A 72089-nucleotide genomic window follows, 5' to 3' on the forward strand; every position below is an offset into this window, starting at 1 on the left:
GAGGTGCTAGCACTGCTGGGACAACAAAACATGAACACCATCCTGTCCTTGTGGGACCCCTACATGAAACAACAAATTGTCTTGATAGTGGAAAAACCAACATGCATGCCATTATTGATAACCACACCACTAGTAGCAACCACCATGTCACCCTCTTGTCCTAGGACCTGCAAGCACAACCCACACAAAAAATAGTAATATCATGTACATAAGAAAAACAGTTGGAAGACCGATATGCATAGTGTCACTAGTAGGGCCGATCAAAACATTGCTCTCTATTACAAAACATAATGAAGGCCTAAAACAATCGAGCATAAGGATTGCTCACCTCATTAAGGAAATCAAAGAATCACATCAACATCAAATGCATATAATAATTAGAAACACCATACATGAGGAAACTTGAAGAGAAAATAGCATAGGGATCCATCCTAGTGCCCCAGCTTGTATGCCTAGAAATCACAAGCTTATGCAAGCTATTTACAAAAGGGAAGGACACAAAATAAGCCTATACTATATATCTTAACTTCCCATGTTTCAAAGACATTAAAATGCATGATCCAAGTTTGATTCTCACAACTTGAAATAAGGTGGATGTGCACTAAGAACTCATTGGGTTTAAATCGAAACAAGCCTTAGATCTTAGGTGATGGGTTTAGGGTTTAGGGTTGTGTGATGTAGCCAAGGAAGGAGGTCACATGAGAAGGGCTAAGAAATGGGATGGAATCATCACCTAGGACAATGATAGCATTGTTTCTATGCATTCAAAGGCCCCTCTTCTTTATGAGATCGATGCTTACATTACAAGGACCGTCGAGGGTCAACTAGGATAATAACCTTGTTGTTTGGCTACATCACTATCTACTTTAAACCAAGGGTAGGTTAAATGTGCTCAATCCAATCCTAGGTGAGGTCATGTCCTACCCATACACACAAAAGAAAGGTGACCTTGCCACTATTGATCCTACTAAATTGACTAGTAGCTTAGTTTCTTTTGCATAGGCTTCATTAAGTATCCACCTTAAATGATTTTAGCAAGCACTTGGAGGGTTCTTTTTAAAAAAGGATTGATTGAGGAGACAAGTTGTGAACATGAAGGTGGTAGCTTTTAACGAGTGAAAAATTTTCCATATTGATGACATAATCTTTAACCTATTAACCATGGACACGAGAAAACAAGAGAGAGGACACATGGCAGCTTGGAGGAGAAGAGCCTACCACATGTCACAAAGAAGGAGCTCTTGGATGGAGGCTTGTAGAGCGGAGGAGGTGGAAAGATAAGAGGCAGCTTTAGGGGGAAGGAGGAGACAGAAGGTTAATGGAATGGAGGAGATGGAAGTTGAACTTTGGGAGGAAGGAGGAGATGGAAGGTTAATGGAAGATGGAAGGTCTCATAGCCATAAAATACCAATCCAAGTATGCGAGGTGAATTGATTAGCAATTTAAGAATCAATCATTCTAGTGGATGGGTGAACCTTTAGATGGAGAGTGGTTGAGGATGGTCATGCATCTTTGCCCGTTCAAAGCACAGGTTCAGTACTCGCAACCACTGAAAAGTTTCCACCTTGATGTGTGGGGTGTGTGGATATGACTGATTGATTAAAAAGTGGAGCTCAAAGGGATCTGGAGGTGGGAGCTCAGGGTTACCATAATCTGGGTTTGCAAGCGACCAACGATAGTTGTGATCTTGTCACGTTGACGAAGGGACCTTCCTCAGACAGTGGACCAAGGGGCGCATTTTGGCAGGACTTGATTCAGCTAGACGAGTTTATGTTTCCTACAAGAGGAAGGCAATCATATAAACACCTGTAGAGCTTGTTCAAGCGAGACGAGTGGCTTGCAGGCCACCTTGTCGCTATCCAGTAACCGGTTCGAGAGCAGGGGCACTAGCAAAATAGCAAAACATTAAAGAAAGGGCGGGGTAAAAAGAAAAAAAAAGGAAAAATATAATATTTAGTCATCGTCATCTTCGTCTTCAACAAACCGCGAAAGTTTTTTGCGGAGCTTTCTTTTTTTTCCTGTAAAGCGTCTGCAAATCGAGCTTTCACAGAATTTTGGCTCCTCCCTGCCTCCCAAGCTCCCCTCCATCGCCTTCCTCTCCCTCCCAGCTTTCCAACGATCCCTTACACCCCCTCTCCCTCCCCTTCCTCCTCCTCCTTCTCCCCTTCCTCCCCCCTTCCCCTCGCTCTTCATCGCTTCTGTTCATCCACCATCCCGCAGAATCTACAGCTTTCGGTGAATCAATCGGTGAATCAATCGGACGCTGTTTGCGTGCCTCGGTTTGCGGCTCCATACCTTCAATGAATGGTGTTACTGGCCTGTGAATGGATTTTATAGGCATTGAGGATGCGCATTCGTTGTTGGAGCCGTCCGCGGACCGAGGATGGTTGGATGTGTGAATAGTGTGAGTGAGTATGTTCCTGATCGGCGTGGAGGATAGCAGTTGATGGTTGTGCTGGACAGTGTAACCGCAGGGAGCTTTCGTTTTTGAAGAGTCGAAGAACCGGGGGTTGTTTGCGCATTTAGAGAGATCGATGGATGGCCGTGGCGAACGCCTAGCGCCTAGCAGCAGGAGGTGAGTAATTAATAAGCTTCTGCGGATCTAGGAAGTAGACGCAGATTTGGGAAGATGCTGCTGGCTATGGCGATGCGGTCATTACTCATGTGCTGCTGCAGCGGCTTTGACGCATCTCTTGGTTTCGATTTGATGAAGACAGGAAGAGAGGTGAGGATCCGCGTATCAATTAGAGGAGATTTAGGCATTGGATATGGCCGGACGGCTGGGAACGAGGATGTTACTGCTTTCGAGCTTCAAGTAACGCTTCAAAGCGCCGATCGGCAGCAAGCATCAGCAGGGAAGAACAGATTTGTGCAGCGGACTTGGGGATGGCGGAGGACTCATCTTGCTTCAAACTTCAACATAATGCTTCAAAGCGAGCGGCAGCAAGCGTCACGGAAGAACAGATTCATGCAGCGGAGCGGACTTGGCGATGGCGGAATTGAGCATCTTTCTTGATGGAGGATTCGAGGGTCAAGGACAGACCGTCAACGACGAAGACGATCGATCCGGCAAGTACCTGCTGATTTTGGCCGGATTCTAGTGCGATCTGCTCGCCTTTACTGCAGGCTGACACGGGCCTCCAACGGTCTGATGAACGAATGTGTGCAGCGGAGAGTCATCTTCAATGTTGATCATCCGCTGGAGATTCATCAGAACATTGATCAGAGACAGAAATCGAGAAGCAAGAGTGGAAGGGGAAGAGCAGAAAAGCTGTCATGAGGACAGAGCACGGCAAGCTTCGAAGCAGCACCAGGCGTGTGATAGGGCAGCAAGATTCAACAGCATTCACAACAACAGTTCGTTCTTCGTGCTGTTGATGATCCATCATCCAGTCTTCGTGAGCTGATCCAATCCAGTCTTCGTGCTGCTCGTTGCTCCGGGGATCCTCTCTGCAACAATCTTTGATTGGAGGATGCCCTGCCTCCTGCAGAAAGGTCTGGATTGGTGCGTTTCCTGAATTCTCCGATCGTTTCGCGAGTCGCGCTTCGCGAAATAGAAAAGGGAACAGAGAGTGCGCTTCGATTCCGCCATAGCCGGTTCTTGATAGACAGGTGTTGACAGGAAAGCACAGAGAGAGCTTGGACTCCGCCATAGCCAGCCCCTTGACAGAGAGAGAAAGAGCGAGCGAGCAAAAGAGCTTCGATTTCCCCCTCGCAAGCTCCTCATCGAGATAGAGAGCTTCTATCCCGCCATAGCCAGCTTCTTTAACAGCGATAAAGAGACAGAGCGCTTCGATTTCACCTTATCTAGCTGCTTCATCGACATCGAGCTCTGCCGTAGCCAGCTTCTTAACAACGAAAGGGAGAGAGAGCGCTTCGATTCCGCCATAGCCAGCTACGGGACACAAAGCGCTTCGATTTCACCATATCCAGCTTCGTCATCGACAACGCGAGCTTCCATTCCTCCGCATGGAGCGAGACAGACAGAAAGCGAGGGCTTCCGCCATAGCCAGCTTCTTCTTCATCCCTCCCGTTGCTTGAAACGCACCTCCATCCATGCCTTGAGACACCCTGCACCAGCAGAGCCCGCGAGCACTCTCTCTTCTCATGACTATGGACGACGGCTTCATCGCTGAATGGGACGAGGGCGGGCTTCCTTCGCCTGAGGAGCTCACACCCCTCTCGCAGTCGCTCATTCCCCCCGAGCTTGCTTCCGCGTTCAGCATACCATTGTCTGAGCCTCCCGATTCTCAATCTACCTTTGCAATTGCATCGCAACGCAGCTTGCCCAGCGTCTCGCCATCGACTTTTGCCAAAGCCGCCGAAGAAGACCACGGCGGTATCACCGACGCCGCCGCCGCCGCCGCAGCAGTTGTTCTTTCCTACAATCGAGCAGGAGATGGTGGTGCAGGGATCGTCGGGGGCATACCAGCAGCGGCCATTACCGCTGTCCCTGATCAAAATGCCTTCTTACCGCCCCCGGTATCATCCCGGCTTGAAGAATCTCCTGCAGCAGTATTCTCCCCTCCTTCGACCAACATACATCCTGGAAGCTCTCCGGGCAGCTATGGAGTCCAGGAGGGCAAAGGTGCCTTCCTGTCAGCGATGTCGAACGGGCTCGCACCATTCATGGCGTCATCTTACGATCGGAGGCCAGAGAGCAACAATATTTCAGGGCCGTTAAAATCAACAGCAGCAACGGGAGCGGAAAGCAGCAGCAGAGAAGCAAACACGCGAAGAATGATGAACGACGATGCAAGCACACGAAGATTGATGAGCGACGATAATTCGGAGATGGCGGCAGGGATGGAGAGTTCCATGGAGGAGCAGACTGCGAGGACGCTGAAGAGGCCGAGATTGGTGTGGACGCCACAGCTTCACAAGAGGTTCGTGGATGCAGTGGTTCATCTGGGGATCAAGAACGCGGTGCCGAAGACGATCATGCAGTTGATGAATGTGGAAGGATTGACGAGGGAGAACGTTGCGAGCCATCTGCAGAAGTATCGTCTCTACCTTAAACGGATGCAAGGTCTCTCCACTGAAGGTCCTTTCTCCTCCGATCATCTCTTTGCCTCCACCCCTGTTCCTCCTAGCCTTGCTGCCTCTGCTCATTTCCTCGCTTCTCACAGAGACCTCGATGGTATCCCTCTCCCTTTCCCCCCTCCATTGCAGCAGCAGCATCCTCCTCCTCCTCTCCCCTTGCCTGGCTTCCCACCCCCCCCCCTTCCCCCTCCCTCCTCCGTCAACCCTCCCGCTGCCGGCTCCTTCGCATCCTTCGATCCCCATTCTTTCGGTGCTGCCCTCTCCAGGAACCCTCCCCCGCCGCGATTCGACCCCGGCGCAGACCCCAAAGACCGCGTGGGAGAGACTATTCCTCACCACCACCTTCGTCATCCCCACCATCATCTTCAACAGCCCAGCTCTCCATCTCGCCACATTCTCACCCTCTTTCCTACCAGCAGCCGCTAATTCGTCGTCCTGCTGGTGCATATTGCCATTGCTGGTACAAGAAAACAATGCATGAGGGTGCTTCCTTGTACACTTTGGGTTTCTCTCTCTCTTGGAGATGATGCTGCCTGAGTTGTTAAACTGAAATACCTTCACTAAAAGATGGCAGTCAATCGGATTTTCCCGAGGCAAGGGTTGCCAATTTATCGAAGGCCCTGCATCCAGCCAGTGGGAACATGTTGTGCTTGGGGGCTGCCGTCTGAGTACACATTGCAGCTCATTTGCAGGTTTCTCCCTTTCTTCTTGAACTGTCCAAGCTTTTATCTTTATTGGCAATTACAGATGCTTCTAATTGTCCTCCTGTCCTCTCTCTCACTCTCTCTCTCTCTCCCCCCATGATCTGGGGGGTTTGGAATTTATTAGGTGGTGTATCTTAGTAAAAATTCGGGTTAAATAAAATCCATTCTTGAATCCTGAAGTATCGTTAGTGCATAGCTTTTACTTACGAAGGTCTCTCAGCCGTTACCTTTCGGCGACATTATGCTAGTACATGCTTTATTCAACTCTCGCCTGTCCACTCAGCTTTTTATATTATCCTCTTCCTTTTGCCTTCAGCACTTCTTCTGTCCTTTGAGCCTTGTATGCCGACTCCCGAGGTTATCTTTTCCTTCTAACTCTTCCACTTTTCTTTTTCCGTGTCGTTCATGCTTTTATGAATGGTATATCAAAGACCATGAGCTTCTACAGATGCATGAAAGGCTAGGCCAAACTCTCTCCGAACACCTTTCGCTCATTTTTAGAGTCATTTTAGAGATGCCGTTGCATCTTATATGTCCGCAAGAAATCCTAATATCATTAGTAATCTAACGAGCAAAAGGAGACTGTATTGATAACTCTGAAATCGTTGTGTGATCCATACAAGAGGCCTCTCTTAGGGCTTGTGCACACGGCACCATCTTGAACCAATTGCGCATCAACTTCGCACTTTTTGGCCCGTCTGCACAAGCTCTTAGAGAGTGGAGCCACACTTTGAACAGTGTGTGCCCTCAGGGTGTATCCTCTTGTGCAGGGTGCAACCCATCGATGATCCTGAAATCATTGTGTAATCCATACTAGAGGCCTCATGACGTCCCCCCCACTGAGAAAGATCATGGTGGAAATGGTGAATTGATGGAACACATCAGATCCTGGAAGTGCTACTATAAGATGTCACGATATTGCAGCCTGTCCTCATCATCTTCCAAGTAGTTTCGGACTCATCAAGATCATGTTATTGGACTGCAAACTTGGCGATGGGACAATATTGTGTCTCTCACTATCGATGGTTTACAAATCACTTGGGATGAAGATGAGCATAGTCATCTTAGACCTCTGGCTAATGGTTGCTTGGGACTAGAACGTTTTCAGTACTTTGAAAGTTGAAAATATGCAAAATGTGACTTAGAATTGAGTGTTATTTTAGGATCTGAAATGGTACATAGTCTCATGGAAAACATTGACTTCTATTTTCTGAGTGATTTGGAGCTACGAATAACAACTATGTTACCCTCATTGAAAGTCTGTGTTTGGTCATATGATCCTTGATTTACAAGAGGATATCTTGCATTTCTTGTATACTTTGCTCAACGAGGGTGACTTAGTGCTAATCGCACAAAGTTTGAAGCCTGAAGGCATTCTTAACGTCACAAGTGTGATTGTAAAAGGAGTTTTGTTGATAGCATTGTGGAAAGATTTATTGAATGCAAACTCTCTACAAGTGGCAAACTCTTTTCAAGATGAATTTTTGTCTTACATGATGTTCTTTGATAACCCACGAATACTTGTGCATGTTGAGAGCTTGAGGCTTTTTTGCTACAAACATGAATTGAAATCTTTGGTGATTTTTTTTTGGATGCATCTAATTCTTATAAACTGGGTTTGCAATTGCAAGGGATGAAGAAAGCCATTTTGGACAATTAATAGAAGATTATCATAATCTAAGCATGGAGGAATGAGGCAAAGTTTTAATGAAATCTATGGAGATATATTTCCATCTTCCAATTGAAATAGGAAGCATCTGAAGAAGTCTTGCTGGATAGTCTTGTGCTTTCTTTCATTTGTTGGCAGGATACATAGTTCGAACTTCGTAGCCACTTTTATCACATCACTTTTCATTTGAGGTGACTCCAGTAAGTTGCATGTAGTAACATGATGTTTTTGTTCATGCCTGGATGGGCTGCATATGGAATGACATGACGTTCTTGCGATAGGAATCCCTGCATTTCCTTATTTTTGAGATACACAAATGCAATCATGATAATAACAAGAGATCATTGATGTAAGAAGAAGATGAGAAATTTATTGTTTTGGAATGAGACGAGTGATCTTGGACAGCAACTTGTATTGTTGTGTTAAAGTCCTTGTCTTGAGCATAATTGAAGGAGTTTGGCATATCAACTAAAGAGTCATGTTTACCATAGTAGATGCTAATGGTAGCTTATTGAAGGAAGATCCCTACTGAGGATATCTACAATTGTGTGATCTTGGAATGCAGTCAATGTTCTCTATGAAAGTTGCCCAAAAGTTCTACTCAATGTGCTCGTTGAGTCATTTATGACTGGCTGAGTAAAGTTACCTTTCTGTGAGTGGTGGTTCGTTTTCACTATGGAGGTTGCCTCCATGAGAGAATGTTTCCACATGCAATAAGCATCAACAATGGCCAAAATATATTTGTCATAAAGCGACTATATATTGATTGGAAGCATAACTCGGCCTTCTTGCAGCAAGACTCTTATAGCAAGGTTGAAATCGTCAACTATGACATCAAATGGAAGATTGGTTCAAGAATAGCCATTCTAGTGTCATTTTGAATCGTTATCGTGTTTCAAGTAAGCATTCTACTTGCAAAAAGTTTGGACATGGGTGTTTGTAATCTCGAAAAAGTGATAATTGGTATGATAGAAGTTTAGAAAGCCAAGAAAAGAGCATACATTGTACACTGTCTTTAGAATTGACTAGTTGTAGATTGCTTAGAATCAACTCAGATGCCGTTTGAAGAATTAACCTCTTCCAAATTTTGTAGGTTGGTTAAAACTTACTCTTTTCATGTTGCAGATTACCTTGATCTCTTTGGGATCAACGTAGATGCCATATGAAGAAATCACATCTTCCAACTTCTATAGGTTGGTTTGAAACTACTCTTTTCATGTTGATGTATAAACTTACTACGAAGACCTTTCTTTAAATGGATGCTCAAGTATGTGTGGGTTTATGGATATGTATGTGTGAGAGCATACGTTTATTCTATGTCTACACACATCGTTTTGCATTGATGACATCTGTGGTGATGTCTTAGCAGCTAGTTCCTACTATGCATCAAGGAGTTTATGGTTTTCAAGTCTGTGATTGTCATGAGATTGAAACTACACTCTGTAATGCTTTCAAAGGATGAATTTAGGCATGTTCCTAGATTCATTTAGGTATTTGTTCCCGCCGGGTTGTGGACATGCAAATTTCACCTTATGTAGCTTTTGTCCTTGTTGCGGCTTGCTAATCTTATGACAAATTCTTTCTATCTTAAGTGGTGTGTTGCCCTATCAGCTAGCTTGTTTAAGCATTTTTTGCTTAGAGATGCTCGTTCGAGAGAGACAAATGAAATCATATAGTCTTCACAAGTAGTTGTAGCTTGAATGAAGAGAGGTGGACTACTTTTTAACTTTTCCTTTACTGCTAGTCTTTGTCATTGCTGATCTGCTCATCATCTCCAGAGTGTTGACTAAAAACTATGTACAAAGACCTTTGTATAAATGATGCCCATGTATGTGTGGCTGATGATGTCATTGTGGATGTCATTGTAGCTAGTCCTTGCTATGCGTGATGGAGTTTATGGTTTTCAACCTTGTGACTATCATAGACTGAAATTGCACACTGTGTTGTTCTTTCAAAGGATGCGTTTGGGCATGTTCCTGCACGTGTGCGCGCGCACACACACACATTGATGTAAAGCAAAAAAAATTTAAGAGCAATGAGAACTTGACAAAGCTGTTGGTGTCCAACATGTCATCTAGGTGGCTAAAAGCTATCATTTCATTACAGTCACAATGTTGCTAAGGCATTTTTTTGACCCAAAAGCATGACCAAACTTTCATAGCAGCCGTACTGTGTGTGAGAAGTTGGAGAATTAATGCTCCATACTGCGGACATTCTCTTAGGGTTCCCACTTGTAAGGGCCCCAAATGACGAGAAGCCTTGACTAATAGCTTAGGAGATGGATGGATTCATTGGGCATTAGTGTTCAGTCCTTTATTAGCAAAATAAGGGGGCTGATGTGTGGACAGCACCCTCTGCAGCCACAGATCAAGTGGGCTGTTGACGTGACTGCCTTATCACAATGACCTGCCATGTATGGATCAAGGTACATACCTGTAGTAGACATGTGTCAATTTTCCATGGTCAAGTCGGCAACAGCCCCATGCAAGCGATTGATGATGCATATGGCCAGCAACGTGAGTGACCATGTGTATCTGTCCAGTGATGATCTGGTACTTGGGCTGGGCTGGCTGAAACCGGCCTTCAGAATCTCCAAAGGGCAGTGAACAGATAATAACCAGCAAATATTTAATTTCCAGCCATTTAGAACTTTGCATAGCAAACCCAAACAACTTAGAACACAGCCCTCGTCCTACACCAGACACCAGATTGGCCCTAAACTTAGCGCTCCTTTTGGTATTTCTTTATCTTTTATTCAGAAAAGCACTGTCATGCGTCGGCTCAAAAACAGCCAACTGAATGATCTGCTCACAGGAACTTCTGTCTTGCTATGCATGCAATCAGCTCACGGGCCCTGGCAGGGCTCCTGCAAACTACGAATCAGCATATCATCCAGCATGCAAAATAGTAAAGCGCCCAGCCTGGAGTGTGAAACAACCCTGGAAAAGTGCGCAATCAGGAAATGCATGTCCTGGGAGGCCCTCTGGATAATTACGAATCAGCAGACAGCTCTGGAAAGGCCCCTGGTGGATTGCTATTTGAAGAAAAAGATCCTAGGAAGGGCGCTTTTGCAAGCTGGGACCATAGTTACCAGAAACGGCCGTTTCTGGCCTGGAAACAGAAATGCCGAAACGGAAATGACCGTTTCGTAATCTCTCTTTTTTTTTTTTCTTTTTTTTTTTGTGTGGCTCTCTTTTTATTAAAATGTTTTTTCCTTCTTTTGATTAACAGGTTTTCCACTGATTCGTCGCCTCGTGTCTTAGTTTCCATCGCCTCCTGTGTTGCTGCTCTCCATCCTGCTGCTTTCTAGCCTCTCCATCTTTGTCATTTGATTCCTGGGCCCTGGCACTCGTAGCTTCATCCCTCCATCCTGCATGCTGGTAGCTGCTCTCCATCCTTAGCCTACTCTCAGCTCTCCATCCCTTCTTACCTCTCCATCCTCCTCCTACCTCTCATCCTTCCTTCGACTCCTACCTCTCCAACCTCTTTCACCTCCCCGTCTTCTACCTCTCCATCCTCCCTCTCACCTCTCCATCCTCCCTCTCAAACTTCAGATTGTTGTAACTTCAAAGGTAGAAGTTAGAAGTTAAAACTTAGTTCATGACACATGTTGATTGTTGAAGCATTATTCATGGATAATAGATGATACTAGATAGATCAATCATCATAGGAATTTAGAATAATAGAAGCATGCATGATGCTTCAAGTATAGATAATTGTATTATGTATAATATGCACACTCTATTGATAATTGTATTATGTATAAAAAATAAATTTTTATACATAAATTGTACCATATTGCCGTTTCTTCTGTTTTCGTTTCTGCGGGGGCTGGAAACTCCGTTTCCTCGGTTTTTCCCGTTTCCGTTTCTTTTGTTTTCGTTTCGTCTGGCAACTATGGCTAGGACCTAGCAGGGCTCCTAGCTGGTGGTAGATCAACGAAACGGGATCCTGGAAGGTATGTGGACAGCTGGGGAGCAAGAACAACGAGATCCTGATCTGAGAGGAAGCTAAAACAGCCCTGGCTTAGCCCCCAATCCACTTGAGCCAAGAATAGCTGCCTTTGCTTGCCTTGCAAATAATTGGTAACCCTCAGATCCTCAGCTCACCTCAGTTGTTGCAGCTGACTTCGGTTCAGGCCATCGTTTCATCGTCGTTTCATCCTTTGCCTCTCGGTATAGCTGCAACATCTGAGGTGAATCTGCCAGTTCACCCTCCTCCATCCACTTTGCATCCGTAGCTGGATAATTTCTGAATTTAACCAGATAGCGGCAGATAACTCTACCTTTTAGCTTGTGTTCCTTTTGTGCCAGAATCTGTTTCGAAACCAAGATTTCATCCAATTCTTCAACTTCAGGCTGCGCTTCAGGAGGCATATCTTCTGGCACATCTCCCTGAAACAGTTTCAAAAGACTCACATGGAACGCATTGTGAATCTTCCAATGATCTGGTGGCTTCAGCTTGAAAGCTACATCATCGATCAGAATCTGAAGGGAACCATAGTACCTCATGAAGCTAAACATATAGCTTGTCTTTCCCCTTATTCTTTTTCAGCTGTGCTTTCTGAAAGTGTAAGAGAACCCAATCGTCTTCTTTGAATTTCAGCTCACGACGAAGATGGTCGGCTGCTCTCTTTTGCTTGTCTTGACATCTCTGGAGAGTGATCATGATTTTCCTGTAAGCCTCATCTAGGTTTTCCACTACTTTATTAGCTTCAAAGATTTTATCTTTGGTGTATCCTTCTACGATCTTAAACAGAGCCTTTCCTGTAGAAGTATGCACTTTGTTGTTATTGGCAAACTCAATCAGTGGCAAATATTGCTCCCATTTTTATTTGTGCTCCGAAACATAGCACTTCAAGAGATCGAGGGCAGTGCAATTTGCCGCCTCGGACTGGCCATCAGACTGTGGATGAAACAAGGATGAGAAATTCAGCATGGTCCCCATATTTTCAAACAATCCTCTCTAGAATAAACTTGGCATCCACGGGTCCCTATCACTGATGATAGACTGTGGCATTCCGTGGTATTTGAAAACATGAGACATGAATAATGTTGCCATCTAGTTGGCTGTAATTTTCTTCTTCAATGGAATAAAATGAGCCTATTTACGAAACCTGCAAATAATGGTCCAGATACCATCATGACTTGATGGTGTCTGAGGAAGAAAAAAATGAAGTCCACAACAATGGTTTATTCGGAATGGGGAGTGGCTGTAACAGTCCAGGGGTTTTTGGCTTGTCAATACTTCACTTTGTGACAGGTGATGCATGTCCTAACATACGCTTCAACATCACGTCGCAAAGTTGGCCAGTAAAAAGAAGTGCTCAACAGCCTTCACAGTAGCGTCTATCCCTCTGTGTCTTGCATATGGCAGAACATTACTTTCAGCCATCACCTTGGCCCTCAATTGCTTTGTGACACACAAGACGGCCATGCATCAAGAGAAAACTGTCTCGAAGAGCATAATGATAATTTCTCTATTCCTCAGACAACTGATCATATATCCATGCAAAGTCATCATCTGTAGCATATTGCTTTTTCATGGCATCCAATTCATCATGATAGGCAATAGATATTGCAGAAACTTGTGGTTTCTTTGATACTGCATCCGGCACTGGCCTTCTGGAGAGTGCATTTGCAACCACATTCTTGTTTTCAGGGATATGCACAATCTGAAAATGAAACATAGACAGAAAATTATTTTCTAAACTTAGTATTTAAATGGTTGAATATTGCAGCTAGGGCAGCGAGTGGATCCAATGCTTCAAGAGTTTTTGGTGATCAACAATTGTCTAAGGAAGTTGTTGCTGAGGGTGCCTTCAGTGAAGAAGAGGATGAGTTTGAACTACTCAGTGATGACAGTGAGGTGGAAGAGACTATTGATATCATACTTGTGCTAAATTAATACAATTTAGAATATGACGCAATGCATGTGAAGGCATGGATTTGAGAATTTTGGCGCATGTGAGGTGACGAGTATGAGAATATGCTCACTCAATTTTGATGCATGTGAGGGGATAGATATGAGAACATGTTAGGTAAGTAAAGACTACATATGCTCATTTCCATCTTAACTGTATATATCTTACAATATCAAAGAATATGAAGCTTACATCAAATTTTGGTGCATGTGAGGGGATGGATATGAGAATATGTTAGGTGATTAAAGAGTGCATATGCTCTTATCCATCTTATCACTTTACAGAACTTGTATTGTAGTATCTTGTATTACATCAAATGTGCAAGTCTTCTCCACTTATTTTTAATGCGAATATATGCTAATTTATTATTTTAGAGCATTGCCATGCTATTTTATGGCTTAGAAGTTATCAAAATTGCAAGTGTTGTCCACATATTTTTCAATGCAAATTTATTATTTCATGGCATTGCCATGCTATTTTATAGGAGTTGGGGATTTGCAATTGCTCATTGTATGATCTAGAGACATACAATTTTAGTAGTGATGCTTTGTGATTGACACCTTCTTCTTTCAAATATGATTTATGCAATCTCTTACGAACTATTCTTATAGCTCTTTGATTTGTTGTGATTGATGGATCTTTTGGTGTATTAAGTAATCAAGCACATTTGTAACGCATGTACTTCTCAGATAATTTTCTCCGTGTGAGAAAATACTCACTGAAGAATGATCCGTCTGAACATAAAATCAGCACCCAACAAGTAGTGCTTCCACTATGAGAGGGCATGAATTACAGCAAGCATCTCCTTTTCATAAATTTGGAAGCTCATTTTCGTAGGCTGCAACACCCTGCTCTCGTAAGCAACGACCCTTCCATCATGCATAAGAACTCGGCCAATGCTTTTACCACATGCATCACATTGGACAGCGAAGGGCTTTCTCAAATATGACAAGAGGAATGGAAAACCTGTTCTTCACTGTGATCTTGTTAAGTGTACGGTAGTCGATGCACATTCGCTAAGATCCATCCTTATACCGCACTAGTGAATAGTACGGGGGAAACTGGGCCGAATCAGCCCCTTCTGCAACAATTCATTTACCTGGTTCAATATTTCTTCCATTGAGCCGCACCGACCCTGTACGGTGGTGTATTCGGTGGGCTATTACCTAGCATAATATCTATAGCATGGTCTTCGGGTCTCTCAAGCGGGAGTTCCCTTGATAAAGACTCAGAATAGCAATCCTGCAGTAATCTGTCCACTCTTAGCAGACAACTCTGGAGGGGCGCTTTGATGCAACATCTCCTGGGAAGGGCGCTTTGAAGAAACATCTCCTGGGAAGGGCGCTTTGAAGAAACATCTCCTGGAAAGGGTGCTTTTGCAAGCTGGGACATGGCAAGGCTCTTGGTTGGTGGCAGATCAATGAAAGAGGCTCTTGGAAGGTGTGTGGACAGTTGGGGAGCAAGAAAAACGAGATTCCGATCTGAGATGAAGCTGAACCAGCCTTGCCTTAGCCCCCAATCCACTTGAGCCAAGAATAGCTGCGTTTGCTTGCCCTGCAAGTTACTGAATTTTTACTCCTCTCTAACCCTCAGATCCTTTGCCTTGGCCCATGGAATTAATTGCATTGAAGTGTCCTTTATAATTTTAATCAATGTAAGGCCAGGTTAGTCACCGTAAATTCTAAAAATTAGAAATTCACGTCCCCGTGACACTCGCTAGCTCACCTATTAGGTTGGCCAGGTTACTTGCAAGGTTGATGTCATGCATATGTACTTCTCCTAAGAAATAAAGAGAAATCTTTTATATTGACTTTGGTCCAAGAAAGTTGAAAGATCCATGACTTTGTAGTTTAGAGAGCCGATGGGAGCAAGTCTCGTTCCCTAGTGCTAGGTCTGATCCTGGATTGAGTCCCGGATGCACGCCTGCATCTTAGCCTAGCCTAAGGCCCAGTAGCAGATCCAAGGCCTCTAGGCGCCACCTGGTGGTATGGGACACCATGCTGGTCAGGATCTGGTTGGGAGTTCGTGCCAGTAGCACAACTCGTGGCTCGGAGGGGACATCTCCTGATTCGGGATCGCATCCCGCAGGTGTCATGGTTGGGTGGGTGAGCAACCTACTCAGATTCCTCACGTTTGGTGTGTTCTTCTGTTTGCTTGTAGGTCAGAGGTTTCAGGAGTGCTGGGGTCGTGTCAGTTGGTATCAGAGCCAACTCCTGAGGTATGAATCTCCGGGCGTGATTTCCTCTAGGTATGTCTCAAATTCCAAATTCATGTCAAGTACTCGCTACAGTCCTTTTACGCTTATGTACGGGTTTCAATCTAAGTGACCAGTTATGGTTGAGTTCAGGGACCTTCTTGCAAGACATGCAAGAAATGTTGTAGTTTGCCAAGAAGTCTATTAGAAGTGCCCAAGATCGGGGACAGATTTTATGCCCCATATACTGTTGTCTGTTCAAGATTATTAAAAGAATTGGACCAGCTGCATACAAACTAGAATTGCTTCCTGATGTTAAAGTACATCCAGTATTTCATGTCAGTGGACTGAAAGAGTTACTGGGTGTGGATGATCAACTTGTTTCTCCTCAAGAAATAATAGAAGTTATTGATTTGACTTTTATTCCGCATGAACCTCAAAGTATTCTTGAATTTCGTGAATGACAGATTCGTAATAGGACTATCACGGAATACAAGATCAAGTGAAAGGATCATGTTGAGGTGGATGCAACATGGGAGACATTACCTAACCTCCAAAGGACATTCTCGGGTTTTCTTGTGAACTCAAGAGTGAGTTCTTAGAGGAGGGGAAGTATGTCATGTGCACGGATTAGTATCTGACGTGTACTTGGGCACATAAGACTAGCTCAGGTAACTCGGGGAGGCTTAGGGCTAGGCAGGCTTGATTCTCGGGTTGAGTGGCAAGGGTATGCACAGTTAGAGGTCCCCGCTACTATTTTTGGCGCATTGAGCCCGAGTCTATATAAGGCTCCCAAGGGTTTAGTTTTTTGAGAGCCGATGGGAGCAAGTCTTGTTCCCTAGTGCTAGGTCTGATCCTGGATTGAGTCGCAGATGCGCGCTTGCATCTTAGCATAGCCCAAGGCCCACCTGCAGATCCAAGGCCTCTAGGGCCACCTGGTGGTATGGGACACCAAGCTGGTCAGGATCTGGTTGGGAGTTCATGCTAGTATGAGGTATGCAGATAAGTGCCACTTGAAGATAAAATGGCGAGACTATAGCTGGATGCATAGATGTTAGCTTCATGCCATGTGGAAGATAAGATGTTAGGATGTCACATGCTCATTTCAAGATAGGACAGTGGGCACCATCTATTTATTTCTAACATGTATCTCCATCACCTCTTTGTGTACATCAATATGGCCCTATCATCCTGCAATATCTATCAACTTCCGTCTCTTAAAATTCAATTCATCCACGTGAATTCATCCATCTCATGTAGAAGAACGCATTCTTATTTATCAAAGAGGAAATCGTTCCATTTTTACTACTGTCTTCAATGATATCATTCAAACACCAAAAGCTACAAATTCTAAGGAAATCAACATATCAATATAACACAATTATGAAAAAACATAATGCTGACCTCATCTTTTTGGATAGAAAAAGCAAATTGGATCACAACTATGGCAAGTAGAAATTCAAGGTGGTTAATATGTGTCAAATATAGAAGTTATAGGGAATTGTCACAATAATGGAGAAAAGATTAAAACTATAAGCGCCACATAAAGTAGCTAAAGTTGACAATAAGCAAGTGAAAGAGGAGAACTTGTCCCATTTGATCAACTTCAATATCAAAGAATGATTGTAGAGCACAGAATTTAATTCTAGGAACATGTCAAGGATTGTAATGCTAGAGAACCAATTTAATACTGCAAAGAAGATTCTAAAAAAAAGGGACTAGATCATTGTCAAATTAAAACACCTTGCAGATCAACTCAATTTAAATGATAAAAAATCTAAGAAGAAATATTGGTATACTAGAAGATTGTGAACAGATGATCATTAGGGATCACCATCTATATTTGAGACAATGTCAAACATGCTATGGCAAGATGCACCGAGAATGCCAAAAATCATGAGCAAGCATTTCCTGCAAGAGCCAAAGATTATCAAAGAGATAGAGGCAGTGATCAATGTTGGAAAGGTCACCTCCCCATCTGTAAGCCCCCAAATGAGGAGTGCGTGGGGGAGGGAGACCTAGGGCAGGATGTGCCCAAGAGAGAAGAAAGAGGGGGGGCTGCCACATGGGCAGCACCTCACAGGTTTGGGACCTGCAGATGGCGTCAGCATGGCGAGGGTAGTGGGCAGGTGAAGGGCCTGCAACAGACCCTGATGATGGCACGGTACAGGCGGGTGAGGACAGCAGGATGTACAGGAGTACGGCGCAGGACACGTGGCTGGGAAGAGGACCTGGCAGAGGCACAGATATGGCAGGATGTGCAGGCCCGGATGTGGAGCAGGAAATGTGGCTGTCAGTGGGCAGTAGGCATGCCTTATATAGGCTGGATCCTTGCCTTGAATGGAGGGCCAAAGGGCCCTGGAAGTTTGGGCCAAAAGTCCTGGGTTGTGTGCCCTTATAGGGCTGGACCAGCCACAGACTGGTCGGCCAGTCTGCTGCCGGCTGGTCGGTATCTTGCCAGCCCCCTTGGGGCCTATATAAAGAGGCATTCAAATATCCAACAGTTCAGCAGAACCGGCAGCAGACAGGAGCAGCCAGAAGACATTCTATCAACTTACTAGTCTAGTCACCCTATCATGTCATCACCATCAGTCTCCCTACCACGTCAGTATCTGCCACCTCATACCCTGCCATTTAAAGTTGACATGTTCTCCATAGATCTCCTACTCCTCCTTCCTCAGTTCAGAAGGCAAGGCATGTTATGAACACCCAAAGAAAAGTTGTTTGGGTTCCAGCAAGCTTCTAAATGCTAAAAAACGTTGATGCAGGAAAGTAAAGTCTTGCCAGTGCTGTAGCATTTTAACAATGGTGGTCTTGCAATATTGCTCCATAAAGCACCTCTCCATGTGGCAATACCTATGTTAGTCGACCAGATGACTCCAGTTGCCTGCAAGACCAAAAACAATGCTTGCTACTTTCAGCCTAGAGATATATAAAAGATCTACCCATTCTGTATAAGCGTTTTTGGTTGACTTGATGTCTCTATGTTAAGCAAGTCCTTGTTATTTAGTTTTTGTATTCCTAAGATTTTGGTGCACAAGTTCATCCACTAAATGCAGAGCCTTTATAAGATTGTAAAGCTCTGTTTTTCAGATTTGACACCTTGTCCTTCAGCTTGATAAAGCATTTTCATGTCGAAGACATAAAGGACTTACTAAACATGACATATCAGATGTTTCAGTATGCACGATGGTGTAACTGACCAGTGTTTTGTATGTCCAAGAGTAATATCTGGATTTTGTGCTTTTCAAAACAATCTGCTGACAAGTTTAACTTTTCTTTGTTGCTGTTGAATTAGTTGTCTCAATTTCTGATCTTCATCTGCCTCAATTATTTCTGATTTTACAGCTTGGCTGGTATGATTACTCAGAAAACTAAACTTGCTTTTAGTTGTTATCAATGATCTGGCAAGAATGAGTACTACTGAAATGTAATCTTTCTTGAATTTTTGACAGTGTGAGTTTCCTTGCTGCAGGCATATGATCACATCACGTGAATATGATATCATGAATGGGATCTATATTGCAGAGAGAATCCATTGCTACACTTGCCTGAATATGCTGGATGCCTGGTGTGAAGATGATTTATAAATGGGACCTTTATTGCAGAGAGAATCCATTACCTCACTTGCCTGAATACGCTGGATGCCTGGCAGTGATATTTCAATAGCAGAGCCTAAATAAGTACTTCTGAATTAAATACAAAATCTATAAAGGCAATGCTGAGCCTGCTTCGTCGTCCATTCTTCTGGGATAATGCTGTTTGAATTATTCTTTTCCTTTTTCATACAAGTAGCAATTTTCTTAATTTGTTGGCCATATCTTTAAAGGTTGGTTTTGACAATGAAGAGTGCTACACAGAGCTTCAGAAGATCACTTTTCAGAAAGGATGTAGTTGCCACTTGAACAATGGGAGTGAAAAACAATTAAGTTTTAGCCATGAGCTTGATCAAATGGCTACTATGAAGGTGGGGTTCATACCAGCTGCCCGTCCGCTGATGAGGAAGAAAAGTACGATGATGGCAGGCAGGTGGGGTGGTTCACACCACTGAGACCTTATTCTTACGCGGGGGGATTTTTAGTCAGGCAGCCCAGGTTCAATCATCAACCACAGCACTTTGCGGCAAAATTTTTTAAGCCGCCCACCCTTAAGAGGGCGGGACAAGAAGTTTTCTCAAGCGTGTCCGGGCTTGTCGGCTCCCGTATTGGGCCAAGTAAGCCCACTAGCCTTTTCTACCATGTCCGAGCGGGTGATCTGAACCCACCCTCTTACTGACTGACCTCAGAGCTGTGTTGAATAAGGAAATCAAATGCATCAAGGACACTCTCCTTGCTATAGATCTAAATGGTGCAAAACAGGGATGCAAGTCTACATGGTTGCATGGCTATGCTTCCAGGTAAGCATGATGGTAGTTGGGGTTTCTAGTTTGTGTTTGGAATTGGTCTGACCTGTAAGTGTTGTTAGCGGGAAATAAACTTTGGGATTTGGTAGGTTTGCAAAGAGTTAGAACCAATACCAAACCAAAATATATGCAAACAATGACATAGCTATACTCGTCAATAATGCCAAATCTTTTGATGTGCAAGTATGCTTATTTTGTGAGGGGGATAAGTTACTCGAAATAAATGTCTACCAAAATGATGTGCAAGTATGCTTATTTTGTGAGGGGGATAAGTTACTCGAAATAAATGTCTACCAAAACATGGCTTTAGAAAAAGTAACGGCTTGCACTTTTTGAGCTACCAATTTTTGGTACCCACCCAGCCAACGATGATAATCCTGTCGGGAGGAGTTGTCACCCTTCTCACCTATTTCCAGATCAGCAATGAATTGGCATGTTGAGAAATGATGTTTGTGTTACATGGTTGGGATTCCTATGATATACGATAGCATGTTAGCATGACAACTTAGGAATTTCTGGACCAGGGAAACCTCCCTTGTAGTTCCTTGGATTGCTGTTATTTATACTGCACGTATATTGAGTACTGAACTTCAGCAGCTCCCTATCATGAAAATATTATAATTGTTCTCATCCCTCACGTTCAACATATTCCAAACTATGCTCTCTCAAAAAATGCATCCTTATTTCTTGGTTCATTATCAAAGGTTTCAGTCTTCAGTGCTGAATGTATCAGCACCATAGGGGCTATCGGGTCTGGTGCTTGATTTGGTTACTAAATGTTCAATAATCTTGAAGCTATTTTTACTACATATAAGGTATTCCCAAATTGTCTTCACATGTTTTAAATATGTTGCCATGTTGTGGCAATTGCAATGGCATATGTTTCATCAGCATAGTGAGGCTAACTAGATTGAGTGGCATGAGACTTATGATTGGATCGCTCAAGTACAACAACTTGGGTCATCTATTTTGCATGGTAGATAGATGGTTTGTTGTTAGGAAGCGCAATCGTGAGATGAAAGCAAGGTATTACAAGATTCTTAAGAAGGCATGTTCTTTGATGTTGATGTTAGTTCGAGCAAGAAGTGTGGACAATCACAAGACTTGAATGAGGCTAGGGATGTGGAGATGAGGACCTCCATGTAAGGGTTACCTTCATTGATACTCCCATTGTCGAGATCGTCAGTGCAATATTGATTTTCTTTGCTTATAATTTGTGATTGTTTTGACACTTAATGTTGCAAACATGTAGATTTTTGGCCTTCCTCTCACATACTCAAACGTTAGCTAGCATTCACTCAATCTAATTTACCAAATGTGCAGTCTCCCTATCTGATTTTTTATTGCTCTTTGCAGCTCAAGGGTGCCTATATTCTCTCGGTTTTTGAGAATTCTGCATTGAAATCGACATCTAACTTATCGAGACATCCTTTAGCATCTAGAGCCTACATTCCAGAGAGAAAAATATGACAAAAATTAGGCCAAGAATGGAGGTTAATTCCATGATTTTCCATGCCACTATTGAGTTGTGTCCTAATCTGGTTATTTTGCACCATATTTTGTATTGAAGGCTCCGATAATACAGCTAAGTCCAAAAAAGGCCATTGGATGGGCCATATACATCTTCAAAACGATTTGCTCATATTAAAGCACACTTATAATATTATCATCACACAAAAGAGGCTTAGAATCCAATGTAGGAGGTCCAAGATATAGCAAAGTTGTATGCATACAAACACTAAATTGAGAGCAAAGAGCCTTCTATCATTGGATAAGTCATATATTCCTTACTTGGGCTTCAACTAAGAATTTTATAGCTTTTATTAAAGAACACATGATATTATATTCGCAAAACTTAGGTACAGATAGGGTGTGAGACATAGTAAAACTTGCAAGTAAATGCAATATCGATAGAGTGTGAACAAACCTAAACATACATGCAATAATACCAAACTAGAATCCATAAGAAGTTGTGAAAGTTGTTGCATGTACATTTTATGAGCACTAACTTGAAACGTATTTGCCTAGTCCCTACTTTTGCAAGTCTCATAACTTCCTTGTTATAGCTCATATAAGGATGATATATAATAGCTCTTCACATTTTTAAAAACACAAGCAAACGTGCATTAATATTTACTTCTAGGCTTCCTATGAGGTCCTAAATAGGGTTGACATAACACCTCCACACACACACGCACGTGTGCATGCACACACACTTTTAGGCTTCCTATGAAGTCCTAAATAGGGTTGACGTCACACCTATGTACACACACACACACACACACACACACACTTCTAGGCTTCATTCATACCTCAACAAAAGGTGCATATATTTTATATATTTTGACTTGTGTGGTGGGAGTTAATAAGGGCAACCATTCACATGAAGATGCAAACACCATTAGGCTTGTGATTCCAATTGTGGCTCATAGATGAATTTAAAATTGAAATTTTGCGATTCCAATTGTGGCTCACAAATGAATTTGAAGTTGGAGGCGATGTAGTTGCTTGGAGTTGAAGCTTCTACATGTAGTGATCTGATCACAATTGGAGTTGGATGTATCAATCTAAAGGCTCAATTGTTTGGGACAATTGACAAACCTGCAATTTTTGTTGAAAGTTGAAAAACAAAAGTGGTTCAACGTGAAAGAGTAGGAAAGACAAATCGAATGTTAATCAAAGAACTAAAACTTAGTGAAAGTGGATTGGAAGAAGAGTAAATTTTTGATTGCAATCTCTCAGTCAAAACCCCTTGATTGTTGAGAGACTAAAATTTGCATATCACCTTTCTAGTTATCAATTTTGCAAGGTTTTGTTAATGCCTAAAGCCCAAGCCTACCTCTACCGCAAAGTTGGCTTCCCTCTCCAATAATCCCACAGCAACATGCAGGCTAAGTACTAGTATGTAAATTATTCATGAATAAAATGTACTCGGTTTCTATACAAATTTATAAAATTTTCCCAAGTTTGTTTAAAGTACTCCCTTATAAATTATTTTTTGTAGAATTTAGAAAATAAAAATATCCTTTTGTTGAACTCACGTGATATGGTTACATATAATGAGTGACCCCCCTGAGTGGCTCGCACAAAAGATGGTGTTATTTTGACCTTGCAAAATTGGATATTGACAAAGTGATACAAGCGGGGATTACCAGCTGACACCATGCACCAATATCTCAGGGGGGTCACTATGTATAAACCCTCTATATCACGTGCGTTCAAGGCCTATATTTAAAATCCCTTATCTGTAAATTTTTTTATTAATAAAATGTACCCCTTTTCTATACAAATCTGTAAATTTTTTCCAAAACTATTTTAAATAGTCCCTTATGTATATTTATTTATGTAAATTTTAGAAATAAAAACTATCCTTATGTTGAACTCACGTAATAGGGTTACATATGATGAGTGACCCCCCCGAGACCAATATTAAGCTGCACACTAGACACTCTAGAAGGGCTTATCAACACCCGTCAGGTTTCATGTTCTTTTCTATAGAGGAGTGTCAGACAGTCACAAACCAATCTACAGATAGTTCAATTCCTTGAAAATGTTGACCGACAATCAAAGATATAGACATAATAGGAAGATCTAAATTTGAGACTGTGTAATGCTGCTTATCTTGTGGCATTTTTTCCTTAATTGTTCGAGGGATGTTCCTGTTTCAAAGGATGCTCTTGTTTCAAAGGATATTGCTTACAAGAACATTATAATGGTGAAATTTCATTCTGGCATTAAGATCAATATACCTTAGAATTTTGTTTATACATATGTAATTCCACTACTATGATTTTCCTAGTCAAATGCTATGATTTTCCTACTTGAGTGTACCAAAAGTTCTCGCGATGAGCTCATATGTTTCCACTATTCTCTCTTCTGTGCTTTAGAATCTTCCATTTGACATGTAAGATGCCCCTTATCATAGCTTTTGGTTAGAACTCGGAGTTGAATTGATCTAATCTATTAACACGCACAAATTAAGGCAAGGGCCACAATGGGAAGGAGTCACATCTATGAGTAGTTTTGATGTGCGTGGTTCTTCTGGGCCTCGGTTGTACTGCTTTGAGCTCTCCTAGAGGAAGAGGGGAATCATTAATTGAATTATACTTATATGGTGCAAAAAATAAAAAGAAGGATTGAATGAATCCAAAAAGCTCTAAAGGGCCTCCCAATGTCTTGTGAAGATGGCACATTAATCATTGTCTTGTGATGATAGCACATGAATTGTTAAATCATGGATGCAACAAGTTGCAAGATGAGATCTATGAGTGCAAATTCCAAGGACCGAGAAAACAATGGCTATCTGGAAGTCCACCATAGGTGGTTGTAACCCTCTTGTAACCTAAGCTTAAAAAAAGAAAACAAATCTAATCCTTGGTTGAACAAGGCTCAATTGTTTATTAAGCCATGTGTCAACTTGTTTTTTGGCTTAATGCATCACTTCTTTTTTTTAAAGCGAAGCGCATTGATCCATCTACTAGTTCATGTCTAAAATACTGATAAAAGCTACTGCAAGTGCTCCATCAAATTTAAGTTTTAGCATTGGTTAGGATTCAGGAATAATGAATAGGGTGCTTTAATATGCCTTGTGTTTTGAAAGCATTTTTCCATGTTGTAGAAGTGAAAAATCTATAGACTGTTGCATTCAAGTTGTTCATTTCTTGAATTGCAATAGGAATCCGACTATTGATATTCAGGTAATATGTCAATATACAATTGCTCAAAAAGATAGCGTGTTCTGATAACTTAAAGCCTTTTGTTTTGTATGTATTTTTCTATGTTTGCAGAAAGTGAACCAAATCTATGTGACTTGTGCAAGCAAGATATTGATTTCTAGAATTGCAATATAAATACAATTATTGATATTTAGGTAATATGTCAGTATTTTATCCATTCATGAGACTTTTGCATGACTCTACTAGACTCTAATATTCACGACATTGTCAAATGCGGTGCCTAGGGAAGGGCCCGTTCCCTCGGATTATTATTCTTTGAGAAAGGAAGCACGCTGCCTCCGTGACATGATTTTAGTTGCTTGTTCCTTGCGCTAGATCTATTAAACTACAATCTAAATTCTTATAATATTCCTCTCTTTTGATACATGTTCTCGATGCGAGTGAACATTTGAAGTCAGCAGAGATAGCCAAATTGGATGCAAGGTCAAAGGACTATAAAATGGTTGTAGCCCACACCAAAAAATTATATAGTGAGCATAGCCTTATTCATGTATTTGTAGGGCTTCAACTCCCCAAAAGGCACAAATCTTTGGACATCACCAAGCTAATGACAAAGCACCATCCCTAATGGGCATTGTGTTGTGTCTCATGTCCATTAATTTACTTATTCCTTTTTTTTCCCTTTTAAAATTTTGATAAAATGGTAGCATTCCAATTCCATATAAGTTTATAGTAGTTAAGTGCTCCATGACAAAAATGGGATTGTGAAGTATAGGGAGCTATCAATGAAGGAATGAATAAATAAATGCAAAGGATTGTGAAATATCAAGGAAGGAATGAATGGCAAGGACAAACAAACAAATGATGACAATGTGACCTTTTTCTCTACTCAAAAAGCCATAATCTCACAATAACGCCATGGGCTATTTATTTTTCTCGTGCTTTCTTGCTTAGCATCTAAGCCTTTTACTCTAGTTTAAAGGCTATCTACCAACCTAGTTTTTATTTTTTTCCTTGCCCAAATTCACAAGGGGTGACTTGAGGGACATTAGGCATAGGAGAAAGGGATGAAGAAGGAGTTTGCTCTTAGGAAAGTCCTTGGAATGTGGCAAGCGGCCGTGAGCCGAATTGCATGGGAGGAAAGTTCAACTGCATGTGAAGGGCAGAGGGAGGGTTAAAAAATTGACCACCACGGGTGAAGGTTTTAATTGTAAAAGTTAACTCGAACATGGGTTACAAGAATTGTGGGAAAGGTCGAGGGGGTAAAGGGGGGGAGGTGAGGTTGGGATTATTAAAGGTGGCATATGGGATGGACCTGTGCAAGTGACGTGTTCTTGTAGAAGTCCATGCTTGGTGATGTCTAAGGCTTTAAGGTGTTCATTTAGAAGTCTATTCCAAGCTTTGCAAGTGCATGGGAAATAAATAAAGACGATGTATTTGTTTTGGACCCTCACCCTTTTTGCCTCAACACGCCTCGCCTTTCCTTGCTCCACCGCTCCTTCATCATCCCCTCCTCTCCTTCCCCACAAAAATCCCTCTTCCTCTCCGCTTCCGATATTATTTGCCACTGCAGAATTCTCTTCTTCCCAATCAGCGCATAACATTACTCCTCCCTCGTCCAGACGCTCAAGCGAAGTCTTTCCCTTGCTCTAGCCCATTTCTATCCTTTCGCTGGACGGTTGGGTGAAGGAGCACATGGGCGACTCCAGATCGTCTGCAATGACCTCGGGGCGGAGTTTGTCGAGGCGGTAATGGATGGATTGGCTTTGAGCGATCTGGAGGCTGGCAATTTCGAGATGAAGCCCTACTTCGTGGAGCTCACTCGGGGGCCAGACTATCCTCCGCGGCGGGATTCCTCGGCCTCTTCTTTCGGTTCAGGTGAGGGGTAAAACGATTTGGTGGATTGTCTAAGTGAGGGGAAGGCGAGTGGTGAAGGATGGAGGTTTTTTTGGTTGCCAGGTGACAAGGCTGAAATGCGGAAGCGTGGCGTTGGGCGTTGCGCACAGCCATATTGTTGCAGATGGGAGTTCGCTGTGGCATTTTATGAAGTCATGGGCGGAGTGTGCAAGGGGCGAAAGAATTTCGGTGATGCCAGTGCACAAGCGAGAGCTGAGAGGAGGAAGCAGGGATAGACTTGGAAGAGATCGAAGATGAGATAAGTGATCCCAACGAGAGCGTTGAAGAAACACAGACAGCCCAGAAGGTCTTCGTCTTCACCAAAGAGATGATGGGTGTGCCGGAAGGGGCTTTACCTCCTATCAAGTGCTTGTTGCCAGCAGAGCCCGCGGTCACCCCCCCTACAAAAAACTCGGCTTCATTCACGTCGCTAACATGCGACCGTGCATGTCTCCCCCCCTCCCAGATGGCTACTTCGGCAACGCCCTCCTCTGGGCCATGGCCACTGCCACCGCTCGAGAGCTCCAAGAGGAGCCCCTCATTGTCACCGCTCGTCGCACGCAAGTAGCCATCGCCTCTTGCACGAGCTCGGTCATGCACTGACTGCTCCACTCGCTTGAGCTCCATGGGCAGGCGGGTCTGTTTGCTCGGTCCTCCTTAAATCGTGCTCACATGCACGTGTCCAGCTCGCCCCAATTCCTCGTCTTTGACATCGACTTCGGCTGGAGCAAACCCTTGAGTGTTCGAACATCACAGGTGGAGGAGCAAGGCAAGATAGTTTTCTTCCGCAGTCGCGACGGCAACAACATCGAGGTTTGCCTTGCCTTCCCTATGGCTACGATGCGCAGGTTGGAGTGTGATCCCACTTTCACGCAATGGCCCCACAAGATATGAACAAAGATATAATCTAGCTCAAATTTTTATTACAATGGTTTATGAAAGGCATAGTTTAGTCATTTGGATCTTTATGCCTATTGCTTTCTCAAGTCTTCGAGAACCATTCGAGAAACGGATGATGAACATGTTGCTAGCCCATAGGATAGAATAGATGCATCTTAAAAGAGGCGTGAGGGCACAATGAAACAAAATGGTAGTTCTCTATTATGGATTGTGAGAGAGAGGACTCTCTCTTATAGAAAGGGGGAGAAGGTAATACCTTCCCCACATAAGTGGCAATCAACCCCTACATCAGTGGGAATCAGTCCCTACATCAGTGGGATTGCCTTTGGCTTACATCATCACTTAGGTCACACACTAGACACATCATAGCACTTGATATGCCTTAAGCCCTTGATCATACTTATCCCAACATAATTGAAAGTGGAATCCATCCTAAACTCCAGATTAGGGAATCCTCCCAAATCCCACATTGAAATATGAGTTCAAGTTTTGGCCACATGATCAAATCTTTACCCCTTACTTGAAAGTGGGACTTGGGAGTTTCCCAAATTCTCTAATATAGGTTTAATATCATTCCTACTTATAGTTAGTTGCTACTGCTGTCATAGCATTTCCTAGCCTAAAAACAAGTGATTGACATCTTCGATAGTCAACTCTTTTGCCTTCATAGAATTTCGACTGCAGTTTTGCTCTTCTTGATAAGGGTGACAGCTGGACCTATGCTTCTGAGCCTGCCCTTTGCATTCACTTTCATCGGATGGGGAAGGAGACTCTACTAGAAGGGAAGGCGAACTAAGAGCAACAAAGAAGCACGACCTGGAGCACAAACAAAAGTACAGAGGATAAATTCAATCATCATGATGATTTGCAAAGACTCATAGATAATAAAAGGAGGCCACATCATTCAAAGTCTAAACCTTTAGCAAAAAAAGCTCACCATATGTATTTACACCCCTCTCCAAAGTCTCAAGGCCCCTTTTCTTCCCAAAGATTTTAGGGTCCTTTTTCACCCCTTTTCTTCTCCAAGATCTTTATGTGCCTACCCAGGGGGTCACTCATAAGCATGTAGCATATCACATCAGTGCACAAAGGGGTATCTTTTTAATAGGGGGACTTACATGCTATTTACATACATGAGGGGATTAATAATGTAAATATTATTTGAAATCCTACTCCCTAAGGGTTTCTACTTTGTTAAAAAATCATGAATTTGTAATGTGTTTGCACATTGATTTTCCTTATATGTTACATCATTGTCAGTATAAGGTTGAGATCTAAGATGCTAAGAATTGCAGGACTTGCTAGCAGTCCAAAGGGTTGATTCATTCCAGTTCGTCTCCTTTTTACTCACCAGAACTTTTAGTACATAAGAAAGATGGTTCTTTTCAAATGTGCATTAAATAAGATGACCATCAAAAATATATTTTCGATACCATGCATAGATGATGTGCTTGACTAGCTCAGAAGAATGAGGAGATTGGTATCTAAGTGTGTAATCCTCCACAAAATCCCCAATCAAAGCATCACTTTTATTGAAGAGGGGAGGCTGCATACTTGCCACCATCCAACAAGAAACATGATAAGAACCATATTTTAAATTAGTTGGGAAGACATGTGTCATAAACATCCCTCCCTTATTATCAGGATCACAATAAAAATAGTTGCCCATGCTATAGACTTATAAAAGCTAATTTTTGATATTATGCTTTAAGTGTAAAAATAATTGGGGTGAGTTTAAGGAAAAGTAAATAAATGGTTCTATAAGGCGGAAAAACTTAGAGTATTTAGGTGTGTGAACGTAAAGGAGGAGGAGGGGAGAAATTAAAGATTAGAGCAATAAATGTAATTTTAAGATTTAGAGCATAAGGGAAGGAGAATTTATAAGAAAGAGGAGCTTAATGGAATTTCAAAGGCATTTAAAGAAAGATTTTTAAGAAATTTAGAAAAGAAGAAAATTAAAGAATGAATTTCTAAGAAGGGAAAATTAGGAAAATTGGGAAGAATTAGGGAAAATAGAAAGGATTTGAAGGAATTAGGAAAAATATAAAGCAATAGGGCAGGTTTAGCGGCAGTTTTGTAGAGGAAATGGTCAAACAACAACTAGCATGGAAATGGTGGATGTTGAATGGTATGGGTTGTGAGTATTCGAAATCGATTATTGGCCGATCGAGCTGAGAAACTGGTATATATGTACTGCAATAATCATATCCTATTGGACATTGAGTCTGATGCCTATGAAAAGCAAGCTCCACAATGGTCCTCTGACTATCAAACCGATGAACAACTGGACGATGATGTGGATATTCAAAGAGCAATTGTAACGGAGCAAGAGATTGAAGACAATTTGGAATTGGAAGTTAATGAAAGAGATGCCTTACTTAATGTCCAAGCAAAAACAGTCGACAGTGAAGAGAAATAGAATTTGTAGTCATTTCCAACATATGTCCACACTTTAAAACAAGACTTTATACAGAATATTGTAGGCTTCAAACAAACATAAATTATCTTTGAACAAGACTTTATACAACATCATGAAATTTTTGTGAAACAAGCTTTCAGGTGGAGTAAATATCGCTTATAAATTTCATGAAATCAAACTGCAGGCTTGCCAATATTACATATCAAATTTGTATTTTGCAATGTTACTAAGGAGGATCATTACGGCTTCCTTCCCCATAACCCTGAAAAAGGTCACGAATAAAACTCGACATGGCTAGTGTAGTTCCTACCTACATATCATAGTATCTCTCAAGGCCAAATAGCTCAAACAGTGCACGAGGTAGTGGAACAAGACATATTGGACATACATGGCTTACTTTCGTATGCTTTATTAAGCATGAGAGGTGCAAATAATGCAGACACGGCAAATTGTAATGCCCTGACCATGAGTTAAATGAGTTGTTGTAGGTAGGACATTCATTACAATCTGTAACGCCTTTGCCTATTGCAGTTTGGACATCCTTCGAATGCTTCACAGTGATGGAGTTAGGAGTTGAGTCATTCTGATGCTTCAATGACTCTGTAAGCTACTTCACCAACTGCTTTAGCTCAGCCATCTCTCGCACCATGCCTTCATGTCCAGCTTGAGGTTGTATTGGATGAGGTGGCATTTGACTTTGTGCAAACTCATGCCACCTCTTTGCTTTTGTCTCCTATTGGCTTAGCCTCTCAAGAAGAGAATTTGCATGTACCTTCAACTCTAAGGCAGCTCCTTGAAGCGCTAGATTGAGCTCTTCTTGTGTGAATGTGGTAGTCTCCCTCCTGATATCATGTACATTGCGAACAACCTCTTTAGAGCTAAAGTCCACACTCTCACCTCGAACAAATTGCCTGTATAACATTTTCGCAAAGAATAATGGGAAACTACACTAGAAGCACCTTATTTATTAAAGAGGAGCATCTGCATACCTGCCACCATCCAACAATAGTAAACACATACACAAAGCATGCGGAGAGAGAAAGTTAGTGGTCACATCATTCTTTAAAGAAGAAAACATAAGTGAGTTCATTTCGCATGCACGTGAGCATCAAGCACAAATTGCTCATGTAGATGTAGATTGTAGATGGAATGTGCATTGTCTGATGTCACTATAGTGCACGTACAAGAATGAGAATGCAAGGAGAGATGACACAAATGTCGAACGAACGACAAAGTTCCCAGCTCTTGTGTGGAGACGAACCTAGTGTAATGACACAGATGGCCGAATAAACGACCAAGTGTCAAAATCCTACATAACTTAAACAAACCCTACATAACTCCCCACTGCCCTGAAATGACACACACGGTCGACTAAACTACCAAGTGCTGAGTCCACTTCTACCCAGTAGTGCACACTTCTAAGAATGACACACATAGTCGAATAAATGACTAAGTGCCAAACTATACCAAGATATTGGTTGGAAAGGAAGGTGTTACGTCTCAACGAGACACACATCCAAAAAGACGACCAACTGCCGAGGAGAGTAACATACCTATGTGAACGACCCATCTTGTCGAATGAACGACAGAGGGCCGATAGCTAGGTACCATATATATGACCTACTATTTTACTAGTTATAGTATTTTTGAACGACCTGATATGTCGAAAGTAGGACATTGGGCCGAACATTTTTACATTAACTACCTAAACTAGTGAGACGACTCATTATGTCGAATTAATGACAGAGAGCCAAATCAAAACTATGAAATTAAAATTCAAAATAACATAATGATAAAGGTTTAAATTTTATCTAAAGGCTGAAGGCTGAAGGCTGTAGGACAAGTAGGTTGTAGGGAGATGAATGTGAGGGAGCCCATGCCATATATAATAAATAGCCTGTTGGGCTTTTTGATTATCCTGACGAGCCCCGACAGGCCCTGGCAAGAAAAGCATATTTCTCAACGGGCCCCGATGGGGTTTTTGTTGCAGGTTATCAAGTCATTGCACACCGGCCTGTTACCAAGCTCTTGATAATGTGATGATGTGAAGTTATTATTAACACATGTTATTAACATAAAAAAGGCTCAAGATTACGTAACTACTTGAACTCTGGTGTGTGTGTGTGTGTGGATGCATGCATGTGCATGCATGCGTGCATACACGCATGCATCATCACCACCTGTCAAACCTTTTCTCTTTGTGCTTGATAAGTATTGTTTGCACATATGAAGGTCAGCCTCAATTTTACACACATCGAAGACACAAAAGGTGCTTATATATTTAGAAGCTATTTGTAATTTGCATGCTTGCATAACTTAAATTTTGAGTTTAAGGTTCAGGAATTTCTTAGGTAGAATAAGATATCTACAACATCTTCACTTATATCCTCCAACCTTTGGAGGAGAGAAATGGCATCATTGCCATGGACATATCTATATTCTTCAAGGGAGTAGTCTGGAAGTATCACATGCTTTTGTACACATGAAACATTAGATAGTAAGACACACAAGATAGATATGTATAAAAAATAAAGTAGAGAAAAATTTCAATATTTAGGAAAAAATAAGAAAATATACACTTAACTTTGCCACTCAGTTTGAAGTGGGATTGTGTAGTATTTTTGCTTGTTGAGGGTTTTCTTTACTTCATCTATGGCAACAATAGGCTTATTGAAAATATGTGTCTCTCACATGGCCTTTCAAAATCACTTTCTTTTGATGTTTCAAGCAATCTACCATTGACTTGTCTTGACCTCAAGTCAAAGGTGATATGACCATGCATCAAAAGCTTGTCATACTATTGGAGGATATTGTTTTTCATTTCCTATGGTTGCAACATAAATTTTATCATGACCTCTTTAAATTTCATATAACATAAGTACTACATTGATGAAAGCATAGCATTTCAATTAGCATTCATAATAAGGCCCCCATCACCATCAATGGAATAGTGAATAGTGGCATCATCTCATCACATGGGACATCATCATCACACATGACCAAGCTAGCTTTTGAGCCCTATGAGCAAGAGGTCCTAGTACAATGTTGGATGGCTCCTAGTACCTAATTGTTGTGATGCCTCAAGTGCTACATGTTATTGAGACTGCATGCTCTCAAATTGCTCATGTCCCTCTCAAGTTCTTCTTACTATGGCAATTGAGCTTGCAAATAGGGTTTTGCACTTTATTTGAAATCCTAAACCATTTTCTTTAAAGAACCACTAGCACTATGTTTAGGATTTTAAATAAAGTTTAGAATATCACTTGCACTCCCATTTGCACCATTTGCACTCTCCCAAATGGTTCATTCTTCAAAGAACCACTAGAAGCATCCTAAACCTCACTCCCATTGGCTTCATTACCACCAGCACTATGTTGAATATATCTGCTTATAAAGCAAAGACACTCCAACTAAGAAAATGATAAAGAAATCATATAAAAGTTAGGATTAAAGACTAAATTTTTCTTTGTTAATATAGTATAAATGAGCTAAGAGGGGATAAAGAAGGGAGAAAAAGGGGGGAAATAAAAAGGGGATAAAGAAAAGAAGACGGGAATTGAAAGAAAGATAGGAGAAAGAGGGATGGTAGAAAGAAGAGAAGAGGTGAAAAGGAAAGAGCCCTAAGAAGAAAGGGGAATTAAAGAGGGGATAAAGAAGGGAGAAACAAGTGGGGACAAAGGATGATGTGACAAAAAAGGGGAGAAGAAGAGAGGAGAGAGGAGAAAGAAACAAGGGAGGAGGGGAGAAAGAAGAGAATAGGGAAGACAAGATAAAAATAGGTGAGTAAAGAAAAGAGGGAAGAAAAGGAAAGAGAATCACATGGATGTCAACATCCTCTATCCTCAACATTTAACAAGATACGTTACATAATCACATGCCACAAATAAGTCTCCTTTACCATGAATCATCAAAATCCTTTCTTATTCAGAATCATGTTAATAGAATTGTGTTCCCTCTTCTCCCTTTTGATAATCAAGATCAAGATCTATTTATTTTATTGAATTGTTGTACCCCCATAATCTTGTAATTTACTACCACCATAGTTTTTGAATCCAAGTTGATAAGAGAAGTAGTTACAAATGTGGATTTTAAATTGAAAATTTGGGTTACACATGAGTTTCTTCTTTTGGCAACAAGGTATGCACTTATACAGATAAGGAGGCATTAAGAATAGTGTGGAATTTCTAAAAACTTCATGTGTCCTTTCATGGTATGGAAGTGATATTAGACATAGGTTATTTGGCATTGGGGCAAGCTTTTCATAAAAAGAAACTAAAGGGCTAACAAGCTAGATGGTCTTTAATATTACAATAATACTAATTGACAATATTGCATTGCTTGAGTAAACATGACTTCAAACTAATGCATTATCCACAATCTGAAAGACACAATCACTAGATATGAGGGGGTACCATGGAAACCGACAATCTCAAAGCCATAATCGTTAGATATGAGGGTGTACCATGGCAAACACATAATGTGGAAGTAACAATCACTAAATATGAGGGGGTACCATGGCAACCCACCATGCCTTTTCATCTCAACAACCCTTGTATCTCTTACCTTCACAAAGTAGTATATGCTCAAAGTAATTCAAGGTTAAGGGAACCACTCCTAGAGTGAGTGTAGGACCATCTCCTCAAGCAAGTGTAAGACCATATCCTCAAGTAATTCAAGGTTAAGGGCACCACTCCTAAAGCGAGTGTAGGACCATCTCAAGGGAACATTGGAATGATTCTTTTGCTTTTCTAAAATTCTTAATGGAATAAAGGATGTTCTTTAATTCCATATGCCTCTTCATTAAATCTTTCACAAACAAACATTAAAAAGCACCAATATAAATTCTATTATAATTTATCTATTTTCAAGTAGTTCTAGCAATCATATAGAGTATATGCCATCCTTATGAGTCCATAGTTATGTGCTTAATCATTTAAGAGGCAATTCATCAGCTATCCCACTAGTTATGAAGCTTTCTCTTACCACAATATGTTTGGAAATATCAATTCTATTGTTGTTTTCCTTAATTATGTCCATTCAAGTCTATGTTCTATGGTTACCATCAACAAAGGAATATTAGTTTTTTTCAACCCCTCCATGTCTCATTTGACAACAAGTTTTCCTCAAAATTCATATTGTCCACCTACCTTAGAATAGGATCCCAAGTATTAATAATGTCATCTGGGAGATGATATTTTCCACCCCTAAAGGACCTTTCATAAACAACACAAATCATCCCTTCTCCTCTAATTACTCATCTAAAATAAATGTGGTTTCCAATGTTGACTACTTCTAGCCAACCTATCTGACATCATTATGTACGTAAATGCAGCAAACTGACATAAATGGAGTGGAAAAACTCTTACAATTCTAAGACTAACAATTGGAAATGTGTAGGTATATCAATATAAGAGTCATCATCACTTCCTATTTTCCTTCTTTCCTTAAACCCTAAATTTTTTTGCTTCTCCCTCTTTTGAATTCACCTCATGCAAATCCTTGTCTATGAATTCACTATCCTCACAAAAAGAAGTAGCCTTTGAAATATTCACATTGTGCTATAACAAATTTGTTGATTGTTAAACCACTTGGTGCTAAACTCATAACATCATATTAAATAGTTGATTGTATCATCATCCACATCATTATTGAGTCAAAGTATGGAAGTATCTATACATGTATCTTTCTCTTGGTGCATTTCTTTGTCTTTGTTTTGGTTCTTCATTGCAAGCGGCGACTTGGTCACATCACCATTCTAATAAAATTTATTAATACTGAAATTGTTCCTTAAAAAATGATTGGAACTCCAAAGGCATTCTTAATAAGCTTGACACAAATCTATGTATCATTGTGCTAAAGCTAATCAAAGGAACTCAACCCAAATCAAATACATGCAACTATAGAAGTTTACAGGCAAATGGATAAGAAATGCACAAATCAATCTTAGGTAGTGGACAGACCTACTAATCAAAGGCATGAAAAAATTTGGTGGAAGAAGCTCCTTTAGACCTACATGAAGTGTCACAAAGAGTTGATTGCTACACTCTCTTGTCTCCAAATTCCAAGAAACACACTCCAAAAATCCTACACAATGATAGGAAAAAGAAGATATACTACTTTCACACAAAATATACAAAATCAAATCATCCTAACTAAGAAATCTCTAGATGGTCATCTAATTGACAATCATTTTTATTTGTCTCAAATTTTTTGTGAACCTTTCTTTATATAGGAGGTCCAAATAATTAGTGATTGTTGATTTATAGGTATCTTGCTCATTTGGTAAGAGAGAGAAAGATCTTAGAGATTCCAAATTTGTGCAAGAGTTGGGTGGAAATTGGTCATGCTGCTTGTATGTATCCTCCTGGCATGCACAATCACTCTCAATGGGAACTTGCAAATTGTCCTTGGTGCATAGGCTTCCCCAAGGGACAAGTCTTGGTACGTGAGAGAGACTTTCACAAGAAATATGCACAATATAAATCAAAGATGCCCAAGGGTTCATCAAAATCAAATTTTAAAGTTTGTTTGCATAACTCACTGGCAAGCTATGTGAATGGACTCTAAAATCTACATTACAAAAATAGTTCTGAATTTGGATCATTTGGCTAGCTTGATGTTGGAGAATGATAGATGATGATCAGGTTTGGCGATACTACTGATACAAGTGGTGCCCATGTAGCCATCCTGATGATTCTGTAGTACTTGGGGGAGGTTGTTCCAATGGTATTTCAGTCCCTTGTGTACAATAGTCATGCTGTTGATCTGGCAGCTCCCCTTATGGCTCATCGACTGGCATGGCGTCGAAGGGTGGTTCTAGTGATGATGTAGCCTCAGGTTTTGGTGCCGATCTTTCCTCAGGCTCTGGTGCCAACCTTTCCTCAGGCTTTGGTTGTTGCTATTGTTGGAGATATATTGTTGCACTTGTGCACCGAGCTGTAGCATCTCATGGGGCAATTCCTCAATCCCCCGACCTCCAGAATAGGTATTTCTTCTAAGACATCTGCACTTGTCAATGTGATAGTAGGAGAAGTTGGTGATAGCTTCCATACTGGTGAGAAGGGTAAGTCCAACTCCTCAATTGGTTTTGGTGACTAGGACAGAGTCATTTCTCTTTCGTGTAGCTCTTTTTTTATGATTATTGCCAATAAGTGTGGAATTTTACATTTTTGGCCTGATGAACCATCTAGTTTCTTTGTAAAGAAGATGACTAAGTGTTGGATCCAGTCTTGCTTTAGCTTCCTACTCAGCAAAACAAATGTGCAGACTGGAAGGGATCGATTCTTGCCGCACTTAACCCCCAGGATTGTGGATACGAATTGTGCTGCTTCCCTGAGGCGATGGTTAAGGATGGTGCAAAGTCATATGCTGTCCGTATGAAATAGTGTGCCCTTGGTGAGGAGAGACTGTACTTCGAGAAACTTTGCATCAGCAAGCCATGTAGGGTATTTGGCACCATGTGTTGGCAGTGAGAAAGCCCTTTGAATGACTGTACTATCGAGGATAATGTTTAGTGGGCTCTGATGTACAGTGATTGTACTGTACTTGCCAATCTTTGCATTGCTGGAGTGGTAAGAATGGAGAAAGTCTTTGATGTATGTGGACATTGTAGGACTGTACTCCAAGGATTTTAGGCTCTCATGCAAACTGCCTAGACCCCTTTGCTCTAAGTAAGATGTTGCTTCCTAGGAAAGAGCATAAGTCGAGGTAGGTGGCCAAACAAGTTCCAATGACTGGGCCCCGTCAATGGTTGTGTAGGCCGGTGGTGATTGGGGTGGCATTTGTTCTTCTTGTTTATGAACTGAATCCTCTTCGAAGCTATCACTCTAGACCACAAATGCTTGTCGTCATCATGGTTGAGAGGATGTAGATGGTTGCGAACTCTAGAGGGGATCTCATGGTTGAGGCAGTGGGCTCTTTTTGTGCATCCTCTTTAGTGGCGGCATCTTTTCTGAACCTACATCCATGTGCATATGGTGTACCATTGATCATTAGATTGGTTGGCATGCAAGTATGACCTTTCTGTGTGTTTGTTAGAGATCTTATTTTTATACATGCTTTTAGAGTGTGGAATGAAAGTGTGTGGCACAATTATTCATGCAATCATCTATGTGTCTAAGCAAAAGCGTGTGAGTGCATGTGACCTAGTAGCTAGGTTGGGACTAACTATATGCTTTTTTTTGTGCTAGGATTTCATAGGGTAGCCAGACTTAGACATCACTTTTGAGCCCTAGATTAACAATTTGCACTTGGTTATAGCCACTGAAGCCATCCAAGAAGCTATATATTTCGGAGTCTGCCAACTTTTCCAACACTATTTCTGTTAAGGGTAGGGGATAGTGATCCCTAATTGTGGTGGCATTCACATTTTTTAAGTCTACGCATATTCCGAGCTTCTTACTACATTTAGGCACAATGACGATGGGTGAAACCCAATCAGTGTGCTCTATCTCGTAGATGAATCCGACATCTAGGAATTTTTCTAGCTCATCATAAACCATGGTGCCATACTTAGGATTTGTGCGATAAGGTCCATATACCTTAGGGTGAGCACCTTCCCTTATAGGTATCGTGTGTACTGCCACCTCTGGTGAACTTCCTTTCATCTCTTTATATGACCATGCTAGGCAGTCAGGTTATTCCATTAGGAGTGCTTTGAGTTTGGTTTCATCTTCTTGTCAAAGCTGTTTCCCAATGAAAACCAGTTTTTCTTCCTCCCCTTCAAGGGCGAGGTCTATTGTGCGTGTTTTTGCCGATACCTCATAGATTGGAGTTTCTCCAATGCTATCAGTTTCTTGAACTTCAGATTCTCTTAGTGGTCTTGGCATTGCTATTGGCGCACTGCCACGTGTAATTCTTAAAGTATTCCGGCACTTCTCAAAGATCGACCTCTGATTGTGTTGAACTAGCCTGACATGTACCATGTGTACTGGGTGGCATAGTTTCATTTACCAATTTGTTAGGATCTTTTTGAATTTCTTTTTTTGAAGGCTCTTGATCGAGCTTCATCCGCACATGTGGCTTATATTTCCAAAACTTCTTACGTTGGGAACTGTGGGGTAACTTTTTTACTGGTAAGGTGTTTCCAAGTAAGGGTTCATTTGCTGCGCATACTCCTTCCAGTCCCTCAGGAGAGCCTTTAAGAGGTGATGGTTCTGATTTTGAGGGAGCTAGCTTTGCAAGGTACAATTTGACGATCCTTGTTTGAACTCGTTTGAATTCATTGAAGTGTTCAGCCTTGGCTTTTCTACGATTTCCTCTAGCTTTCTTGCGGGATCTTCTGCTGTTCTTCAACTTTGGAGGTTCAACTTTTGGAAGCTCGACTGCCATTAGGGCATGCAGGATGGCTAAGTCATTATCAAAGATTTGATATTCAATTTTAGCATTTTGAGCCTCAGTTTTGAGGTCCCAAGGAAAATCTAAGTCATCATTGGTATGGGTACCTTCTTCAGGTTCATTATCCCACTCGAGGTCAGCCATAAAGAATGGCATCTCTAGATCAATTGGTTTTGCATGTGTGAGTGGAGGATCTATTTGTATCACCTTAGCATCAATCTGCGAGAAGATGGGGTCTAATGAATGGCAATTGTTAATGGTTGCCAATGTTTGTATCCAGTTATTTACATTGCTTTGTGAATTGCCCGCTATGGCATGTTGTTGCAAGGGAGCTGATTTGCTTGAGATTGTCGTTGAAGATGTGTCATCCAATTCTCTAGGCACAATTGGTTTTACAGCTCCTGTTCCCACATTCAACCTGACTGCGGTGTCGTGATTTTGGATTGTCATTCTATCAGTTCCTGAGTCATGGAGGATTGATGCTTCTCGTAACCAAGGACATCCCAGTAAGATTTGATAGGATTTTTTGGGGAGATCCAAGATGGTTAATTGAAGGGAAAAGAAGACTCCTGCAACCTTCCTCTCTCTTATTTCCCCATGCTCTTACACCTTCTTCCTCTCCCACTCCTATGCTCCCCGTAAACCCTTTGTTCCTCAACCCTTAACCTCCATGATCTATGAGGGAGACGAGTTCTCGACCATGTACTCTACTCTAAACTCTGGAACCTCCTTCTAAACCTTGGAACTCCTAACCCTGGAATCTCTTCTAAACCTTGGAACTCCTTCTAACCTTGGAACCTCTTCTAAACCTTGGAACCTCCTTCTAACCCTGAAACCTCTTCTAAACCCAGGAACCTCCTTCTAAACCTTGCAACCTCCTCCTAACCCTTAAACTCCTCCTAAACCCTGCAACCCCCAATGAAGATGAAAGTCTTCATTACCTCAACCATGATGATACACGTTCCTTTTACACATGCATGCATTATGTTTGCTTACCACACTTAAGCCTAGTCTCTCACTGGAACATGACTTGAGGTCCTAGGCTACACGTATACTACAAACAACAACCCCAATATATCTGTAGGTGACAAAAAGCCTCGGAACCCTGCATACTGAGAAAACCCTGCTCTTTGCATGAAAGCCAAATAGGAAAGAGCCAACATTTGGTGCCATTGTCGGGGAGACTAGTGTCTCAAGTAATGAGTAAACATACGCAAGTATGTGTAAAAAAACAAACTACTTCGAACTTTCACGAACATAACACTCAAGGGCAAGGAGAGTAAAATTTTTTCCATTTCTAGCCAAACATATCAACCCCAAGCATCAACCTTGAGTTACTACCTTAAGAAATTTTCTTTATTTCTTAAAAATAAGCCACTTGATGTCCAATCAGGCTAGGTAGTGGACACGAATGCATAAATCTTGCAATTTTGATCATTTCACCTTTCTGTAGAAGAGCAAACTGAGCTAACCATCAAAAGTTATGGCTCGGGAAGAGTTTAGGATTTAACCCTAAACCTAAACCCATTTCCTATAAAAACCCACTCCACCCCCTCATTCTTCATCAGTCACATCTTGCCTCCATCCTCTTCCCCATTCTGAGCCCTATGCAAGACACTCCTCCCTCTCCATCGACCACCACCCTACTCCCATCCTCACATGGTAAGTGACTTCAAGCCCATCTCTCGCAGCGATAACCCAGCCATCCACCAATCGTCCATTGGTCCTCAACAATCCCATTACATCGAGAAAGACTTGGAGAGCATTTAGGTGACCACCTCTTCCTCCCTTTGGATTTCCGTCAAAGTTTTCCATCTGTCAAGTTTTTTTTCTTCTCTCTTTCCCCCCCCCCCCCCCCCTTCCACCACCACCACTTTGCCCCTCCCCCCCATCTTCCCCCCTTCCCCCCTACATCTCCACCACCCCTCCCATTTCCACCACCCCTTTTCTCACCCCCTTCCCTCCACCCCCCCTCCACCACCACCACCACCACCACCACCACCACCCCCTCCCCCCTCCCCCCCTCCATCTCTACCACCCCCCCTTCCCCCTTCCCCCCTCCATCTCCATCTCCACCACCCCCCCTCCCCCCTTCCCCCCCTTCATCTCCACCCCCCCTCCCCCCTTCCCCCCTCCATCTCCACCACCCCCTCCCCCCTCCCCCCCTCCATCTCCACCACCCCCTTCCACCACCACCACCACCACCTCCCCCTTCCCCCTCCATCCCCTCCCCCTTTCCCCCTCTCTTTCTTTCTCTCCCTCTTTCCCTCCCCTCTCTCTTTCTTTCTAACTCTTTTTTTCTCTCTCTTTCTCTCTTTATCTCTCTCTTTCCCTCCCCCTCTCTCTGTTTCTCTCTCTTTATCTCTCTTTGGCTTTCTCTCTCTCTCTCTCTCTCTCTCTCTCTCTCTCTCTTTCCCTCCCCCTCTCTCTTTCTTTCTCTCCCTCTTTCCCTCCCCCTCTCTCTTTCTTTCTCTCTCCTTTTTTCTCTCTCTTTCCCTCCCCCTCTCTCTTTCTCTCTCTCTCTTTCCCTCCCCCTCTATCTTTCTTTCTCTCTCTCTTTCCCTCCCCCTCTCTCTTTATCTCTTATTTCCTCCCCTTCTCTCTTTCTTTCTCTCTTTCTTCCCCCCTCTCTCTCTCTCTCTCTTTTCCCTCCGCCTCCCTCTTCTCTCTCTCCCTCTCTCTCTCTTTCCCTCCCCCTCTCTCTTTCTCTCTTATTCCCTCCCCCTCTCTCTTTCTTTCTCTCTTTCTCCCACTCTCTCTCTCTCTCTCTTTTCCCTCCCCCTCCCTCTTCTCTCTCTCTGTCCCTCCCTCTCTCTCTTTCCCTCCCCCCCCTCTCTCTCTCTCTCTCTCTCTCTCTGTCCTCCCCCTTGCCGGCCGCTCCCTACACTAATCTAACAAAAAACTAACCTACTTACCTTATTAATCAAGGGCATTAAGGCCCTTGCTGCTGCAACTAGTGGCTGCGCAATGGCGACACGCCAGCGGCACCCGCCTGCCCCATGCCGCGGTGCCCCCGCTCGCATCCTCCCCAATGCCCCTCCACCAACACCCCTCTACCTGCGTCCTCCCCTCGCTCGTGCTCCTCCACCACCCCCTTCCCCTCCACCCTCACCGCACTCCTCCGCCACCCCCTTCCCCTCCACCCTCCCCGCGTCTCCCCCTCCGCCGCTCCACCACCCTCCACCCCCCTCCCCTGCCCTACCGTCCCCCCCGCCGCCACTCTGCCCCCCTTCCCCTCCCATCGACCCTCACCCCCCACTCACCCCTCACTCGCCCCTATGCCCTTTTCCCCCCTTGCTTGCAAACCCCCCCTGCCGCCGCCGAATGCACAACCCCCCCTGGCGCCGAACGCACAAACCCCCCGCCGCCGTGACAATTTCCCCCCCCCACCACAATATTAAAAAAAAACAAAGCTAACCCGACGTTATTTAACCCTAGGTTAGCTTACCTTGGTTAGGTTAGGTTAGTTTTAACTTTAGCCAGGTTAGTTTAACTATTAGTTAGTTACACTAATTGGACCATTAGGTTAGTTGATTAGTTGAACTCACTGTGGTCAGTCTAACCATAACTAGGTTAGGTTAAACTAACTGATTAGCATCTAACTAGATAGTTAGGTTAGTACACTAATTGGGCCAGTTAGGTCAACTAAACTAGGTCAGTTACTACCCCTCAATTAGTCTTAAAGCCCATTTACACCAAATCTTAAGACCAAGCCCCCCCCCCTAAAAGGGCCTACTTTAACCCCTCGTAACTCATTCGTTTGGGACCCGAATTGAACCTCGTTTGAATTCATATTTCACACACAAAAACACCATGCTATGGGGTATTTTTCCAACCCATTGCACACCATTTTGGCATCCCTAGAACTCACTCATTCGCACCCCTGTGTGGGCCTCATTGCACACAAATTCGATCGTATCTTCACGTCGTGACCTCCGATTAATGATATGTTTGCACCGGTATAGTTCCCTACACACATAGGACAATCTTACACACATTATTAACATGAAGATCCCTACACAAACGAATACCACTCTAACCCTCCCAACAAAACTTCATCCACACCCGCACTTGTGGTAGAGACACCCTTGGCAAATCTCGCCCAATTTGCACGCAGCTACATTCCGACCAATGCTTTCGACTCCACCACTCACCAAATCCGCATACAACTCTGCTGCAACCACTTCCCCCGACAATCCTCTACCTCGAATCCCCCCCGAGATTCAATCACTTCCTTTAACTCCTCCACACCCCAACATGGCTGGACGCCATCGTGACAATGATGGGGATATCGACCTCGATGCAGAGGTTGACAAGTTCTTTAATCGAAGAAATAATAACAATCAAGGCAAACACCCCTTGGGAAAATTGGAACTTCCCAAATATAATGGTAAGGGAGATCCAGCCCGATTCCTCCAGCATTTTGATGCTGCATGCTGAGCAGGTGGAGATCAATCCTATGAAACGAAGGTGGCTTGGTTTCCCATGGCCTTAACTGATGAAGTTTTTGAATGGTAGCTAGACCTTCTAGTGGAAGAGCGCACCACATGGGACCTACTTCAAATAGAATTCAAACGACACTTTTAAACAGAGAGGCTACAAGATGATCCTGCTCTCCAACTAAGCAAGATCGAACAAGGCCGGCGAGAAGATGTACGCACGTACCTAGGTAAGATGAAAAGATTAATCACCAAACGTGACCCATGCCCAGATGCAAAGTACCTCACGGCATGGTTCATTGTAGGACTAAGAAAGAAAATCCGAAAGGATATGAAAAAGAGAAGCAGTTATGAAACGTTCAGTGCTGCTCATGCGGCAGCCATTAACATCAAGGATGGCATGACCGCCGACTCAGACACTAGTAGTGACAACGGCAGATCTAGTACACACGATAAGCACTCGAAAAAGGGCAAATCAAAGGCCACTGCCAAAACATCAAATGAAGATCGCCTAACCGACTATGACTGGTGGCTGTAAAAGAGCAAGCCCGTGAAGCCCATTTCATCACTGGCTATAGCAACCCTGATTCCTTAGCATCCAGCCTTCGTCCTCTACTGTTTCCAGCTTGTCATCGAAGCTTCTTTCACAGGAGCGCATGGTTAGGAGGCAGCGCCATCTATTGTATCAGTTCTACAGTAATTAAATTTTTGATTCTCCATACTATCTGGTTTTCTCTCTTGCGTACGAGATCCTGTTATCTGTTAAGCACAGACGTTGTATTATTTTCTTACAGGAGATTTAATCACTTCCTTTAACTCCTCCACGCCCCAACATGGTTAGACGCCATCACGACAATGACGGGGATATCGACCTCGATGCAGAGGCTGACAATTTCTTTAATCAAAGAAATAATAACAATCAAGGCAGACACCCCTTGGGAAAATTGGCACTTCCCAAATATAATGGTAAGGGAGATCCAGCCCGATTCCTTCAGCATTTTGATGCCGCATGCTGAGCAGGTGGAGATCAATCCCATGAAACGAAGGTGGCTTGGTTTCCCATGGCCTTAACTGATGAAGCGTCTGAATGGTACCTAGACCTTCTAGTGGAAGAGCGCATCACATGGGACCTACTTCAAACAGAATTCAAACAACGATTTCAAACGGAGAGGCTACAAGATGATCCCACTCTCTAACTAAGGAAGATCGAACAAGGCCGGCGAGAAGATGTATGCATGTACCTAGGTAAGATGAAAAGATTAATCACCAAATGTCACCCATGCCCAAATGCAAAGTAACTCATGGCATGGTTCATTGCATGACTAAGAAAGAAAATCCGAAAGGATATGAAAAAGATAAGCAGTTATGAAACGTTCAGTGCTGCTCATGTGACAGCCATTGACATCAAGGATGGCATGACCACTGACTCACACACTAGCAGTGACAACGGCAGATCTAGTACACGCGATAAGTGCTCGAAAAAGGGAAAATCAAAGGCCACTTCCAAAACATCAAATGAAGATCACCTAGAGGCCATGACCATGAAGTTGAAAGAAGACATGATGCAGGCCATGGAACAAAAACTTCACTTGTCTTAGCTACCAACTTAGATATATCCACTGTGAGAAAATGTTTGGTGTCCACAGTGCATGGCCAATCATACAGCAAATGAGTGCCTGGCCCTAAGAGCCAGGATCACTGCACAAGCAAATCCACCACCAAGGTTGTGGTGCCATATTTGCGTCGTCAGCGGCCATGATGAGAACAATTGCATCTTCAACATGCGCAACAACCCGCCTTGACCTCAACAATACCAAGCGGCACCCATGCCAGTATACAAGCAACTGGCACTTGCACAAGTGCCCCCAGCTTTGAGGCTAAATCCTGTTCCTATTCGGACACAAGTCCCACAACTACTCAGGAATCCAAATCCACGACCATATCCAAGAGCACCAAACCCAGCTCCTCAGGTAGTTCCAATACATCAATTACAAGCCGAGGAAGTAGACTCATCATTTGAGTATGAAATAAAGTACCCAGGTACTATGTAGAAGGTGCAAAGGGTCTAATACCAGTTTATGCAAATCAGGTACATCCCAGCACATATCGAGCACCAATCAAGTGCTACGGTTGTGGCAAAATCACCGGATCGCAGAGTGCCCTCATCATGGTAGCCTAGCTACTTTCCAACCACTCTGCAGAGATTGTGGCATAGGACATACTTGTATGGATTTTCCTATGAAAAATAAGGTCCCAGAACAAACAGAGGTTAAGCCTAACATCCCAATCAACATCATTGGGGTGGACCATCAAAGTCTAGGTCCGGCAAGTGTAATATCACAACCTGTAAATGTAATTACATGCCAACAGAAAGAGGCCACCAAGGACCCACTCTCTAGTATCCTGAGTTGCCTTGTGTCAATTCCCATCGGAATCCTCCTATAAAATTGTCCCATTCTTTGGGAACGTTTCAAAGGATGGATTGAACTCGCAAATCTACTTCCACCTATGAACGACGTCGAAGATATCCCTGTGCAGATGGGTGAGAGAGATGACATACGCAACATTACTCTGCCTTTGATCCACAAGGCATATAATGAAGTCCAAGCCATAGTGGATGGTGGAGCAGGTGTAAATGTCCTATCAAAGGAGCTCTACGAAGAATGGGGTCTCCCACCAATGCAAAAGGCTAATTTCAACATACGCCTTCCCAATGATTCATGGGCTAAACCCTTGGGAATAGTGAATGGTGTGTCCATAAAGATCGTAGGAGTTCGCATTTTCCTTCAATTCACAATCTTAGATCTCCCCAAAAAATCCTATCAAATCTTTCTAGGACATCCTTGGTTACGGGAAGCATCAGTCCTCCATGACTGGGGAACTGATAGACTGACAATCCAGAATTGCGAGACCGCGGTCAGGGTGAATGTGGGAATAGGAGATATAAAACCAATTGTGCCTAGAGCATTGGATGACACATCTTCCACGACAATCTCAAGCAAATCAACTCCCTTGCAACAACATGCCATAACAAGTGACTCACAAAGCAATGTCAATAACTGGATACAAACTACAACGGGGAAAATCTTTTGGCGAGCTTTTTAATGTGAGCTTTTTTACCATTTCCTTTTTTTTTGCGAGCTTTTTTTAGAAATCCATATGTGTTTTTGTTATAAGAAAGATGGGGAGGTTAGAAAGAGGGGGAGAGGATATAGGATATGCTCATTTTCATAGCATGTGGGAGGGGTGGAAGAGTGTATACTATGCACAAGGGGGGGGCAGATGTGAGTGGCAGTAGGAGGCAAAAAATTATGGAAGATATGTCCATATTCAAAGTAGAAGGGAGGAACTATGGGAGATATGTTCATTTTAAAAGTGTATAATTTGAAACTTTTGACCTCATATTTGGATTCCTCGTTAAATTCCGGTCAGTTTGAGTACCAACATGACCATATTCCGATAAAAATTGAAAAAATGGTGTTTTTGTCATTTTGGCCTGTTTTGGGCCTATTTTGAGTCTGCGCTAGCGCAGATTCAAAATAGGCCCAAAACAGGCCAAAACTAAATTCATGACAAAAACACCATTTTTAAAATTTTTATCAGAATATGGTCATGTTGGTACTCAAAATGACCGGAATTCGACGAGGAATCCAAATATGAGGTCAAACTTGTCAAATTATACACTTTGAAAATGAACAAATTTCCCACATGCTCTCCCTTCCCCTTTGCATTTAGTAGATGAACATAACTTTCACATTCCTCATCCTCTCTCTCCTCCTTGCACTCCTCTTTCCATACCTTATAAGTTTCCCCTCTACGTTCTCCAATATGATAACGAATATATGTTCCAACTCCCCTCCTCTCCCTTCTCCATGCCACCTTACCCATGCGCCCGTCCTTCCCCCTTTCCTTTATCTCCCCTCCCCCCCTCTCTCCTCTTAACTGCAACCACAACCCAAACTTTCAACCCACCCCACTCCATGAACCCCCCCCCCTCTCTCTCTCAGGTGAATGAAAAGCTCGCAATATTCATGAAAATTGAAAAAAAGCTCATGACAAAATGCTCACCAAAAAATCACACCCCATACAAACATTGGCAACCATTGACAACTGCCATTCATTAGACCCCATCTTCTCGTAGATTGATGCTAAGGTGCTACAGGTAGATCCTCCACTCCCACATGCGGAACCAATTGATCTAGAGATGCCATTCTTTACGGCTGACCTCGAGTGGGATAATGAACATAAAGAAGGTATCCATACCAATGATGACTTAGATTTTCCTTGAGATCTTGAAATAGAGGCTGCGAGTGCTGAAATTGAAGATCAAATCTTTGATAATGACTTAGCCATTCTGCATGCCCTAATGGCAATTGAGCTCCCAAAAGTTGAACCTCCTCAATTGAATAACAACAGAAGATGCCGCAAGAAAGCTGAAGGAGGAAATCACAGAAAAGCCAAGGCCGAGCACTTCAATGAATTCGAACGAGTCCAAAAAAGGATCGTCGAATTGTACCTTGCAAAGCCAGCTTCCTCAAAATGAGAACCACTGCCTCTTGAATGGTTCCCTGAGGGACTGGAAGGAGTTTGCGTTGCAAATGAACCCTTACTTGGAAACACCTTACCAATGGAAAAGTTACCCCACAGTTCCCAACGTAAGAAGTTTTGAAAATATAAGCCACGTGTGCGGATGAAGCTCAATCAAGAGACTTCAGAAAAAGAAAGTCAAAAAGAGCCTAACAAATTGGTAAATGAAACTATGCCACCGAGTACACATGGCACATGTCAGGCTAGTTCAACACCATCAGAGGCCGATCTTCAAGAAGTGTTGGAATACTTCAAGAATTACACAAGTGGCAGTGCGCCAATAGAAATGCCAAGACCACTAAGAGAATCTGAAGTTCAAGAAGTTGATAGCATTGGAGAAACTCCAATCTATGAGGGACTAGCAAAAACATGCACAATAAACCTCGCCCTTGAAGGGGAGGAAGAAAAACTTGTTTTCATTGGGAAACAGCTTCATCAAGAAGATGAAACCAAACTCAAAGCACTCCTAATGGAATACTGTGACTACCTAGCATGGTCATACAAAGAGATGAAAGGAATTTCACCAGAAGTGGCAGTACACACGATACCTATAAGGGAAGGTGCTGACCCTAAGGTATGTGGACCTTATCGCACAAATCCTAAGTATGGCACCATGGTCTATGATGAGCTGGAAAAACTCCTAGATGCCGGATTCATCTACGAGATAGAGCACACTGATTGGGTTTCACCCATCGTCATTGTGCCTAAATGCAACAAGAAGCTCATAATATGCGTAAACTTAAAAAATGTGAATGCCGCCACAATTAGGGATCACTATCCCCTACCCTTAACAGAAACAGTGTTGGAAAAGGTGGCAGGCTCTGAAATATATAGCTTCTTAGATGGATTCAATGGCTATAACCAAGTACAAATTGCTCCTAAAGACCAATTAAAAATAGCATTTGCTACAGAATGGGGTATTTTTGCATATAGAGTCATGCCATTCGGCCTTTGTAATGCCTCCGCCACATTCCAATGAGTCATGTTCACAGCTTTCAAGTCATTTCTGAATAAGTTTTTACAGATGTTTTTGGATGATTTGTGCATCCATTCAAACAAACAAGACCACTTCAAATGTCTTGAAGTAGTACTAATCAAATGCAGGGAGTATGGCATCTCCCTAAATCGAACAAAATGCCAGTTCATGGTCACCCACGGAGTTGTTTTGGGACACATTGTCTCTCAACATGGGATTGCAACTGACATGGACAAAATCAGAATCATATTGGAATTGCCTCCTCCTACAAATTCCAAAGGTGTACAGGTCTTTATGGGACATGCTAGCTATTATAGAAGATTTATATTGCAGTATGCCATGATAGCTAGACCACTTTACAAATTATTAGTGGATTTCTTATGGACCGAAGAGTGCGACCAAGCCTTTGAGCTTTTAAAGTGGCACCTAATCACAGCACCCATCCTTATATCTCCCAATTGGGATATTGATTTTCATGTTCATATTGATGGATCCAAGTATGCATTTGGGAGTGTGCTATGGAGAAGGTTATCACTCTTGAAAAGATTAAGTGCATTGCCCTTGCACCATTGAAATTGGAGAAGAAATTTAGTACCTGTTTTTGTTGGAGGCTAGCACAATCATGCGGAATATGTATCACATGCCTCCTTCAGATATTCCATACCGAGCATAAGCCAATTAAGTCTCCTTTTTTTGTGCTATTGATTCAGCAATCATAATATTACTTCTTGTGTTTTGTTATTCCAATGCGATGGCATATTGCTATTACAGGTGGCTGGCCCGATAAATTTTCTTGGAGAAGATTGAAAATCATGCCGTTAGTGTGCTTGAGGAGCTAAAAAGCATTGGGCAGTTGTTTGCCCTACCTTCTGATTACAGTCTTGGTTAGTATTTTGATGACATCAAATTGGAGTGAAGAAAGTGTATGTTTACCTCTTTGAAAATTAGAGTCTAGTGAACTCAGTGGTGTTGGGAAGGGGAAGGTAGCTACCAAGATGGCAGAACTAGATCAGGCAGCTCACCGAGTCGGTGAACACTTTGTCGATTCTTCCAACATGTATTCTTTTCCATTCATTGTTTGCCTCATAATTCTAACCACTGTTACCATTGGGAATAGCTCAGATATCTCACATGTTTGAAGAATGAGGGCAAGATCGATGAGCTTCCGAGACATTGCAAGGGTTGGACAGAGATGGCCAATCTAACTACCTATATGTATCCTAAGTCCATGCATGGACACTCACAGTGGGAGCTTGTCAATTGCCCTTAGTGATTAGATTTTTCAGGTGGTAATGTGCTTACATGAGAGCTTGATTTGTACAAGCAATATTCTACAACAAAAAAGACCATAGAAATAAGCAAGGATCAAGATAATCCAAGAAGAACAACACGAAAAATAGAGAAGAAAGACTGCAAGGAAGGTTGGTTTATTTGGTGTTTTTGAAACATGCTATAGGGGGGTAGGGTTAGTCAAAATAGTTGTAAATCCAAAGTATTTTGAGCTCGTTTGCCCTTTTTTTCTTGACAGCCAAGGATGTGGAGAGGACACCATCTCCACTGCCTACGGAGCCTTTTGTTGATGTTGGTGATGGGATAGATGGTATTATTTCAATTCCATCAATCTTTGAGTTTTTTACTTTGAAGAGCATAAGACTTGGGATGAGCGTCTTGCATATGTTCAGCAATGGATTGTTTTTGTCAACAGGAAAAAAGATAGTAAAAGTTGTCACTCCATTTATCTTCTATCCACCACTATCGCTAGAACATGCTATGCATTATGGAGGGTTGGCTACATATGGATGCTCTGTGGGAGACTACATTTTGATGGGCCAGGACTTTGCATGTGCTAGAAAAAATGATATGTATGCTAAGATCCATGAGCTCTTTTTGTCCACATGTGACCCTTCTATTGAATACAAGAAAAAGGGGAGAAAAGTTAAATGGGCAGCAGATTTTATTTTCCTAGACTTTCCCACAAGACATAACTTGGGTGTCAGTAATCCATTACCTCCTTGGAATATTCTTTTTGAGGACCATGTGAAGTATGGTTTGGCCACAGCCGTAGCCACCATAGGAGACAATGGATGGCTTGCCATGCTTTGTCCCATTGTAGGTGGTGTGAGATGTTAATAGGATTCTTGATATGTATATGTGCATTTGTTAAGCTTTCTACTATGATTTGAACTAATGGAACGAATTTCCAGGCCCTTGCTTGACATGGATGGAGGGGTATGTCAAAGTCAAAGACCTTTAGATAGCAAGAAGAGTGATGGTGTTGGACAAGAATGAATATGGTTTTATTAAACAATTAGGGGAGGACATGTCGGTATATGCTTGATCTACTTTTTTGAAAGCCTTTCGCAATTGGAAAAGTGAACAATGAAGCTGATTTAAGTATTTTTATGTAGATTCGTACTTCCATGCTGGTATTTGCATGTCGCAATGGAGCCTCCACACCCATTTTCAAGGCAGAGAGCCGTTCTCTATTTGATATGCATGGGGTGCAAGTGAGCGATGACATGTGGACCCACTACATGCCTGAGATAGAGCAGACTCGTGGTGCCTCATCTTCCAGCTCGTAGCTTCAGGGTGCTAGGGGTGCTCTCGAGCGCTCCTCAAGATTTGTCTCTATGACTTTGGCTTTGCTATGTGTACTAAGAGGTCTGGTTCTAAAGATGGGATGTGGTATAGACCCTCTCATAAGGGCATGCCAAGCTAGTGGAAGATGTTGTTATTCATTTGATGTGGATACAATCATGCTGGATACATATGTGCTGCCACTAGTGCAGGCATCCCTTGCAAAGAGGCCTCATAGGGATGAGAAGGATATGGGGGATGATGAATATTCTTTAAATCCCACTTATAATTCCTTTGATGACTAGTGAGACACTTTGCTTTCCTATTGTCATGCTTTACATTGGCTAGTGGCACACTTTGCTTCATGATACATGTTGGGGACATCTCATGGATCATCAAGAAGAATTCCACATTTGCATGAGAGAGTATCAATCAACATGTATGACATCATGCAAGTCTTTATGGTTCGATTGAATTCTAGAATATAGCATAATTAGATTCTAACAAATTTCCAGAGTGGTAAAGAAATTGAGATCTATTGTAACGATAGGATTTCTATTGAAATCATGAAACCTAAGGTTCCATACAAGTATGAATAATATTAAGGTCTATTGTTACTGTAGTTGATCAAGGACACATTAACAACAAAATGCCTCCAACATTTTCACCAAGTCTTTGTCTTGTGAAGCTAAATGCTATTATGCCAAAGGAGAAACAGGAGAATCTTGCAATGTTTCATGCTAAACTTTAGATTTGAAGATGTGGAATAAGCACATCAGACACATGAATTACTAAAGGTCACAAGGTCTCCTAGCCTCAGGTGTAGTCATAGGAGTTCTAACGTTCAAAGCAGGTGTACCATCATGTGTATGTGGTGCTTGTCTATTTTCCAAACAAGCATGCACACCATTTCCATAGGAAAAATATAGAGCTTGCTAGAAGTTGAAGCTCATGCACATAGGTGTATGGATAACTTCAGGGCCCAGCATGAGTGGGCTGAAGTATTATGTGTCTTTTATTGATGACTACTCATGCAAAACCTGAGTGTACTTCTTGAGGGAGAAATCAGAGGTCTCTGACAAGTTCAAACAATTTAGAGCCATGGTTGAGAAATATGGATCAATGCATCATGATAATCCATTTAGATAAAGGGGAGAGTAATGTAAAAAGAGTTTACCTCTTACTAACAACAGCATGGTATTAAAAGGTAGGTCTCATGTATTCAGAAAGGAAAAATCACAACATATCTGACATTGGACGTGCATTGTTGAATAAAAAGCATATGCTTGGGTACTATTAGGCAAAAGTAGTGGAGTGCATAGTATATTTGATGAATAGGATGCCTACAATTGTAGTACATAACCTGACACTAGAAGAGGCATACAATGGGGTAAAGCTTGATGTCTCACATTTGAAAGTGTTTGGTTGTGTTTGTTATGTTCATGTATCTAACAAGAAGAGAAAAATACTTGATCCAAAGGTAGAAAAATATGTGTTTGTGTGTTAGCATTAGAATCAAAAGGGCACATGAGTTACAATCCAATGACTAGAGAGTTTTGAATCACAGTGGAGATGTTGTGTTTTATGATCATCATCTTAACAACTAGTATAAGCCACATTATCTAATTTCAGATTCATGCATTGATATGCCAAAGATTCAGGACAATAGGTAGCCACATGTTGGGAGAGTCATCCACTAGTATAAGCAGGATTACTATTGTTGGAAATGTGAATCCATGGTCAAGTAGGTTGTAGAGAAACTCAAGCAACATGGGAAATATAAGAAGTGCCAGGAGTATGCATGATATGGTAGCTTTGGTTGTACCACATGCTCAAGACTTTAGTGGTACAGCTTCAGTCCCCATTAGCCCAAACATGCAAAAGATGAGAAGCACAAATATTGGTCATAATGTTAATGCTAGTACCTCTGATTTTAAGTAGCAAATCAGCCCACAATCTCATTCAAGGGGTACACTAGAAGGTTCTTTACCTCATAGGTCTAATTGGGTGAAATACCCAATTGAGAGGCAAACCTATGATGGATTTGCAGTCATACAGCCTGAGTACATGACAATGTAATACATGCAAAAGATCTAGAGACATTTGAAGAAACAGTAAGCAAACATGAGTGGGCTAAAACCATGGATAAGGAGATGCATGCTTTACATCAGAAGAGCACATGGATGTTGGTAGATTTGCTGAAATATAAAAATATCATTGGCTACAAATGGATTCACAACATTAAACATAATGCATATGTGATAAAAAAGCAAAGATGATGGCAGACATGGGTCTCGGGGGGTTCACCTCCCAAACTTTTAGTGTACCGCATGCATTCAAAAGGAGGGATATTTTAACTCCACTTTTGGAAAAAATTAAACAGGATTACAATAATAGGAGGGGTTTTATAATTCAAGTTTAGAAAAAAATTCATCAGTTCATAAGTAAAGAGGGGTGATTTTATTGGGGGGAAAATTTTAGATCAAGGGTTTTTCAAATACCCCTTGAACGCATGTGATACCTAGGTTTTCTTAGTAGTGAGACACACATTACAAGTCTACTTCTTCAAGAAGAACTTACCATTTGTGATACACATAGAGGTCCACTAACTATTCATCAGAGACAAGGTACTCAGTGAAGAAGTAGACTTGCAGCATATGTGTAGGCATTTTCACGAAGGCATTACCTCATGAGAAGCTAGAGTACTTCCGCCAAGCTATGGGAGTACATGGCTTGAGTGTTGCAAGCTCAAGCACTCACCCTACTCGTCATGACTTGAGCTTGAGGGGAGTGTTGATATACATGACACACAAGATGCCAGACTCTATCTGTCAGCTCATTGTGGGTAGGTAGATGCTTAGCTATTTGGAAATAGGTGGGACACATAGCTTCCAGCTATCCTGCATCTTAGCTGTAGTGCCTATCATATATAAGGAACACTTAGTCATTTTCTCATTGTAGCACACTTTAGATATGCACAAGAGAAGAGATCAAGAAGCTACCTTCCACCAGTTTTGTGTGTGTGAGTATTTGCGTACATGATTTCTATCACATTTTGAGCCACAAAGATATATCGGATTGGGCCGTCTCCCATTGTGGTGGATATTCAAAGAGATATATCAAGCGTGATGCCTCATTTGGGGTGGTCTCCTCTAAGGAGGGAGAAGATGGTCATACCTCAATTGTGTGTGCATTGGTTGATGTCTGTGGACTCTGCATCTCTCTCTCTCTCTCTCTTTCTCTCTCTCTCTCTCTCTCTCTCTCTTTGTGCAATACTATGCTATCTCTCTCTACCACCACTAATCCATGCTACCCACTTGTGCTACTGTCAATGCTTGCTACTACTATCTAATTTATCATAGTAGCATCTCTTTGTGTCATCACATCTCAATCAAATAAAGCCTAATATCGACTTGATCATGGAAGTGAATCAATATCGAGAGAGTGGACCAAATCCCTACCCTCTTGAAAGAGGAAATGGTAACGTCCTCGAATCTCATAGTAGGCTAGGCACGCACATAAGAAATGATCCTCTATCTCAACTATCTCTAGTGTGCATAACCTGCAAATCCACAACTCTCCAAGTATGCTTGTAGCTCTCCCTACCTCGATCCCTAGTTGATGTAATGAGACCTGTTTGTCCAATGGCAATACTCATTGCATGGGAGACTCCTCTATCCTCAAGGTATTGGGGTCTAATGACCATCCTATGATACTCTCAAAAAATGATTGCAATAGAACTAGATCTTGGTGGGGAACTCCTAGTCCCCCCCCCCCCCCCCCGGCGCCAAAGTCTAAGATGTCTAATCGTATGATACAAATAATCTCATCTCAAGGGATCAACTTGGGTGATGTGTCCATATTGCACTAGAAGGGGGGTAGTTGGTCCATTTGGATATTGTGATTGGAAAACCATGTGGATACATGTGCATACCATGCATTAGCCCCGATCTTTACTAGTTCTATGGAAGACACCTTGGTTGTCTCACGTGAGGTAAGGCCCATAATGTGTGGACAAAAGTCACTGTCTAGAAGATGGCATTGACCTAGAGAGTTGTCATGGCAAACTGTGCTTGTATATCTACTGTGGGAATGAGGGCTTACACTAGATCATCATGGAGCACATAATCACCTAGAGCCGCTCAAATCTCTTCCACTATGTTGCCAAAAGGTTGCTCCACCAAAAAGGTGTTGCCTACATGGCAGCCGGCCTATCAAAAAGATATCCCTTCATCCACAGGTCTTGAAAGTGCACCTAAAAGCACTACCTATCTAGTCAACAACCCAAAGCTCCCTGTACAAGTGTGTGCAACTATGTCACGTTGTTGCATTTTGTGTGCCTTTGCTGCACAACTATTTTACGTAGCTATAGTCTTTGCCTCAAGTTTCCTATGCTATCTGACTATGTTACCTTGCTCCATCATTCATCTAAGCTCAATTAAACCTGATTGGGAAATGTGCTACATTGGCCAGTCTATTACTTCATGCCTTTTTGCAATGATTTTAGCCTCATCATGAATTGTGACACATCTATGACTATTTATATCAAGCTAATTCCCTTGTCCACCAACCTAAGACTCAATGGTGCTTTTAGTCCATGACTAAGCCTGAACTACCTTTGGCAATAAATTCATCATCGAGTTCCATGTAGGATTAGATCTCATTAAAATCCAATTTGAGATGCCTACATTTTGAAACAAAACTTAGGCTACCTAACCACAATTAAACTCTACTGAGAAGTCTAAATTTGCCTTATCATCTACCTCATTATGTGAGGGATTGATTGATTTCTTTCCTCAAGCTACTACACGCATGTTCTGACATGTATCAAAAGCTATACATCCATGCTTGTTGAACCTAAATTCCATATCTCTTTCTATCATTTGTCCAACTGACACTAAATTCCTAGTAATGCTTGGCATGCAGATAACATCACCAAGAATTTGCTTCCTTCAATTTCCAACATGTATGAGTACATTTCCAATGTGGGAAAGTGCATGTTTGTTATCATCACTTGTATAGACATATGAGGCACTCTTAAATGGTTGCATCTCATCAAACCACTCAACATGTTGTGTCATATGATTGGATGCTCCTGAGTTCACATATCACTCTATATGTATTGGTTCCATTGAAACCAAAAGATGTTGCATGGCCAGGAGGTCCACTACATTTGATTGGTCATTTGAGGCATAATTACATTGTGGTATCTTTCCAAAACTTATATATTTTTTCTTCTTCTTGCATTCATATGCATAATGTCTAGCAATACCATAGAAGTTGTAAGAGCCAGGTTCCCTTCCTTGTGCCTGGCATCCACCTAGGCCTTTATTGCTCCCCCTACTCTTTGCATATTTTCCATGATTTTGATGTTGTATTGTTGATTGCGTTGGTAGCCTCCTCGTCGACCTCGACCTCTTGCATTACCACCACAACTTCTGCCTTGACCACCTATGACTAGTGCATGTTCTTCCTTCTTGCTAGTGGAGGCACCAATCATGCTAGCAATCTTGCCTTCCTTTGTTAGTCGTGTCTCCTCACTTATGAGTAAGGGGATGAGATCATTAGAAGTTGGTATATTCTCTCATCGATATGCCAGTAATGAAAGACTGGTATTCTTTCCCCAGTCCATGAAGGCAGGCTCCAACCAAATCATCATCATCTACCTTCACTCCAATGCTACCCAATTGATCCACAATGCTTTGTATCTTGAGGACATAATGTTGTATACTTGCATTCTTATGCTCTACATCATGAAGATCTTGCTTAAGCTACAACTTGTAGGATTTTGTGCTCATTTTAAAGAGCTTAGCAATTGCATCACATACATCTTTCATAGTGGTCTTCTCCATATATGACTGAGTATGCTATCCTCTATGGTGATTGAGATATAATGGATAGCTTGATTTTTTCTTCCACAATTTGACTTTTGGGTTTACATCAACTCCTTGTAACATAACCACTATGCCTTCCATACGTCTCGCAAATCTTTTCCAATCAAGTAATTCTTGATATGAAATCACCATGCAGGATAGTTGTTCTTCCCCAATTTCTCTTTAGTAATCACTGATACATTTGCATTACTTTTGGCCATCTCTTCAATATATCTACTCCAAACTTGGGCATATATTGTCCACAATTTCCTACAAGTACACCTCTTCAATAGGTGATCAAATGCATCCACAAACCTACTCTAGATGAGGATAACCATTGCATCAATAGCTTCCTTGACATTGGCATATATATCAACTAGTGCAACATCAATACTTAATCTTTTTGAGCACAAAAACTTGCCCAAACCAATGCATGTAATGGCATATATTCCTCTTCTCAACTGTCTACTTTGTATTGTATATTACATGTAATAAAATCCTCATTCCTCCACTTTTCCTTGCCTTTATGGAAGTGCTTGTTGCAACAAGGAACAAATCAATAGATGAGGAGAGTAGAGTTGTGTACCTATCATATATTACAACATTTGTCATCTAAAATAAGATGCCTTTGTGGTGTAGCACACAAAGACCTATTACACTTCTAAAAATAGATCAATAGCCACATGAACTTGTAGGTCTTGTTCTACTCTTTGATTTAAGCACTAGAACTCCTCAAACAAACACTGGATGCAAATTTTTTGAGGAAAACTGTGGATTGTTGTCTAGTTGTCCCAACGACGACTCCTATATCTTGATCTTAATCTTCCAAGTGGTCAAAAAAGGTGAACGACCACCGCTTTTGAGTTGAAGCTACTCTAGAACTCTCTCTTAAAGGGATAGATTCAAAGAATGCTTTGATTCTAAGGTGGAGCTAGTGAGAATGCCACTTGTATACAACTCGTTTTTGTGCCCCAAGGATTATAGGGGTAGACAAATAACTCAACAAGCCTATGACGAGATAGATAAGAACCTTGGGTGCCTTTTTATGACTGTTACAATGAGAAATGACTTGATCTTGGATGAGAAGAGATGCCACAAGCTCCAGAATCTATCACAAAACTTGATATAGTAAGAGATCCCACAAGCTTCAAAAATCTCTCAAGAACACTATGACGAGAAGTGCTTAGGGGGTTCACCTCCCAAAATTTTAGTGTACAACGTGCATTGAAAAAGAGGGGTATTTAATTCCAGGTTTGGAAAAAACTTAACAGGTTTACAATAACAAGAGGGGGTTTCTTATCCAACTTTTAAAAAAAGTCCGTTAGTTCAAAAGTAAAGAGGGGTGGTTTTATTGGGAGAAACATTTTAGTTTAGGGGTTTTTTTAATACCCTTTGAATGCATGCAATACCTAGGAATTCTTAGTGGTGCACCCCCCGAGGGGAAGTGTAGCATGAAGTGTCTCCACAAACACTGTTTGTTAGAGTGGATATGATGAGGAAGCTAAGAGCTCAAGACTTTGATTGAGTGATTGCTCTAGCGCTTGGGTGAAGTCTCCACTAACGTGAATAGTCATGTGAATGGAGTGAGAGAGACTGATACCATGTCACAAAATGTGATAGAAACCATGTATGCACATGCTTACACACAAAACTGGTGGAAGGTAGCTTCTTGAGCTCTTCTCTATTGCATATATAGAGTGTGCTACATTAATAAAATGGATAATTGTGCCTTATATATGATAGAGGCTAGTGACACACACTACAGCTTAGATACGGTATAGCTAGAAGCTACGTGTCCCACTTATTTCCACACAACTGATCATCCGCCTATCCACAATGAGTTAGCAGATAGAGTCTGGTACCTTCTGCACCATGTATGTTAACATTGGTCTTCAGCTACTACTGAGTCCCAAATTCCTTGATATACCAAGTTTCCATTGGGTTAATAGGTGTGCTTTTCACATGTTATGAATGGATGAGGGGTTGTTGTCAATACTCAATCTCATTGGGTTGTCCATGGATCACTATGGTAGATGGAAGGATAGACATCTAGATGATAGAAAATATTATCCTAGAATGAGAAAATTCACTAATAGTGATTGATTCCTATCCTCATGCCTCAAAATTTGGGTGAGCATCAATGGCAACTCTAAGTTTACTCCAAGTTCTGATGATGAGTTAGATGTAGCTAGTGATTCTCATCTAGATGGGGAGCTTTTAAGAATCCTAAGAACATTTAGATAGGTGCTACCCTTAATTTTACCATGAAAAATGGCATTGTGATTTTATTTAAACAATTCATGGATGTATCTACATGGAGCTATAAGGATTTGAAAGATGTCCAATGTTGTACATCACAATACCTCTTAAATCGGATGAAAAATCAGTTTGATAGACTTATGGAAGGCTAACTGATCAACTGAAAATGGTCAGTTATACAAAAATCAAGAAGTAGCTCAAAGCAATATGTATGATTGGTGTTCATTGGTAGTAGTGTTTTCTAAGAAGGATTCACTCTCAATATGTGTCCACATTCATTCTAGGGAACCCAATAAGATGATAGTTCTTGATTCCTATGCGTTTCATTAGATGGAAGAAAAGGCAATGTAGAGTTTTATGGACTATTTTTGACATTCATGTTAATGTTTAGAATTTTCACTTGCCATGACATGATCTTTCGGCTTAGGAATGCTCTTGGAACTTATCAAATGTTCATGAATTGTTCCTTTGGGAACTTGTTACCCAAAGAATTAAATATCTTTATGGATGATTTGACATTGTGCACCTAACCCTTAGACCATATTACTAAGCATCGAGAGGCTTTCAATCATTGTAACTTTCATTTGATTCTCTAAACCTTAAAAAGTGCATGTTTGGGGTGTCATAAGTGGTGTTATTGGGATATGTAATTAGTTATAGGGAAATTACACTTGATCCCAATAACGTTGCATGAATTCATGAGTTACCTATCCATACAAATGTTTTGCAGTTGTAGAGTTTCTTGGGAGGGGCAGGACATTATCAACAATGAATATGTATCTCAAACTCTACCTCTTATTTAATTGCCCCTCAATTGCTGAAAAAAGATAAGATTGAAATGGGAGAAATCCCAAGACATGGAATTTGGAGACTTGAACTCAATGCTCACAAAGGAATCAATTTTAGTTCCTCCAAATTATGAAAATTAAATATTTGTATTCACACTAGTGAGAGTGGAGGAAATTGCTTATTAGTTGGCCCAACTCATATTTCCAAATATGTTTCACTCGATAGCTTTTTGTATTACAAAGATTATCCCTACCCCATCCCTAACAAGTCAAGGTATACTCGACTAGAGTGATCTTTCTTATGATTATTATAGCTACATAAAATCTAAGACATTACATTCTTAAATGGAAAGTTATCTTCTTCGTTAAGATAGAGGCTTACAAGTAAATGATGAATAAGTTACAATCTTCAGATCATTTGATGAAGTGGATTAGTTTTTGGAAGAATGTAAGCATGAGTTAAGAGCTAAGCCACAATCAATGCTTAACCTGTGGGTCACTGGTGATGATCACACTTTGGATAATTTAGAGGGTCAAAAAGAGGTGGTGCAATTCAAAGGGGAACCCTGAATTTGGTGTGGAAGAATTTTTTTAGAATTGACATTGTCCCTAAATGGTATGTAATTATCAGTGACTATTTAGCAACAAGTGAGATTCCTCATCATCATTATGATCAAAATCAAAGGACAAAGCCCATAGTCATCTAATCCCAATGGTTTAGTATTATTGGGGGTATAAAAATGACATGTAGCACACACGTAGCAACACACATAAAGAGATAAATCCTTCTTATTCTAGGAACCTTGTCACTCCCCCATGCCGATATAACAAGGGATGAATTTGTGGGGCATGCATAATAGGCTAACTGCTACAAATACAAAGTAAATCGGCCATGTTGCTTGTGGTGCCTGCTTTAGACCATATATTGCCTTTCATAACCTACATAATCTAGATAGGTATCTTATTGACCTCATGTCCAAGTGGTTGCTGAGAGTGCTCTCAATGGAAGCAGGAATGGAAGAGGGAGAGAGAGAAACAGAGAGCCACACAAGTTTTGGTGGGTGCAAAACACCCTAATCTTCTTTTTCATTCATTTATATATGTGTTTGAGTATTGTACATAACCGGGGTAAAGGCACAGTGACCTTTAACCCCCACAACCTCCCACTTAAAGGACAATGTGCCTTTAAGGGAAAACAACCACTGAGCATACTATCCAATGCCCATCAATACATGACAATACTCAAACCACTGACTAGGTAGACTCTTAATTAGCATATCTGCAGGGTTATCATCTGTATGAACTTTGATAAGCTGTATGTGCTTGTCCTCAAGTACCTCCATGATGAAATGGTACCTGACCTCAATGTGTTTGGTCCTTGCATGAAAGACCAGATTCCGTGCTAGTTGAATAGCACTCATGGAATCACTATGCAATGTTGTACACCTGTATGAATCCCCAAATCTCCCACTAGTCAATCAGGCCATATAGCCTCCTTGCAACCCTCTGTGGTTGCAACATACTTAGCCTCTGTGGTAGACAAAGCAACACACTTCTGTGCATGAGACATCCACGGCACTGCACCACCTGCAAAGGTGAACACATAACCAGAAGTGGATCTCCTACTATCCACATGCCCTGCATAGTCTGAATCTGTGTACCCAAGTACATGCATGTCTCCTCTACCAAAGCAGATGCACATCTCCTTGGTACCCTTCATGTACCTCATGATGCACTTAACTGCCTCCCAATGCCTCTTTCCTAGAGTAGCCATATACCGACTAACAACTCCCACTGCAAATGCAATGTCTGGTCTAGTAGCTATCATAGCATACATAAGACTCCCAACCGCTGATGCATAAGGAACCTTGGCCATCATGGCCCTCTCCTCATCTGATTTGGGACTATCTGTATGACTCAGTTTCACATATGGAGGCAATGGAGTACTCACTGCCTTCCCCCCCTCTATATTGAAATGCTACAATACTTTTGTAACATACTCCTTCTGTGAAAGCCAAGGGAGTTTCCTACTCCGATCATGCGTGATGCGCATACCAAGAATATGATCTGCAAGTCCCAAATCCTTCATATCAAAGGCCTCATGCAACTTGGCCTTTAATGCATCTAGATCATAACTATTCTTGCTAGCCAATAGCATATCATCCACATATAGTGCCAGGATTATCAGGCTATTATCCTTAGCCCTTTTAGTGTAGAGGTAGTGATCGATTTCACTCCTTCTAAAACCCTAGGACCGAATGAATGCATCAAACTTTTGACACGATTCTCTAGGTGCTTGCTTAAGACCATAGAGACTCTTCTTTAGCTTGCAAACTAAATGCTCTTTGCCCTTTTCTTCAAAACCTTCTGGCTACACCATGTAAATTTCCTCATGCAAATCCCCATGCAAGAAAGCTGTCTTGACATCCATCTACATAAGCTCCATATCCTCTGCTGCCACTAGTCCAAGCATGCATCTAAGTGTGGTCATCTTCACAACCGGAGAGAATATCTCATCAAAGTCCACAGTGCCCTTCTCTTGCTTGAACCCTTTAGCAACCAAAGGGCCTTGTACCTAGGCACATCATCACCAGTGACCTTCATCTTGTAAACCCATTTACATGGCAATGCTTTCTTTCCATGTGGCAAAGAAACCAAGTTCCAAGTCTGTGTAAATGAGAAAATGTTGACTCTGTGCCAACATGAGGATTACCAAAGAGCGAGCAAGGAAAAGCGAGCGAGCCCAATTAAGCGAGCGTGATCAAACAACAAGCAAGCGAGTAGCCCTTGATCCACTATATGATTAATCAAATTTCATTGGAGAGAGGAGTCATGCCCCAAAATGATATTGCTTACCTCCTTCCTTCTCATGCTATCACATTAGACTCATTATGAAGAGAGATTCAATAGTATATAAAATATATGATTCACAAAAACAAAGACTACTTAGAGGGCACATTGTTCAAATTGCACATCTGCTTCCTTCTCATATATTTAGATTACAATAAATTTGGCAAACAAACACATAGTGGTACTGAATATGAGATTTGAAAAAGAACTAACATTGCACACAAGTTTTACATTACATATCATGCCTGCCATGCTTATATGATTACATATTCCATACATGCATCATGAAGACAAATATCAGGCTACACATATCCTTCCTACCCATACTTGGTATCTTCCTCCATACACCCATCCAAAGAAAAGGAGTAGCCTACACATCATATTAAATACCTTTCTCTCCTTACTTTCACACTGAAATCCTTATAGAGAGACAACAACATAGGAGCAGGTAGAATATAGCCAAAACGTGCTCATACTCTACATGTACATATCATGCCTTCCATGTTTGCACAAGTACATCTTCCAAACATTTGATCCAAAAAATGGAAGGCATGTAGAGCAAAAAAGCACATTACATCTATTGCATCTTCTACTATTCACATTAAAGGCTGAGATATCCTGCCTCTAATGCTTGCAGAAGTATATCCTTACTTCCATTACAGAAACATAGAAGGATCCCTACCTCTATAATCTGCATGTTCAGCAAAGAACAACAGAATGTCTTTCACATCATCTAGTCTATGGAAGATGGATTTCTTTTTCCATCCAATGCTTGAAACAACTCAATCTTAGTCAATGCTGCTTGATGCATAAACTGATGCACTGTATCACTCAATCCCAGCACTACAATGAACACAAAGTATATGTGCTTGCAAGGCATATAAGGAGTTTTACTTGTCTCCCTTTGAGTGACTTCAAGACATGTACAACGTGGGAATTTTGAAATTGAGACACAGTATGTTAGCCCCTTGGAAATTGAACCTGATGTACGAATGTGGAAAAGATGCACCTCATTTGGAATAATAGTGCTCTCTCTTACAACCTCCCCATTCTCTGCAACTGCCTTGCTTATCCTTTCTTTGAATTCTTTATTCAACCTAGTTCTCCATGACACAAGCTTTCCATCACGACGAGATGGGCGCACATGGCTTGGCATACAAATTTTTTGCATACGAGATGGGAAGCTCTTGACACCAATAGCATCATCAATCTCAAATACAAATCTTGCCCTTACCAGGGTCTCCCTCTCATCCACAGTAATTGATGTCCCACATGCAACCTTCCACACACCTGGAGAGTTTCCAGGAACACCCTAAATGGAATTATCCACCTTCCATGTATGGGTCACAGTACTATTGCAAAACCAAACAAATTGTTCTGTTAATCCATTGGAATGTTGCCTTCTTCCCTTAAAGCAAGGCGCTGGCACACCATTGCTTGCACTTCTACCAAGCGCATTGATCATTGCCCCACACCGTCTCTGACTTTCTATCAAGTAACCAAAGCATGTGACAACACTATGTGCTTCAGTTCTCCTAATTGCCCAATTGGCATCATGAATGTTTGCCTCTCCACAAACTACCTAGTTTGTAGGATTTAAAAAATCAAGTTGTCGTCTTTTTCCAATCACTCTCTTTGTAGTGACAGTGATGTATTCAGGGCGATGACTATCAAGTGCATGGACCATAGTTGAACATGTAGAACTCCTCTTTCTTCTCATACTTATCGGTTCTGTCATCGGTCTATCCATCTCTGGAGAGTGTAACCCAGCCTCTTCAATCACAGTGTGTGACAAATAAACAAGCCTATTTCTATCTCCTTTACTAGATCCACCACCATCAAGTATTCTTTGTCATAGAACATCCAAATTTGGACCTGTACCCAAGTGTTTTCCATTCAGAAAGGAATTATAGTGAGCACTCTAAAGGACACTCATTGCAAGATCTGTAGCACAAGCTTCATACAATGTTATGTGTCTTGCATACCCATGTGCTGCTCTCATGCTAGAGTGTTTTGTCTCCGAAAGATTTACTGTAGGAACAAACCCAAAATTTTTCTCTTGCTGCAAAAACATTCCCCCCCATTGGTTGACTCTAACATCCCACCAAGCCAACCATGTGTGGAGTGCTGGCAACTCACCCTCTTTCACATGCAATGGAGACCAATAGAAGATCAATGTTCTCTTGCATTGATCTGCAGAAGCAGCTATCATTACCTCCCTCCATTTCCTACATAGAACCTTATGCTCCTCCTGAAATCGTGGCTTAATGCATCTTTTGGTATGCTCAACCATGCTCATCTCCCAGTGAAAACCACAAGTCCTTTCTTTACCCTCCATTATATTTTCAGGCCCACCATTGTAAACTGTGTGGATAGAAAGCCAATTTGCTCCTGCTCCATCTGCCATGAATCCTCGATATTCAAGTGGTTCAAAACCATTCTTCTCCATCTGACTATTCAAAAGCTTCCAGAATTGCACTTGTGCATGGGTATCTTCCACCTTGAATTCACATATAGCTATTGTTAAGAGTTCCCTTATGTAAGGGTCATACACATGAGCACCCATAGTTGACCATCCTTTTACTCGATGGATGTGGTCAAAATGCACCCATTGTGATCCAAGGCTACCTCCTGGCCACATTCGATTCACCAAATCAACCCCTGATCCCAATGGTCGACATTTTGAAAATATGTGGTTGTTCTTCATCTTGCAACTGCCTAGGAAACAAGATACTTTGCACATATGGATATCTGCATCTCTTTTTCAAACCTAGTATTGAATCCATTTCACCATCTCCTCCTCTAGCATCACATCTTGCACTCTTCACTATTCTTTGAAGCCTTCTCCTTTGTGTCATTGGTGTGATTGTATCCAAAGCCTCTTCAAATTGTTGGTAATCTAGAGGTTCCATAGCAACCCCATCCTTTGCAAGCAACATATCCATCATAAGGTCTTGTGTAACTGAGACCTCAATGTTTTTGCAAGATGAATTTGCATTTAGCGTAGCACGCATTGAAACAAGATCATCCAATTCCTTTGCACAACTTTTTCCTTTCTCAACAGGATGGTCATGGAACCCAACATGCACAGCACATCTTGTCGTCTTCACTCTTTCATGAGGCAAGCAATAATATATGATAGCACTGCATTGATAAACACACTCTAGGATTTCCAAACAATGCTTGCAGATAATTGATCCCAAGGTTGGATCAATTGGACCAGGCACAGGTGGCTTCCTAAGCTTTCCCTTCCATTGTGTATCATTCAGAACTCCCATTCATTCAAGGTAAGGACAATGAATGTTACAACATCTCAAGTATCCATAACATCTACTCATCCTTACAATTCCATTGAAAAAGTCTTGTGAACATATTGAATATTTTGTCCATACATGACCATTGGCATTTTGTTCCATTCTAGACATTGGAGATCCATCAGGCAAAGGGGGGAGTTCAAAGACAACATGCCCATCATAAGTTTTAGGCAGTTCAACAACCTTCTCAACTCTAACTGTAGAAGTTACTGCAACATGCAAAGAACTATTCAAAGGCATCTTCTCTATAAGTAAAATAACACTATTCACTTCAGCATTTTGAAAGTCACTATGAGAATCTTTCCTTCTTATCACCTCAACTCTAAAGGTTGAATGTTGTTTTCCATTGATCTTGTACCCTTTTTGACCGTCCTCCAAGTCCACCAAGGGAAGCACTATGGCAATGTCATCCACTCCAATTTGTTGATGTAGACTAATCTCCTCATCCGCAAGTTGAAAGTGTTCCTTGAGATCTACTAGGTAGACCTCCAATAAAGGAGTGTCATAACGAATGGACAATGTTTCTAATTCTCCAAAGCGAATGAACACAGATGCAGGCATGTTTTAGATGCACAAATAAACACTAAAGGATTGGCGCCACCCACTACAAGAACAATTTCATAAATTTGCAAGCTCAAAAGAAGACGGAGCTCTAGAATAGCTAGCGGCTCTTCATTTACAAAAGAAGATGTAGCCAGTAGAAGAGTGTGATAAAAAATGACATTGCCAGAGAAGAGGTGGCATCAAAAGAGCAAATGGAAGCACAAGAGATGGAAATAGAAGAAAAGAGGTTGATAGAAGAGGACATGGCAGCGGAAGAGAAGATGTTGATAGAAGGAAGAGATGACAAAAGAAGAGAAGATATGAAGAGATTATGTCTTTGAAAGGTGGCGAGTTAGATGACGCCGTCACAATTATCTTCATAAAGGCTCCATGACATGGTTCATAATATCCTGTTTCTTTTCCATGAAAATGGTAATCATTTCACAAGATGGTAATCTGAATAAAGGCTCCATAACTTGCAAACACGAATCTGGTAAGAGGAAAAATTTAATATCATTGCCTACAAAACTAGAATATTAATTAATGCATACATTTACAAATGAAATGCTAGTCATGTAAGAATGTTAATTTTAGTAATGATAGCATTAGTTAGTAACACATGGGTTAGTCATGCAAGGTTGGCTGTGATCACAGTTATTAAAGACGGGCTGCAAAGATGGGCTATAGTGGACACTGTACTAGTGTACAATATATGCAGTGTACACTGCACTGTACATAGTGCAATTCAGTATGCTCAGTGTACTGGGCTCTCACATTCATTAAAATGCTAGGAGACAAGTAAGCCGTGAAAGATTACTAGGTCTTATTTTCCAAGTACTTATTTCCCATCCAGCTAGTTCTTCTTTCCCTTGTACTCATTTTCCATGAAGTGTTGAATTTGTTGTAAGAGATATGATTGTCATATATCTCCCAAAAGATAGGGGAATGCAATAGCCTCTCTACTCAGTGAACTTGCAAGAAACCAGTGAGCTTGTCTAGTTCTTCCAAAAGCTTAGTTGGATCAACAAGAAAGGAACCGAATCAATATGAACCGTTACCTTCTATCAATATAAACAGAATCAAGTATAGTCAAGATTTAGTAGAGGAACATTGGCACAGAAACAGCTCTTAACAAATGCTCTTAACGTTATAGCTCTGCCACTTCTGTAACGTTATAGCTCTATGCAATAGCACTGGCCATTGCAAGCTCTCTACATTGCAAGCTCTCTCCATTGCAAGTATCTTGTGTTCCTCCATAGCTTCTCCTCCTCCTCTTCTTCATCTCCTCCTTGGCCTCGCCACCTACATCTTGATCCATGCGAGCAGTGCCTGATCCATGCAAGCAACCTTCGCTACACCGGAAGAACATGCAAGCCTTTGCTACACCAAAAGAACATGCAAACTGACTGCAACTCTCCATTGTGGTCGCTTGCAGTATCTGATCCTGTTTGAATTCGTAAAATAAGAGAAAGGAGGGAAGCCATCTCTCACGAAATCGAAGAGAGGCTCGCGGGTGACCTTAGCTTCGACATCGCATGCTTACTCCTCTTCTCCATCTCTCACAAAATCAAAGCTAAGGTTCGCAGGCAACCTTAGCTTCTCTCTCCTCGCTCCTCGCTCGCTCCTCCCTTTCCGCTTCCACTTTCGTTCCTCTTCTCCCTCCCTTCTCTCTTTTTGCTTCTGCTCCTCTTCTCCCTCCCTTTCCGCTTCCGCTTTCGGTTCACCTTCGTTTCCTCTTCGACTTCGTTTCCTCTGCCTTCGTTGCTTCCTTGTTGACTTCGTTTCCTCTGCCTTCGTTTCCTCAGCCTTCGTTGCTTCGCTCACCTCCTTGCTTCCTCCGTTGCTTCGCTCGCCTCCTTCATTTCCTCCTTGCCTCTACCTTCATTGCTTCGCTCGCCTCCTTGCTTCCTCGTCGACTTTGCCCCTCGCTTAGCACAAGCTCTCCAATGAGTACTAAGCTGCGAAGAATTTCTCCAACGAGACTTATGGGCCGCCAATGTTGAGGATCACCTGTTTGTCAGCAATGGCCTTCCGACAGCTCCCATTAGAAACTTGCCTCCACCAATAGAGATTCGCCTTCTGGGTCCTTGATCTCTGCATACAGTGCCTCCTTTTCCAAATGTTGGGCAATTACTTAGATAATGGTAGCCAGGAACTTGTAGCCCATCCACCCTTCTAGGACCTACCTTTAGTTCTTGGATCACCATTGCAGCAGCAGCTGGCTTATGTCTTCGTACCAATCTCCACAGAGCTTGCTGCTTCCATTCCGCGAGAAAGGCCAATTGAGGCCTCTGAGAATATTGGTCAACCATTGTCAGAATCGGACTGCTCCATCTCGACTGCCATAGGGGCATAGATGTTAACAAAGGCTTGGCTCTTGACATTCCTGAGAGACTCTATCTTCCTTGGTGAAGTTTCAGTGCTGGGCTGTCCTTGCATTCCTCGATTCTCCGACTTTCTCCTTTCCTTGCCTTTAGCAAGACTCTTATGTTTTGCAGTTGGGGACCTCTCTGACTTCTTATGCAGCACGTCCTGTGCTTTGTCTGCATGTCCATTCTCCACCCATGGGAGAGCTTGGATCTTGGGACCAACCTCGTTCTGAGGGGCCATTCCTTGCTCCTTCTAGCGTGCATGTTCGGGGGGACGTTTCTCCCTGTCTACATCTTCCATCGGCGAGCAAGGCTATGGCATTGAGCATTGCATCCTCTGCTGCAGTCGTCGTTGTTGGCAGTCATCGTTGGCAGTCGTCATTGGCCTCTTGATCTTCCCTTGATCTCCTTCCACGCTCCACCTTCTCTCTCGCCAAGGTACACGCTCCTCGCCCATGCTTTTGTTTTCAGGAATTCCAAGCTTCACAACAATCAAGCTACACAGATCCTTTTTTTGATCGACTTTCCATGAGAAAGGGCAGCGCATTTCTCATGGAAAGTAGATCAAAATCATCTCTTTTTTTGATCTACTTTCCATGAGACAACACGCTGCCCTTTTGATGTGCTGCCCTTTCTCATGGAAAGTAGATCAAAATCATCTCTTTTTTTTATCTACATTCCATGAGAAAGGGCAGTGCGTTGACATGATGTCCTTTCTCATGGAAAGTAGATTAGAATCATGTCAAAGGAGGTATACTAAAAAGCATTGGGATAATACTACGCACTGCCCTTTGTCATGGAAAGTAGATCAAAATCATTGGGTCCTCTTTGATCTACTTTCCATGAGAAAGGGCAGTGCGTCTCAGATTTTGATCTACTTTTCATGAGAAAGGGTAGCATGTCAACGCACTGCCCTTTCTCATGGATAGTAGATCGGAATCATGTCAAAGTAGGTATACTAAAAAGCATTGGGGGATACTAAAAACTTAAAAAACTTTCATCAATTTTTGTCTATGCACCTCAAATTGATTTCGAAATTGTGAATCCTTCTTCTCCTCACATCCTCATCCTCCAATTTTTCAATCTTCCAAGACCTCTCTAGTGAGTCCTTAAGCATTTGGAAGAGCCATGGTGTTAAGCATTTGTAGGAGCATTTTGGATACCCTTTCCATTGAAATGGATAGCGTGTTGACGTGCTGTCCATTTCAATGGAAAAGGGCATCTAAAATCCTCCATTGTATCTTTCATGTACCACCTTCATATTTGAGTAAAGAAGGAAATTTTGATGCTTGTGACACCAAAATGGGCAGTGCGTCAATGCGCTGTCCATTTCGGTATCCCAAGCATCAAAATCGGCCTCTTTTAAGCTTCATAATAGGCTTTCAGTGGGGTGGCATTTAGATGTCTTTTGCTTCAAAATGGACAGCGTGCCAATGCGCTATCTTTTTTGGTAGAAAGAGCTTCACAGTTTAGGACATTGATATGCTCTCACACTTGACCTGCATGGTGACTTGAAAATAAAGTTAGCTTCCAGATCCCAGAGTTACTGTGTCAAGCCATCTTGTGTCAAGTCTTGCTCAATAGTGGCCTTGTATTGGGGTAGCATTTTATATGCCCTTTTCACTGAAATCAACAACATGTAGATGCGCTATCCATTTTGGTAGAAATAGCACTAAAATGCACACTACTAATGTGTGCTTTCACAGTTGCATTCAACCTATACATTTTAAAATTTTTATTATATATGAATGCTCTTTGGACATAAGATCTCAAAGAGGAAGAGTTAAGTAGATATAAGGTCAACATAAATGTCATCTATGTAGCTTTCAATTCTACGAGTTATTTTGACCACAAGGATGATTTTGCCAACACATTGTATGCTTTTTCTTTAATCTACATTCTTGAATCATGCCCCCAAAAGATCACCACATCTACATGTATTACACGATACATGTATATAAATAGACATGCTTAAGTATTCATAGACATGTATGTGTGTTATACATTTATTGTACATTTATTTGTGTCCATATGTCATGTATGAAAATGCCAAGATGTATATATGGAAGTCTATTGTAAATGTAAGCATATGCATGGAAGATGCGGCAAATGAGTGCTATATGGGGTTGAGAGTTTGAGAGGTTATGTATGTATATGCAGATATAAATTCATACATAGATAAGTTTACACATGCATACATAAAACTATTTACATGTGTTTTTTAATTTGTACATAGAAAAGGATATGCATACATATGCATAAATATGTGAAAACAGATGTGTTTAAAGATAAATAAAGACATGTGTATAAAGATAAATAAATATGTTTAGATATTCCTTTATACACATCTAT

General features: G+C 41.7%; 1 protein-coding gene, 2 long non-coding RNA genes and 1 pseudogene across 3 annotated transcripts; all 4 read left to right on the forward strand.

Annotated features, from left to right (window-relative positions):
• Positions 1-2625: 2625 nt before the first annotated feature.
• LOC147900888 (uncharacterized) lies at positions 2626-20134 on the forward strand. Its single transcript, XM_087375541.1, has 3 exons — positions 2626-5735; positions 8542-8609; positions 19009-20134. Exon 1 carries the CDS (start codon positions 4108-4110, stop codon positions 5467-5469), a length of 1362 nt encoding a protein of 453 aa, XP_087231667.1. The 5' UTR covers positions 2626-4107; the 3' UTR covers positions 5470-5735; positions 8542-8609; positions 19009-20134.
• A 5918-nt stretch (positions 20135-26052) lies between these two features.
• LOC147900889 (uncharacterized) lies at positions 26053-26879 on the forward strand. Its single transcript, XR_015541206.1, has 2 exons — positions 26053-26489; positions 26571-26879. It is a non-coding gene; the product is annotated as an uncharacterized LOC147900889 (long non-coding RNA).
• On the forward strand, positions 26839-27493 carry LOC147900890 (phenolic glucoside malonyltransferase 1-like; annotated as a pseudogene).
• Positions 27494-49999: 22506 nt separating this feature from the next.
• Positions 50000-50737, forward strand: LOC147900891 (uncharacterized). Its single transcript, XR_015541119.1, has 3 exons — positions 50000-50048; positions 50287-50585; positions 50693-50737. It is a non-coding gene; the product is annotated as an uncharacterized LOC147900891 (long non-coding RNA).
• Positions 50738-72089: the final 21352 nt, after the last annotated feature.

This window comes from Dipteris shenzhenensis, chromosome 6, assembly GCF_047967505.1.
Source record: "Dipteris shenzhenensis isolate YYH24624 ecotype China chromosome 6, Dip_SZ_1.0, whole genome shotgun sequence".
In the NCBI taxonomy this organism is placed as follows: Eukaryota; Viridiplantae; Streptophyta; class Polypodiopsida; order Gleicheniales; family Dipteridaceae; genus Dipteris; species Dipteris shenzhenensis.

What these genes read in the sequence shown, in the direction of transcription:
- LOC147900888 (XM_087375541.1), top strand. Translation starts at nt 4,108, where the DNA reads ATGACTATGGACGACGGCTTCATCGCTGAATGGGACGAGGGCGGGCTT.